This window comes from Myiozetetes cayanensis, unplaced genomic scaffold, assembly GCF_022539395.1.
Source record: "Myiozetetes cayanensis isolate MyiCay16 unplaced genomic scaffold, myiCay2020 scf3, whole genome shotgun sequence".
Lineage (NCBI taxonomy): Eukaryota > Metazoa > Chordata > Aves > Passeriformes > Tyrannidae > Myiozetetes > Myiozetetes cayanensis.
In genome coordinates, this window is record NW_026087521.1 from 73,305,787 (window position 1) to 73,363,058 (window position 57,272).

General features: G+C 45.5%; 3 protein-coding genes and 2 long non-coding RNA genes across 7 annotated transcripts; 3 read left to right on the forward strand and 2 right to left on the reverse strand.

Annotated features, from left to right (window-relative positions):
• The first annotated feature begins 1,697 nt into the window (after nucleotides 1–1,697).
• On the forward strand, nucleotides 1,698–9,296 carry LOC126644815 (killer cell lectin-like receptor subfamily F member 2). The gene is made up of 7 exons (XM_050324593.1): nucleotides 1,698–1,888; nucleotides 3,366–3,434; nucleotides 4,581–4,679; nucleotides 5,732–5,797; nucleotides 6,232–6,371; nucleotides 7,025–7,134; nucleotides 7,707–9,296. The coding sequence occupies exons 1-7, from the start codon at nucleotides 1,807–1,809 to the stop codon at nucleotides 7,840–7,842; spliced, it is 702 nt and encodes a 233-aa protein (XP_050180550.1). The 5' UTR covers nucleotides 1,698–1,806; the 3' UTR covers nucleotides 7,843–9,296.
• A 6,666-nt stretch (nucleotides 9,297–15,962) lies between these two features.
• On the reverse strand, nucleotides 15,963–19,148 carry LOC126644825 (uncharacterized). Its single transcript, XR_007630022.1, has 4 exons — nucleotides 19,052–19,148; nucleotides 17,427–17,525; nucleotides 16,329–16,397; nucleotides 15,963–16,035 (listed from the first exon to the last, which is right to left on the reverse strand). It is a non-coding gene; the product is annotated as an uncharacterized LOC126644825 (long non-coding RNA).
• Nucleotides 19,149–23,788: 4,640 nt separating this feature from the next.
• LOC126644818 (C-type lectin domain family 2 member L-like) lies at nucleotides 23,789–29,873 on the forward strand. Of its 3 annotated transcripts, none has more exons than XM_050324597.1 (5): nucleotides 23,789–23,928; nucleotides 24,737–24,820; nucleotides 25,751–25,935; nucleotides 26,577–26,677; nucleotides 28,055–29,873. In XM_050324597.1, exons 1-5 carry the CDS (start codon nucleotides 23,862–23,864, stop codon nucleotides 28,170–28,172), a joined length of 555 nt encoding a protein of 184 aa, XP_050180554.1. In that variant the 5' UTR covers nucleotides 23,789–23,861; the 3' UTR covers nucleotides 28,173–29,873. The 3 variants fall into 3 exon arrangements, with proteins under 3 accessions (XP_050180554.1, XP_050180556.1, XP_050180555.1); XM_050324599.1 differs by having other exon boundaries at nucleotides 26,577–26,648; nucleotides 28,055–28,180; XM_050324598.1 differs by lacking the exon at nucleotides 23,789–23,928 and adding an exon at nucleotides 24,123–24,432.
• Nucleotides 29,874–30,172: 299 nt separating this feature from the next.
• On the reverse strand, nucleotides 30,173–39,772 carry LOC126644814 (killer cell lectin-like receptor subfamily F member 1). Its single transcript, XM_050324592.1, has 7 exons — nucleotides 39,691–39,772; nucleotides 35,157–35,228; nucleotides 33,648–33,746; nucleotides 32,946–33,080; nucleotides 31,837–31,988; nucleotides 31,036–31,148; nucleotides 30,173–30,408 (listed from the first exon to the last, which is right to left on the reverse strand). Exons 1-7 carry the CDS (start codon nucleotides 39,770–39,772, stop codon nucleotides 30,273–30,275), a joined length of 789 nt encoding a protein of 262 aa, XP_050180549.1. The 3' UTR covers nucleotides 30,173–30,272.
• On the forward strand, nucleotides 38,655–57,065 carry LOC126644824 (uncharacterized). The gene is made up of 6 exons (XR_007630021.1): nucleotides 38,655–38,682; nucleotides 49,430–49,597; nucleotides 50,159–50,255; nucleotides 53,618–53,698; nucleotides 55,528–55,673; nucleotides 56,449–57,065. It is a non-coding gene; the product is annotated as an uncharacterized LOC126644824 (long non-coding RNA).
• The last annotated feature ends 207 nt before the right edge of the window (nucleotides 57,066–57,272 follow it).

Consider the following 57,272-nt stretch of genomic DNA (forward strand, 5'->3'; position numbering starts at 1 on the left):
TACAGATCAGAAAATATCTCCCAATTGTTTAGATCTGGACACATTCCAGGTAAATGCACTTTACTGACCACCAAAATCCACATCTGCTCATCTGTAAAGCACGTCCACTGAATCCATGGAACAGACAGTTTGAGGGAAAGACATGCTAATTACTGTAAATGGAGTTTAAATGGGGGTTTCCATTTGCAGTCTTCCTCCTAAGCCTCTGTCTCTCACACCTCTGGGTTTTGTTTTAGTTTTCCTCTTTACTACAACCATAACAAAGTCATTACCTGAGTAATCTCCAGTGGGTGAAAAACTGGCAAAAAATGCTTGTTTTCACAAAGATTTTTTGTCCCAACTGTTTACTTCATTTCTCTTTCATAACGTATACTTAATTGTAAATATTTATCTCAGAGAGGTTCATTTTCGGGCTGCTTGTCTTTGAATTTGGATGCTTTAATTAAAGAGTGCAATAGGTATTTCAAAAAGACCTGAGGCTGGACAACGTAAGCATTGGACAAGAACTTTAGGGGTTGTGTTAAAAGTTTCCCCTTCTTCTGTCCTTTGCAAAGTTGGTCATGGCCCCATTGGAGGTTTGGATTGCACAGGTTAAAAGATGGGCATGACTGGTCCTGGAAATACAGAAATAGAACTGGCAAGAGTAGGAATGAAGTGGGAGTGGGAGGCTTGCTGTGTGAAGGTAAAGGGCTTGTTTGCTGGGAAAATGCTGAGGGTTTAGCCCATCCCCTTAGAGTTTAGGGAGCCAAACACAGATCAGTGCTACTGAACTGCAGTGTAATTATTAACACAGACACCTCATTCTTAGCACAGTCATACAGCTCCAGTGGCCCATCCATACAGGCTCAGATAAAAATACCCAGAAGGTACTGAAGATATTTACTGTTTCCCATCATAGTTCCGTGGGAAACACACAGTATCACAGAGAAGAGAATTAAGGTTATACATCCAAATGCTCTGTGACAAGCCTGGCTAAATGCTCGGAAAATGCAACCACCCTATGTGTTACCTCCAGTATTAACTTTTGCAGCATCTCAGTGTCACCTGAAAGGATTTACAAGGGGGGCTGCAGCCCCACATTAGCACCCCTTCCATGGTGCATGCACCACCCCTGTCAAACGGAGTTCAGGAGTACCAGCTCAGTGCAGTGTTGCACCTTCCTTCCTCAGGCAGCACCAGCCACACAGCCAGCACTCCCTGAAGGCACAGCAGGATCTGCTGCCCAGCATGGGCAACACTCCACACTCAGGAGGGGCACTGTTTTCATGGGAAGCTGTGTGGGATAAGTGCCCTCACGTGCTGCGCTTGTGACTCCAGAAAAGCTGCAGTAAAAATGCTGACTGGACTGGGTGGGTGTCCTGTGCTCACTGCACGTTACAATAAGCACATCAGCAATGCAGTTCCCTACTGATGCTGGATCCCTGCACTTTTCTCTGCTTTGCTTCAGGGAATAAAGCTTGGCTTATCAAACTGTAAAACGGGGGGACAGAGGGGGTGAGGGAGGGAGTTGTGTCTGAAGATTTGGAAACTCAGGACACTACAAGCGACAGAAGCACTTCCCAACAAACATGGGCACATGGAGGCCATGAACTTCCATTTACTTCTGTTTCTTACATAACAACTCTCTGCCACCAAAAGATGAACTAGGAGTAGAATTCTCTTCTCTTTTTGAGTTTGTGTGAGGCCGGAAAAGAAAAGAACTTCCTCCTCAAGGTTAGAGAGGGGAGGGAGCTCTGAGTTGTCCCCAGTCCAAAGTGGCATTGTAAGAAAGACAGAGGGAGGAAAGGAGGACACAAGGGATCAAGAATGGCAGAAAATATTATTTATGCTGACTTAAACCTGCCTGAATCAACGAAACCCAGAGTACAGCAGGTCACTGATGTGCAAGGTAGGTCAACTGGTGTGCTTTGTTTTCCTCAATCTCCCTCCCACATCTTTTGAAGGAGTGCCAGGGAGCACCAAAGCCCCAAAGGGCACAAGGGAAACGTGGGGGCCAGTGCTGGGATAAATGGGCAGGTGGGGTGTCCAGGTGGGGTTGTTTTTTTCAAAAAGGAAACTGTAAGAAGGTCTGCTTTTCATTTGTTAGGGTGCAAGCGTGAGGGAGAGGCTCTTGGGGCACATGAGGAGTAGTAGCAAAATGTTTCAAGAATAGATTTAGATTGATTTAGTATGAAAGACATTGCAAAATTCTAACCTATGATTTATCTTTCTGTAATGCACTAAAAGTTATTGCATAAACTTTTGCACCGGTTTTGCTACATCATTTAGGAAGCATAAAATTACTTCCCGCAATAACTGACTTCATACACTGAGTCTCTGTATTTCATTTTCTCTTTTTCTTCCCTTTCTTTTTAACCTTCCTATCTCTTTGACAGAAATAATTTCTTGCCATTTTGTAGGGGTTTTTTTGCAGAAAGTGTAAACCCTCCTCATCTATTTTCAAATGGGTGGAGTTTCTTAAGCCCTCCAAAAAAGAGTTTTATCACCTCTTTTAACAGATAATTTCACAGCTAAGTTGGCAGGCAACCACAATAGATACCACCAGATTAAAAGTTCCATTTGTCTTCTCATTTAATCCATATATTTCTACTTGAAATTTTTATGCAGTTCTAATAATATTTTTATGTTTCTCTGCTTGTGCCTTTTGGGAACCCTGTACCAACTATTTTCTTCTATGTGTTCACTTATTTTATGCAAAATATTTCCCAGGTATCATCTCTATCTTACAGAAAAGAGCTCAAAACATTGGTTTCTGTCTTCTCTTCTTTTTCCTCTAATTTGCTCTTCTCTCTTTGATAGTGGATTTCCTGGATCAAATGCAGTGTTCACAAAATAGTGACATTAATTCCATAAGTCAGCAGAGAGCACTTAAACTCATAGAAAACCTTAACTCTGATTGGTGATGGAATCAAGGGATCTCAGTTCTGGTTATCAGAATGGCTTTGAGTGTTCAATAAAATCAAAACATCCTATTTCTTACTTTTGACCCACTTTTAATGGCCCCTGCCCTTTCTTCCTCCTCAGCATCTTTTCTTCCCTGCTGCTTTGTACTTGTCATCTGCAGATGTTAGTATGGCTTTTATCACTGATTATCACTAACTCCTTCATGATTAGCATGATCTGTAGCTTTTAGCCTCAGTATTTTAGTCACTCACACCATTCACGTGTGGATGAACAACCTTAGACACCCTTCGATATTTTTCTCCACTTTGGTTCCTATTTAAAATGCGTGTGTTGTCCTCTCTGATTGCCCTCACTGTTCCTGCCCGTAGCAGGTCAGCATTTCTCAGAATTTTGTTAGGTTTTGTTTCAGGGCAGTTGTTTCTCAGCTCTCTCTGTGCTCTGCTGTTTTTGCCCGGGCTCAGGTTCCACGTACGCAGAACTGAGAGTGAAACCCCAAGGCACAGACGCTGCAAGGAGCCACTCGTCAGGTGGTGAGTTTTGAGCTGTCTGACAAACTGATCTGAATTTTAAACAGGAGAGGAGAGGAGACCATTGCTTCTTTTCCAAAAATGCAGCGATATAAAACCGTGTGGGACACAGGAGGATACAGCTGTCTGCTCTGCCTATTCAGAGCAGGGCCAGCTGATGTGTTCCATTATATGCAGCTAAACCTTTTCATCTCCACGGGAACAGGAATGCAAGAATATCATGGGCCACACTGAGAAATCACCCAGCCCAGCTTCCTGTCTCCCACAGCACTGAGAAGTCAACAACTGGAGATGAAGTAGCAGAGAGCGGGCACGTCTGATGCCTTCCTGTAACAGTTTCACACGCAGGACTTTCACATTTCCCCCAGGGACTTGCTTAGGCTGATGTGTTTCTATTTACACGCCCTTCTCAGTCATCCCCTTCCAGCACTGCAGAACCTCACTGTACATCACCATTTACCACTTCCCTCCTCAGAACCTCTTCCTGTACAGTTTTTGAAACAGGAGTGGTAGAAACTGCAGGAACCCTTGAAGGTGGAGGCAAATTGTGGATTTATCAGACCACGTGGCAGAGAAACCATTAGATCTGTTCCTTTCTAGTCCCTGGGTGCAAAGAGGGCTTCGTGGGTATGATTACAGAACAGCATTAGCAATCCAGCTATCTCCCACCTAATGTCCCTTGGAACTGGTTATTATATCCATGTTTTATTTGATCAACAATCTGCTCCTCCCAGCTGTGTCACCTTCCTTTAGCCTGTTCCCAGACCATTCTTGGCAGGTGCCTTGTATTGGCCACGTGTTCCAAGGGGCTGTGCTTCAATAACCCCTGGGCTGCCTGCACAAGCCCCCTCTCCTTGGGGCAGTTCCCCTCTCTTACCCACTGCACTCTAGTTGTCCTTATTCAATTCAGTGCTGTGAGGACTCTCTCCCCTGTACCCTGTTCCTCAAGCACATTCCATACTGGGATGCTGTTCAGTTCCCCAGGTGTCCAGAGCTGCCTGGGAAGCACCAGGACATTCAGCCTGGCTTCAGCAGGCAAACCTGGAAAGCCTGAGATTCCCAGGGTGAGCTTGAAAAAGGCACCTGGGAATGAAGAGGAAGGGGCTTTATTCCAGTTGTTCCCCTGATCTTTATTTTTCCTATCTGTAGGTAAAAGCTGCCGTTCCAGAAAACGTGTTGCTGCACTGGTTGCTCTGTTGGTTGTGATAATCCTCCTACTGGTCCTGGCAGGGTGTCTGGTACACCAGTGTAAGTTCTGAAATAAATGTAATAACAGCAATTAATTTGTGCCTCTCACTCACCAAATGATATCCAGGTCATGACCTCCAACACCTTCTGTGTCAAGAGAAGGAGAGTTGGAAGGCAAAGGACAGCTGTTTTTAACAAGCTGTGGCTGAAAGAGGAACTCCATAAAAGAGTCGATTGGTTTGAAAGTTTCAGTATCAAAACAACACCACAAAAAAACCCCAACACCCAATTGAAAAAGTGACAATGTTCAGACACTAATGAGTTTATTACACAGATGTTTTGAAGAAAGAAATCAAGATAAAATAACACCTTTCGGTATTATGATGGCAATCAGTGAGAGTATTTCATGGCAATGATATTCTGTCGTGGCAACCAGATGATTGTGACAGCAAAACCTTTAAATAATTATGAATAAAAGCTAATTTGAAAGAGGCAGCTCAGTCATACCTTAAGGAAGTTTATTTGCAACTTCAAGGAATCATTTTTATATTTCAGCTGGGCTTGGTTGTCTTTTTCCATCCTTTGATAGCTGAACAAGCTTGAGAGGCTTCCACAATGGGTCACAACTGATGAAGGTTTCTCAAACCTCACAGGAACTCTGCTGTCTCATCCTGGCCTGGGGGAGCAGCACTGCTGGAGCAGCTTCCAGCTGGGGCACAGGAGGGCTCTGCCCCAATGTGTGCCTGGGCTGTTTGGGGCAGGAGCAGAGGCTGGGTGGGAAGGGGCTGAGCCAAGGGTGCATTGGCTGGAGCCCTGAGCTCCCCAACACGGCTCCTGTCTGCTCTTGCTGTGGTTCTGAGTGTGCACCCCAGTCCCCACCACTCTGACAAGGTGGGGGCAGTTCTGGCTCAGGTTCAGAGTTTGGCCCTTTGGAAATCTGCCCCAGAGCAGGAAGGACTATTCTGAGGGGTATTTTTTAATGGATGAGCAAAAAGGTAGGATGGGAATTCTATGCTGGGTGATGGGGATGTCAGAGAAGTCCAGGACAGTTTTGACAGTGTTTGGAAAAATAATCCTTCATTCCAAGCAGAAATTGTATTTTTATTTTCCAGACCATTCAACTGTAAGCAGCCCACAGGACTCAACAACCTTGCATCAAGTCCCTAAAGAGCCCCCAGGTAGGTCATTCCAATGCTCTGTCATTCCAAAGAGAGTTTCCAGAAACGTGGTGGATTGCCTGTGAAGGGCAGCAGGAGAGGGGCTGTGTCTGGATTTTGTTCAGAAGGGAAACAAAACCACAAACCTTCTGCCATCTCAGGAACCAAAACCTTATCCCAGACACTCCCAGGATGAGCTCTGGAGAACAGACAGGTTTCCCATTTGCATCCCCTTTAGGAGCAGGGTTGGGTCAGCTCTGCATTCCTGTCCCAGAGGGAAGAGCTGATGCCTCTCTCCTGCCAGGGCAGAGCACTCTGTGGGTCTGGGGGTCTGCTGACAATTCTAAGCAGGACCACACAGGTGGCTCTAATTTCTCTCTTACCTCTCTTTTGTCGTGGGATGGTTTTGTGAGTGTGAACATGGATTTTCCCACACCTCTTCTTCCCTCCTGCAGCCTGCCCCAACCAGTGGGAAAAACACGGCAGAAAATGCTACTTCTTTCCTCCATACAAAGAACAGGACTGGAATGGCTCCCGTGAGGAATGTGCTGCCATGGGTTCAGACCTGGTGGTCATTGACAACGAGGATGAACTGGTGAGATCTCAATCCCTGGAGCTGTTCCAGGGTTGCTCCAGGGCAAAGGCTGAGGAGTTGCACTGGGGTCTGCTCCTGTGGGATGTCTCTGGGGTCTCCAATCTGCTGCCAGCCACTGACACTCCCAGCTGGAGAGGGAGTAAAGCCCTTCAGAGGAAGATGCATCCTGGAGGTTGGAGTCTTGCCTCTGGAAGCTTCTCTCCCCAGGCTGGCTCCCATGGGAAGGAGCAAACTCTCTGCCCAGCTGACTTGTGTTTTACAGAGAGTTACCACAAGCCAAGAGGGTCAAACAGACACTTCTTTGGGAGAGCCATTGCTTGGACACAAATGAAAAGGCTTTCCCACCATAATCAGAACAGAAAAGTGTCTCCATATGTCAAGTCAGACCTGTCTAAATACCATGCAGGGCTCTAAAGATATCAGAGCTTTATTACTTTATTTATTGTATTCATAAGAATCCCTGGGGAAGAGTGATGATCTTAAGTAAAAATGGAAAACTTCAGCCTCTGGAAGTGTGGAAAGAGTTGGTGAGGCTGGATGCTCTCTGTGCCCTCTGTGATGGGTATTTAGCACCGTACATCTGTACATACTGCACACCACACTGTACCTGTGGTGTAGAAAATGTAATTTGAATGTATTTGCTTCCTTTCCAGCGTTACCTCACTGAGCGATCAAGATACAAGTACTACTTACTTGGTCTCACACGCTCTGAGAGGGAGCAGAAGTGGAGGTGGATTAACAGCATGGAACATGACCCAGCCCTGTAAGCTCATTGCAGCAAGTCCCTGTCAGGCAACGTCTGGAAAGAGGGAAAAACCTCAAACCTAGAGCAGAGAGTGGAGAGCACAAGTGAGATCAGGGCCAGAGAAGGGGAGGAACCTGATTCCTTGAGATACAGGTGCTTCAGCACATCCCTGTGACAAGGAAAAGGGAGCCTTGAAGTCCCATGGGAACACAGGCTGTCCCATCAGGATGGCAAGAGAGGACAGAGCTGGAGTTCTGGTGGGGAAGGAAGGAAGGATCTGAGTGATGGAGTTGTGTGGGGAAAGGGAGGATAGAGGAGGCAGGGACAAGAGGGAGTGTGATGTCAGCTCCACTGGATGGAGGAGACCAAAGCAGGGAAAGGTCTCTGCATGGGAAAGCTTTGCCCAAATACTTTTGTTGAGAGCTGGGGAAGAAAAGTGAGGAATGGGAGAGAGACTCCAAGAAGGCGGTTTCTGCTCCCACTGACAAGAACAGAGCTTGGCAGCAGGGCCAGGGGCCACTGTGCTTTCACTGCATCACATCCAGCTGTGTCAGCAATGCAGCTAAACCTGGCTTTCTCTTCCTCTTCAGGTTTGATATAGTTGGACCTTATCGTGGCTATCACTGCACAGTCATTGGATTTGGTCAAGTACAAACTGCACCTTGTGGTGGATCTTCAACAACTGAAAATATGTGTGAAAGAGCTGCAACAATGTCAGAAAGGTAGAAGGGGAGCTCAAAAGAAGAGTTCCAGGCAGGAATGTTATCTCCAGCTTCCTGTAGGAAATGCAGAAAGGATTTGTCTCCTTTACCTTCAGCTGCCCAAATCTCCAATCAAAGGGACTCCTGCAGCCCCTCCAGACCCCTTGCCAAGCTCAGCCCCTCCTTTCCCAGGATGGGAGTGTGAGACTGGATGGATGCCCCTCCAGAGGACCCTGCCTTTGCCCACAGTGCCAGTCTGGGACTTGCTCCTCCCAGGGCTCTGACTTTCAGGCAGCCCTGGCAGGCAGATGAGTCCAGCCTGGGGGACAGGGGTGATCCCCAGCAGATCCTGCCCCCAAACACACATCCATCTCTGCCCATGTGTTCCCAGCCCTGCCTGTGCACAGGGAGACCCCTCCCAGCCCTGCCCTGCCCTGCCCTGCCCTGCAGCCACCCGTGCAGCTGAGCACAGGCTCCTGCTTGGCCTCCTGGCCTGTCCCACAGATGGGACTGACGGGACAAAGTCCCGTGGGTGGGTGGAGAAACCTTCCTCTGGCCAAAGCTGCCTGTTAAAAACCCACAGGGGTACCAGACCCCGTGGGGCTGGAATGGGAATCACCACAAGAGGACTGATCCTCCACCAGCACAGCCCTGGGCACGAAATCCCCCTGGGGCTGTGGAGGGCAGGGCAGGTGGATCAGGTTCAGGATGTGCTGGGGAAGGGCAGAGGATGCAGAGCAGCAGAGACAGCAATGCCTGCAGAACAGAGCCACAACAGAAGCTCATCTGGACAGAAAGCAGGACAATCAAAGCCAGAGTTATGAGGGAAGGAGATGGTGAGAAGTGTGAGAGTGACCTACAGGGACTGACAACACAGTGCACTGCCTTCTTTTCTTGGGGATTGATCAAAGCACAAAATTGTGCCTGAAGTTTTTTCCTCCTCAGGCAAGGTAGAGCCAACACCAGGAACAAGTGGTACCAGGAAAACAGAGATGTGCTCAGCAAACAGGGAATGTTCCAAAGCTCTTCCAATGTGCTTCAGTGGCTCTTGGGACCCTGGGCCTTTTGGGCCATGTTTTTTTTACCACGTCCTTTGAGGCAGAATCAATCTTACCTAAAATGGTGACGTTCCTGGCTCTCTCCCTCACCTGCAGGATGGAGAAAGCTCCTTCCCTGGGAGCCACAGGTCTTACCATGTAGACTTCAGCAAGAAGCTCTGCATCAGTTGTCACCGAAAGGGGGAAGCTTGTCCTTGGGTCACTGTGGAACGACATAAAATCCATCAAGCCCAGAAAGCTGCAGAAAGTCACAGGACTCAGGACCAAGCACTGCTTACAAGGAATTCCTCAACAAGAGCAAAACTTTGATTGAAAGTTATTTATTTCTGCTTCCTCTGTGTTTTTCTCGTTCACAAAGTAATCTCCTCTGATTTTGTTATTTTATTTTTTACACAAATGTTTACAGCTTGAACTAGACAAGGCCAGAGTATGAAATAAAAATCCAACATTTTTGGCTTTTTGGAAACATGTTTTTGCTCTCAGTACTGTTGGATAAGGAGGGAGAGAAAGGAGAAACATAATCAAAATAAGCTTGTGAGTCAGAAATAACCCTGTCCCCAGCACATGACCAGAGCAATTGAGAAACATTTCACAGAAGTCAGTTCCTCAGAAAGAAATAACTCTGTTTCTGGGTATTTCAGAGGAGGTCGTGGACACTGAGCAGCACCTCTGTGTGTTTGTGGGAAAAGGGTAGCAAAGTTCCAAGTCTCAGGAGGATTTAACATCCTTTAGACAGCGCAGAGCGTGACTATAGAAGCAAGATCATTCATTTTCAATGACATCCTCTAAAACAGCCTGGACACGAGACAGGAAGGATGAAGATTCTGACTTTCATTTTTTTCTCACTTTCTCGTTTCAAATGGAAAGTCTGAGAGCAGCAATTTCAGCTGTGCTGAGATTCAGCTGGAGGTTGTGAATGGTTAACCTTGAGCAGTCCCACTCTGCTAGGTTGCAAAAGTGCACTCACGTTCCATGTTGGACAGGAGTTTGGGACAGGAGATAACACCAGACCTCAAAACCAGCCACAGGTACAGCACCTACAAACAAACAATTCCTACAGATTAATAAGAGCATGGATAGCATCACTATTTAATGTCTTATCTTCCCCTGAGGTTTAATCCCCTTGAGGTACATGCCAGTTTTCCCCATCCTCCCACATTACCCCCGAGGTGCACCCACGTCCTCGAGGAATGGGATTGGTTTGGAATTGCCTAGCTCAGCTCCTTTTGGGGTGCCATGCTGCTAAAGAACTTGCTTTTGAAGGCCCTTTTGAAGAGGAATGGGTTGCAGGGTGCGTTGCCAACCACCTCAAAGTCATCTCCACAATGGTAAGCACGTGTTTTACCAGGTTCATGGCAGCAATTCCAGCTGAGAACATGATTGTTAGTCCAGCCAGGCTGCTCCAGCAGCCAGCTACTACTAGGGAAGGAAAAGACAATCCACAGCCACTGCTTTGCTGCAACAGGGGTTCCTGTGCAGGACCTCACCTCATCTCAGGCTAAGAGCCACAGCTGTGTGTGAATCACTGCCTTCTAGCTCCTGGGCAGCAATATTCCCATGCAAATGGACTCAGCCCAAAGTCCCTCTCTTTGCTTCAAAAGACACTTTCTAGCCTAGCACATGTGTTCCAAGAATTTCTTGGTTCTCACCCTGCCACAGAAAGAACCAGGCAGTTTCCTTTCCCACCCTCTGCCCTCACCCAGTCTAACAGGGAGAGAGGAAGCCCTGACTGTGAAGTTACATTGAGCAAGATGAAAACTCTCCCCAGCCAAAATTAGCACCCCTCTGCAACAAATACTTCCCTCTTCAATTGCATTTCCCCCTCCTTTCTGGTGGCATCTCCTTGGCAGCAGACCTCCTCATCAGCTAAGTGTGCTCAGCACTTGCTCTGTGCAAAGTTCAGTAGAGGAGAACTAAGGTCATGAGGTGAATGGGAGGTACCTTGGCCACAGCTTTCTAAAACTCTTCCCCACTGAGCTGAAGACATTTTACCCCGTGTACTGGATATGTTTTCTAAAACCAACTGCATCATATTTATTTGTGCCTAGTTGGGATTATTATTCTCAAAAATTCTCTACCAAAAATCACTAAAATCTAGAGGAACTCAGGAAAAGAATAAAATCATATAGAGTAGAAACATAGATCAAATACAGGTATACTTATCCGAAGAAGTTCTGTGCAGACAGATCATAAATTCCTTCTCCAGAAGGCCTCAGCAGAGGACAGCTTAAGAAAATTACCCTTGAGATTTATTATAGCTTTTATTGTTTTTCAGCTACTTTGGAGGTTCTGCTTCTGTTTTCTTTGAAAACATAGTTTCTTCTATTGCTTTTTCCTCTTCCACCATAAATTTTCAGTTCCTTTTTCGTCTTTCTCCTAGAGCTTTCACTGAAATGGGATCTCTTTGCAGTTCATGGGCTCAGTTTCGTGGTGTCTTTTCCTCAAAGCTCCATGCCATGAGACCTTGAAGAACTCAGAAGGGGCTGTTCTTTTTTCCAAGCTGGCTCTGAGTCGTGGCAGCCAAACTTCCAGAAGGCTGGAGGAGCTCAGGGTTCTCACACACTGATGCTAGGGGAGTTCATAGCACTCATATGAATCATATGTGCCTTTCCTAAAAAAGGCACAAAACTCACAAACATAAGCACAAGTGAGACAGGGAGCTAGAAATGAAGTGTCATATTGGGTGTCTGTTCCTTGCCTGAATATGTAAAACTACAGGCAAATTATAACAGGAGACACTAAATAAGTCTGTCTGGTTTTTGTTATTTATTACCAATAAGGGAGGCCCTTTTGCAAAAATGAAAGCAGGACACTGAAACAATCAAAATCATTCCTTTCAATTAAAATAGAGTGGGGTTTTTATTTATTTGGAGTGCACACTGTTTGTTTGTGCTCAGTTTACAAAATATGCTCAGTTTACAAAACTGCAAAAGAAGGTGAGTCCTGGTTTTAGTCACTAAAGCAAGGAAGACAGGGAATCAGGTAGGAGAGATGATGCCTGTGTGCTCTCCATGTTCCCTTGTGTTCACTTGCAGGTCCAGCACCCGAGCCAAGGGTGGGATGGACAGCAGACATGGATCAGTGACAGGGATGGAAAGCTGCTCCCTGGACACTCAAACTGCGCTGCCAAAGCAGACAGGGCTGGTGGGCACACGATGAAACCGCTCCTTCTGACAATCCCATGTCTGCCCTTCCCACGTGCCAGTAGATGGGCACAAGGGGCGAGCTCTTCCTCTCTCGGATCCTCCTTCCAGTGCCAGATGTTGCGAAATAAAGATGTAAAAAACGATTGCAGTCGTGCACAGGCCTTTGTGAACATCCCTTCCCCCCTGCTCTCACACCTCTTGCACGTGGGGGTTGCTGCTTCTTGGCCCTGTGAAAGAGCAACACAAAGCTAAAGGCAACATCCTCAGCAAAATTCTAGGTGAGTCTGACTGGGAGTGAAAGGGCTCACATTACTACTACATTCAGTAGTAAAATAGAAATTCAACTGTGATAGAATAGGCAAGTAGAACAAAGAAAGAACAACACTATCACCACAAATTTTATCCAAGTATTTTGTTATAAGCCTTTATTTAAAAAACTTGTAGACGGATACAGTGGAGCAAATATTGCCATTGTTTATATCCTATATAATCCCTCCTTAAATTCACTGTGCTTAAGCAGAACTTGGCTTTACTGTTCTAAATTATTTTGGTCATTCTTGATTAAAGCTAGGGCACTGAGCTAATCAAAGTCATATTTCTTTGTTTGTTTGTTTGTTTATTTGTTTGGTTTTGAGCTGTAAAACATGTTCTGTGTAAAAATATCCTTACAAAAATATTCTGCATTTTTTCAAAACCTTTCAGCCTGGCAGGTGATGCAGTTTCACAATCAATTGGGAAACATGGAAGCTCCCAGACCTTGGTATGATTTAATAAAAGAACTTTTAAAATATTTGCATCTCTTGTATATGAAACTCAAGTCATCAAAGACAGAATAGCTACAAAACTGACTAAAGAGCCATTACTAAAATGAGTTGCCTATTAAATGAACAAGCCAAAAAAGTACAGTCAGAGTTGAAAAGTAAATATTGCAGTGGAAGTACAAGGTCCTGGTACGTGATCCATCACCTCTCCACAGAAGTGCCTCATATCCCTGATACCTCAGGTGTTTCTCCAGTTAAGATGTATCTGGACAGGCATCTCAGTATTATTTATGGCAGCAGGAGTGGCAACCATTTCAGTAGGAATGATTCTGCCTGAAAGGACACAGTAAGAAGGATAATCCTTGGTGTCCCAAAAGGCCCAGGCTGCCAAGAGTCACTGAAGCACATTGGAAGAGCTTTGGGAACATTCCCTGTTTGCTGAGCACATCTCTGTTTTCCTGGTACCACTTGTTCCTGGTGTTGGCTCTACCTTGCCTGAGGAGGAAAAACTTCAGGCACAATTTTGTGCTTTGATCAATCCCCAAGAAAAGAAGGCAGTGCACTGTGTTGTCAGTCCCTGTAGGTCACTCTCACACTTCTCACCATCTCCTTCCCTCATAACTCTGGCTTTGATTGTCCTGCTTTCTGTCCAGATGAGCTCTGTTGTGGCTCTGTTCTGCAGGCACTGCTGTCTCTGCTGCTCTGCATCCTCTGCCCTTCCCCAGCACGTCCTGAACCTGATCCACCTGCCCTGCCCTCCACAGCCCCAGGGGGATTTCGTGCCCAGGGCTGTGCTGGTGGAGGATCAGTCCTCTTGTGGTGACTCCCATTCCAGCCCCACGGGGTCTGGTACCCCTGTGGGGTTTTAACAGGCAGCCTTGTCCAGAGGAAGGTTTCTCCACCCACCCACGGGACTTTGTCCCGTCAGTCCCATCTGTGGGACAGGCCAGGAGGCCAAGCAGGAGCCTGTGCTCAGCTGCACGGGTGGCTGCAGGGCAGGGCAGGGCAGGGCAGGGCTGGGAGGGGTCTCCCTGTGCACAGGCAGGGCTGGGAACACATGGGCAGAGATGGATGTGTGTTTGGGGGCAGGATCTGCTGGGGATCACCCCTGTCCCCCAGGCTGGACTCATCTGCCTGCCAGGGCTGCCTGAAAGTCAGAGCTCTGGGAGGAGCAAGTCCCAGACTGGCACTGTGGGCAAAGGCAGGGTCCTCTGGAGGGGCATCCATCCAGTCTCACACTCCCATCCTGGGAAAGGAGGGGCTGAGCTTGGCAAGGGGTCTGGAGGGGCTGCAGGAGTCCCTTTGATTGGAGATTTGGGCAGCTGAAGGTAAAGGAGACAAATCCTTTCTGCATTTCCTACAGGAAGCTGGAGATAACATTCTTTCTTCAATCTCTTCTTTTGAGCTCCCCTTCTACCTTTCTGACATTGTTGCAGCTCTTTCACACATATTTTCAGTTGTTGGAGATCCACCACAAGGTGCACGTTTCTACTTCACCAAATCCAATGACTGTGCAGTGATAGTCACGAAAATGTCCAATTATATCAAACCTGAAGAGGAAGAGAAAGCCAGGTTTAGCTGCATTCCTGACACAGCTGGATGTGATGCAGTGAAAGCACAGTGGCCCCTGGCCCTGCTGCCAAGCTCTGTTCTTGTCAGTGGGAGCAGAAACCGCCTTCTTGGAGTCTCTCTCCCATTCCTCACTTTTCTTCCCCAGCTCTCAACAAAAGTATTTGGGCAAAGCTTTCTCATGCAGAGACCTTTCCCTGCTTTGGTCTCCTCCATCCAGTGGAGCTGACATCACACTCCCTCTTGTCCCTGTCTCCTCTATCCTCCCTTTCCCCACACAACTCCATCACTCAGATCCTTCCTTCCTTCCCCACCAGAACTCCAGCTGTGTCCTCTCTTGCCATCCTGATGGGACTGCCTGTGTTCCCACGGGACTTCAAGGCTCCCTTTTCCTTGTCACAGGGATGTGCTGAAGCACCTGTATCTCAAGGAATCAGGTTCCTCCCCTTCTCTGGCCCTGATCTCACTTGTGCTCTCCACTCTCTGCTCTGGGTTTGGGGTTTTTCCCTCTTTCCAGACGTTGCCTGACAGGGACTTGCTGCAATGAGCTTACAGGGCTGGGTCATGTTCCATGCTGTTAATCCACCTCCACTTCTGCTCCCTCTCAGAGCGTGTGAGACCAAGAAAGTAGTACTTGTATCTTGATCGCTCAGTGAGGTAACGCTGGAAAGGAAGCAAACCACGGCAAGATATTAAACTTACATTTTCTTCAGCAGAGGAATAGAAAGCTTAGTGCTAAATGGCCAACACAGAGGGCACAGAGAGCATCCAGCATCACCAACTCTTTCCACACTTCCAGAGGCTGAAGTTTTCCATTTTTACTTAAGATCATCACTCTTCCTTCAGGAATCTTATGAAAAGAATAAATAAACCCCCAGGATGCATCTTCCTCTGAAGGGCTTTGCTCCCTCTCCAGCTGGGGGTGTCAGGGGCTGGCAGCAGATTGGAGACCCCAAAGACATCCCACAGGAGCAGACCCCAGTGCAACTCCTCAGCCTTTGCCCTGGAGCAACCCTGGAACAGCTCCAGGGATTGAGATCTCACCAGTTCATCCTCGCTGTCAATGACCACCAGGTCTGAACCCATGGCAGCACATTCCTCACGGGAACCATTCCAGTCCTGTTCTTTGTATGGAGGAAAGAAGTAGCATTTTCTGCCGTGTTTTTCCCACTGGTTGGGGCAGGCTGCAGGAGGGAAGAAGAGGTGTGGGAAAATCCATGTTCACACTCACAAAACCATCCCACGACAAAAGAGAGGTAAGAGAGAAATTAGAGCCACCTGTGTGGTCCTGCTTAGAATTGTCAGCAGACCCCCAGACCCACAGAGTGCTCTGCCCTGGCAGGAGAGAGGCATCAGCTCTTCCCTCTGGGACAGGAATGCAGAGCTGACCCAACCCTGCTCCTAAAGGGGATGCAAATGGGAAACCTGTCTGTTCTCCAGAGCTCATCCTGGGAGTGTCTGGGATAAGGTTTTGGTTCCTGAGATGGCAGAAGGTTTGTGGTTTTGTTTCCCTTCTGAACAAAATCCAGACACAGCCCCTCTCCTGCTGCCCTTCACAGGCAATCCACCACGTTTCTGGAAACTCTCTTTGGAATGACAGAGCATTGGAATGACCTGCCTGGGGGCTCTTTAGGGACTTGATGCAAGGTTGTTGAGTCCTGTGGGCTGCTTACAGTTGAATGGTCTGGAAAATAAAAATACAATTTCTGCTTGGAATGAAGGATTATTTTTCCAAACACTGCCAAAACTGTCCTGGACTTCTCTGACATCCCCATCACCCAGCATAGAATTCCCATCCTACCTTTTTGCTCATCCATTAAAAAATACCCCTCAGAATAGTCCTTCCTGCTCTGGGGCAGATTTCCAAAGGGCCCAACTCTGAACCTGAGCCAGAACTGCCCCCACCTCGTCAGAGCTGCCCTTCATAGGCAATCCAACAGGCTTCTGGGAACTCTGGAATCACAGAGCATTACCTACCCAGTGGCTTTTTTTCAGGGATTGGGGACTGTGTTGTTGAATTACAGGGGCTGCATCCAGTCAGATGGTCTGGAAAATAAAAATACAATTCCTGCTTGGAATAAATGACCATTTGGCCAGCCACTCTCAGAGCTCTCCTGGACTTTTTGATTTACGGATTGGCAACTTCACTTTGCTCATCCACTGGAAGGCAAAACAAAGCCAAACTGTGGTTCCTGCTCTGGGGCAGATTTCCAAAGGGCCAAACTCTGAACCTGAGCCAGAACTGCCCCCACCTTGTCAGAGTGGTGGGGACTGGGATGCACACTCAGAACCACAGCAAGAGCAGACAGGAGCCGTGTTGGGGAGCTCAGGGCTCCAGCCAATGCACCCTTGGCTCAGCCCCTTCCCACCCAGCCTCTGCTCCTGCCCCAAACAGCCCAGGCACACATTGGGGCAGAGCCCTCCTGTGCCCCAGCTGGAAGCTGCTCCAGCAGTGCTGCTCCCCCAGGCCAGGATGAGACAGCAGAGTTCCTGTGAGGTTTGAGAAACCTTCATCAGTTGTGACCCATTGTGGAAGCCTCTCAAGCTTGTTCAGCTATCAAAGGATGGAAAAAACCCAGCAGCCATATATGGAATCCAGAACTTATTCCTTGAAGGTGGAAACAAATTTTCATAAGCTGTGACTGAGCTGCCTCTTTCAAATTAGCTTTTATTCATAATTATTTTAAGATATGTGGTGTTATGGACATCTTGGTGAGACGATACAATATCATCAACTTGAAATATTCTCATGGATTGCAATCATAATATTAACAGGCATTACCTAATCCTGACTTTGTTTCTTTAAAATATTTGTTTAGTAAATTCTGCATCGTTCGAATATTGTCAGGTTTTCAACTGGGTTTTGGCTTTTTTTCTTTTGGAATTTCATACCTTCAACACACTCGACTCTATCACGGATTTCTTTTCTTACCGCCACCACTGGCTAAAAAATGGGTCCCTTTGCCTTCTACCTGTCCTTCTGTCGACACTGGCTTTGGATGTCATGGCCTGGGCATCAGTCATGGAGCGAGAGTCACCATTAATTGCTGTTACTGCACTTGGAGCTGAACTTACGCATGATTATCCGACACAGGACGATGAACTGGACAAGGTTTATCACGATCAGTACAGCAACTACGACACTAACACGTTTTCTGGAGCAGCAGCTTTTATCTACAGATAGACAGGAAAAATAAAGATCAGAGAATGGCTGGAAAATGGCTGGAAAAAAAGCCCCTTCCTCTTCTTTCCAAGATGCCCTTGCCAGGCTCACCCTGGGAATCTCAGGCTTTCCAGGTTTGCCTGCTGAAGCCAGGCTGAATGTCCTGGTGCTTCCCAGACAGCTCTGGACACCTGGGGAACTGAACAGCATCCCAGTATGGAATGTGCTTCAGGAACAGGGTACAGGGGAGAGAGTCCTCACAGTAGAAGATTGTGTAAGCACAGCTGGAGTGTGGGTGTGTTAAGAGAGGGGAACTGCCCCAAGGAGAGGGGGCCTCTGAAAGAGAAGATAAAAAGGGGTAGGAAACATCGAGAAGATAAGGCCAGAGTAGAGAATTTGAATTAACCCTTTGTATCAGGGTTGACTGAGTAAGAACTGGGTGGATCTCCCATTTCAGAGCAGGTGTTTGTGAGGAGACACATGAACTGGAAGGCATCCCATAAAACAGGGATGTATTAACCAATTCCAAGGGACATGAGGTGGGAGATGGCTGTATTGCTGATGCTGTTTTGTTACCTCAATCTTAAAGGTCTTTTGGCACCCAGGAACTAGAAGGTAACCGATCTAACGGGAATTCAAACTAAGAAAATCAAAAGAATGCTCCAGAGAAGATCTGTGAAAATCAACCCTGCCGTCCTGACCACGCAGCCATGGAATGCTTTAGGCTGGAAGTGACCTTTTCACATCACCTCCTCCAATTGGAAACAGACAAGGAGGGTTCACATTTTCTGCAAAAGACAAGCACAGAATGGCAGAAAATCATTTCTGCCAAAGAGATAGGTAAATTAAAAGAAATGAAAGGAAAAAGAGAAACATAAATACAGAGACACAATGTATGAAGTCTGTTATTTTAGGAAGTAATGTTATGCAGGTGTAGCAAAACCAGTGCAAAGGTTTATGCAACAGTTTTTAGGGCATTAAAGAAAGCTAAAACAGAGGTGAGAATTTTCCAAGGTCTTTTATACTAAATCAAACTCAACCTGCCCATGAAACATTTTACACCTGATGCATTCAACAAGCAGTTTGCACAGGCAGAGCCAAGAGGGAAAGCCCTGAGGCAATGCCTGCTGTGCTCAGGGAGCACAAACAGCCTGTGCCTGAGACTGCTGCAAACACCAGCAACAGGAGACACTCAACCCTGAGCCCTCTGCTGCAGGACTCAGTGTGCTGGGGGAGAACCAGCCTGGCTCAGGGCCAGTGGATGTTCAGCTGGACAACAGTCTCCAAAATTGATAAAAACTACTCTTTATATCACACAAGAGACTCTCCCTCCCACTTGCACCTAAACAAATGAAAAGCAGGCATCATCACAATCCCAGCCTTACCTGGACACCCCACCTGCCCATTTATCCCAGCACTGGCCCCCACGTTTCCCTTGTGCCCTTTGGGGCTTTGGTGCTCCCTGGCACTCCTCCAAAAGATGTGGGAGACGAACTGAAGACTGCAAAGACAGCTCAGTGCACACCAAGTGACCCACCTTGCACATCAGTGACCTGCTGGGCTCGGGGTCTGGCTGGCTCAGGCAGGTTCAGGTCAGTGCAAATATTTTCTGCCATTCTTGCTCTCCCCTGTCCTTTCTTCTCACTGCTGCTCTTACGAGGACACTGCACTGGGCGTGACTCAGAGCTCCCTCCCCTGCCCAACCTTCAGGAGGAACTGCTTTCTTTTTCCTGTCATACCCAAAATGAGAACTGAAACATAATTCATCTTCTGATGATGGAGGGTTAAATCCAAGAAACATCAGTAAATACAATTCACGGCCTCCCTGTGGCCGCCTTTGCTGGGAAGTGACTCAGGCATCAGTGTCTTGAGTTTCCAAAGCTTCAGAACTTGCTGTGTCGTGAGGAACGTGGGGTTTGTGCAGCTCAGAAACACGTTCTTCCTCCCTGTGGGTAAATTCTGAGGGCAATGTGGGTTCATAAAGGGGGGCTGGTCCATCCTGCCTCAGACAGTGCAAAAGGTGCTTAATATACAGAGCAGCAACTGGAACAGGTCAGTCTAAGCAAGACTTTTGTGTAGCCGCCGTTTGCACTCTCAAATTCTTTGTGCTTGAGATGTAGTAATTACGATCCAACAGAGAGCAAGAAAGACAGACACAAAAGAGATTCACCAGACAGACTATACTGCAGTTTTCTGATAAGTGCTAAATAAATGCAGTAAGAAACAGCAGGCCAGGGGCAGATTCTGTGTGTGGTCAGCTGGCCATGACTGTATCAGTCAGGACACACTTGATGGAAAAAATGGCCTGAGTATCTTGGCAAAAATCACCACCAAGGGATTTCAGCTTTGGGGAGGAAACAGCGAATGAAGGCGAGGTTCTTAAAAGAAACCCTCAAACCATTAAAAAGCCCAGAAGCTGTTGTATTGAAGTAACTAAGCAACAAGGCAGTAGTTCACTAACAAAAAGCAAGAACAGCAGATAGTGGTTCAATAGCAGGCAAACCAAAAGTGTAACACAAGACAGAGGGGAAAAAAAAAATCAAAACAAGATGGGGAAAAAAGAGGAGGGGTGTGGGGAGGAACACATACTTCTGAGACACCATGAGATGGTCTGATATCTCTGCAGACCCATCACCCCAGGCAGGTCTCTCACTGCACTTCTCACACAAAATCCTTTTTGGTCCCCCAGGGAGGGCAGCCCTGGCTACAGCACCTTCAGCTGGGCAGAAGAGGTGTTAAACAGACCCAGTTCAGGGAAATAAACCTTTCTGAGCAGCCCAGATGTCACTCCATGCCTGTGGGGGAAGGTGCTCTGCTCCACCAGCTGCAGCCCAAAGACACATGCACAGGATGCTGGGCAGGAGAGGGGGGTGAGAAGCTCTGTGGAGCTCATGGCAGGGTGAGCCACCACTTCAAAAGCCACAGGTGACCTCTGTGCGTGCACGTGCTCTTCCCTCTTCTCCTCTTTGGCTCAGACAGGACCTATCAGCACCAGCACCTCTGGCTGACAAGGAGGCTGCACAGCCTCCCTTCAGTGTGGCCCCCCAAAAGCTTCCTGGAGCAGAGGCACAGCCTGCAGACACCCTGGGGAGAAACATCTGGCACTGCTCCCTGTGCAGGGGACACCAAACTCAGCGGGTGAAATCCACAGTCGGGCTTTTTGGAACCTTTTTTTTCTTGGTTTGTGGCTGCAAAGGCTTCACAAGGTGAGTGGCTTTTCAAGGTGCTGAACCTGGTGGTTGCTCTGTGATGGAACATGTATTATCTATAGAGAAATACGGGGAGATTACTGGAACATAACGTTTACAGAGAGTACAGCTACTAATCTTTATCAGGACCAGATCATCAGGTTCTGGAGATACAGGTAATTAAACAGCTTTATGTCATCTGAGGTTTCCACCTTAACCTCACTGTCATGCTCATTTCTGACATTTTTCTCCTTTTATTCAGCTTACTAATATTGTTTCCAAGAATTCAATAATATTATTATTATTATTTCAAGAATTCAATAATATTATCATTATTGTTTCAAGAATTCAAAAATATTGTTGTTACAACACTGCAATGCTTTACCTTCCGTGTACCAACCCTCCCTTCTTGTTCCTGTCCTCCCTCAAGTCATCTTCAGTGCTAAGAATGTCATTTCTGGAGGATGACAGCTATGTCTTCTACTCAATAATAGCAACACACAAGTGCTATGAACAAGTAAATAGCAATCCTATCAGAAATCAAGGTCTTTTTTGGGGTACAAATCCCTCAAGGTCTGACTAAAGCCTCGGAGAACTCACTGGTAGTTCTTCTGTTGGCTGAGGAGGGGGATGGAGATGAACTGACAAGCCAACCAAGAGCAGGGTAAATTAGCTTGTCCAGAGAAGCTGTGGCTGCCCCATCCCTGGAAGTGTTCCAAGACCAGGTTGGATGGGGCTTGGAGCAAAGGGTTTTTAAGTTGGGAGTCACGAGGCTCTCGCACAACACTGCAAGTTTTGGATGCATTTCAGTCACTTTTGCTGTCTGGATGTGTAAATGCCCATCTCAGGCACAGTCACAGCCTGAATCTCCCCTCTGACAGCACAGGAGCTCTGTGAGAGAGGAGAAGAACACGGAATTTTGATCCTTCCTCAATGTAAGAGATATTTTCCCCCTAATTTACCTCTAGGGTGAGGAGGCACCAGTCTGATGCACTGAAATGCAGATAAGTAGGAGCCAGGAAGCTGTGTTGCATGTATGAGGATTTTCTAGATCATCCTAACTCCCTTTGTGTGCACATTGTCTCAGGGACCTTCAGAGATATTTTATTGCTCATTCTACCATTTCATGATCCTATGACTAGTAAGTGATAAAAGTAACATCATTTGTGGTAGCAGCAAGCAGGAGGCAGCATCACAGAATCCATCTTTAACTTTTTGAATCTGTCCCATGGGACCCCTGCTACAAAATGCCACATTCTTTACTCAGAATGTTTCCATCTTTCTCCCTACATCGTGGCAACATTTTAAAGTCATTTTCATGTGATTCAACTGGGGGCTATTTTTGTCCTTTTTCCCATTAAGAAATTCCTATCTTGTTTATCAATCTTCACTTGAGAAATTGCCTGTGGGCCTGTCAGGCAGACCGATCAGGGAAAGTAAAGACAGAGTGTCTCCGTTATAAGTGTCTGGGGTTAATAACTACAGGAGTTTCAGAGAACGAAATGATTCACAACTGAGTGTGTGATGGGTTCTCAGGGGTTTTGCCAGCCTGGAGAGCCTCCTGCAGCTGCCAAAAATTATCTTCTGTAGCAGTGGGTGAGAATGAAAGAGTACTCACTGGTGAACGCTCTGTGGTTATAAGCCACAGTGCCATTTTTGACCTCAGAGAGAGGCAGGACCGAATGGTAAGAGAGAAAGCCACTCCTTCCGAGTGAGTAAATGCTGAATAACCTGTTCTTAGAATACCAGCTGTGCAGACATTCATATCCCACTGCATGTTGAACCTCTCTGCTGCCCTAATTCCACACCCTGCTCTCAGTCTCTGCCCCTCTGGATTCGTGTCTTGCCAAACACTTCGAAGTGTCTGCAGCTTGTGCTCTCTGGACCCATCACCTCCTCCCTCTCCCTGGAATCTTCAGTTCCCGAATCTCCACAAAGCCACCATGATTTAAGCCTTGCTGCACATAACTTTTGGATTATTCTTTGCCATTTTGTCTTTCTATTTCTTCTCAAGTGCCACCCCAGGCATGGTGGACAACCCAGCCCTCCCAATCAGCTGCTTAAATGAGCACCTGCTGCAGACAAAGGCTAAAATCAGCTGCAACTCAAACTATAGTCATGGAAGTGTAAGGTTGATATGGCTCTTCATTGTTTATTATGCAAACATAAACACCTGGAGCCAATTTTCACCAACTGCCCACTGCTCAGACTCTTTATTATCTGTAAATACAAACACCTGGAGATAATTTTCTGACCACTGCACAGAGTCCATTCAAAGTAATTGGAGACAGCTGTGAAAGCACACACGCTTTTCTATTTGAGGTTTCTCCCCCAGGTGCAGGAGGATGCTCATTTTGGATAAACCGTTGGCTGAATTCCTTATCAGCCTTGCACAAAACCCGAACGATGACTCGAGAGAGCTGTGTCCCTCTGGCTGTGTGAGCATGCAACACAGCCAAGATCTGCTGCAAGGAAAGCAGTTAATTGTGCAAAACACGCCGGATGAGACGTCTGCACTTAAAAGCCATGCAACTTCTGTCACACGCTCGTCTCCTTCTTTTTTTGGATCACTTTGGAGTGTCAGGAACTACCTTGCTATTAGGTTAGGTTCTGGATGATGTGATTGAAATTCACAGTAACTTCTTCATCCCCACGGCTGGAAAGTCAGTATCGTCAGGGGCTTTACACTCCCCTGGGTGAGGCAGATCACTGGCCATGTTTTCCAAAGAGCTCACGTTTTAGGCGATCAGCGTTTAAATACTTCATTTTACTCTCCTCCTCCGTATAAGGGAGGAAAATAAATAAATAAACATTGAATAAATTAATAAAAACAAGAAGAGCCTTGTGCCTTTGCGTCAGGTCCTGGAATTCGCATGTCAGAAGAGAACCGGGGCAAGACCTGCTGGGAGCCAAGTTCTTCTTAAAGAAAAACAAAACAAAACAAAACAACACCACTGCCCGTTTCCTATTTCAGGGGAATTCCAGAGTTATTATTCAGGCACAAAGCATCGTGACCATGCACGCACCAGAAGAGGACGGCGCATCCCGGCCGGCTGTCCCCACCCTCGGGGCCGGGACCTGGACCAGGAGCAGGACGGAGGGGAGCGAATCCCGACCAGCCGCTCCCACCCCGCACGCTCGGGAGGTTCCGGCCCCGTGATGTCCGCGCCCATGGGATGCCGAGGGGGCGGCGGCTCCGCGGAGCCTGGGACGGGATCCCGCAAAGGTGACGGGGCACAGGGAGAGGGGCTGGGCTGGGATCCCATGGCTAGAGCCGGGACACCCCCCCGGGGAGCGGCTGCGCCGTCGGGGATGAGCCGCGGTGCAGCCGCCGGTCCCGGGGCGAGGATGCTCCTCCCTCCAGTCGGTCTCCGGGGAGGATGGTCCCGCTCCCGCCGGTGTCCGGGCTGGAGCGCCCTGCCCTGCGGGCGGGGCTGTTCCCCTCTGCGGTCTCGGCGGCTGGAAAACCCCTGTGCTGGCAGCGAGAGAAGGCCCTGCCTTGGGAGCCGCTCGGGGACTCCTCGCCGCTCGCTGCAGCCTGCAGGGTTGGATGTAAGGCAGGGCAGTGGCGGCTTGGTGTGTCCTTCCCACCTCCAAACGCCTGGAAGGGAGCGGGGAAGAAAAGGAAACCCTGAAAAGCTTTGGGATAAGTTGGGGATGTTTCACGGGAGAAATCTGGAGCTGCAGAGCTGAAGACTTGTCCTGTTTCACTTATCCATGCCACGTTTAGGTATGAGGTCAACAGCAAACTTACCGTCCACCCTCTTTTGTCCCATGCTCATTTCTTTCTCTTTTTTTGATGGCTTGGGAGTGCCAGGAGCTACCTTCCTATAAGGTCGAGTTCTGGATGATGTAATTAAAAATAACTTGGAATTCTTGTTGTTCTAAATGTCACAGACTTCCTATCCTTCAGCTCTGCTCCCAGCCTGCTTTTGGAACAGCTTTATGGGTCCGGGGCTCTACTCCTCTGTAAATTGGTTGTGGGTTTTTTGTTTTATTTTGTTTTTTTTAAATCCTGACATTTATTTTTTCAGGTCTATTCTCCAATATCTGGTTCTGGCGAGCAGTGGCTGGAGTCCTTACTGCTGCTGTCATTTTGGTTTCCTGTATTCAGTTTGGTAAGTCATTTTAAAAGAAAAAATAATTAGTAATAGAAATTACAGAAGTTTTAGGTTGTCAGAATTTCATCAAAACCTTAAGTGGTTTTATTCAGAATTTACCTTATTTCTAAATTAAATAGATGTTCCATGATATTTTCAGCCTGGAGAAGAGAAGCTTTGGGATGACCTCATTGTGGCCTTCCAGGACATGAAGGGAGCCCACAAGAAAGATGGAGAGAGACTATTTCCAAAGGCCTGGAGTGACAGGACATGGGGAATGGCTTCAAACTGACAGAGAGCAGGGTTAGATTGGATATCAGGGAGAAATTGTTCCCTGGGAGGGTGGGCAGGCCCTGGCACAGGTTGCCCAGAGAAGCTGTGGCTGCCCCATCCCTGGCAGTGTCCAAGGCCAGGTTGGATGGGGCTCTGAGCACCCTGGAATAGTGGAAGGTGTCCCTGCCCATTGCAGGGCATTGGAATGAGATGATCTTTAAGTTCCCTTCCAATCCAGGCCATTCTGTGATTCTATATTGGTTAAAAAATACAAGTCAGGTGCTGGAGAAAGGGTTCTACTTGTTGCAGTGGCATTAGGGAGTGCTAATAAGCAAAGCTATTAATTCAGCTGTGAGGAAGCAACACTTGTAAAAAATGTAGTTGTCAGAAATTTTTGTGTTGTAGAAGAGTCCTTGGAGGATACTTTATTCTCCTCTCAGCTACCTTCTACCAACCTGTCCCTGATCATCCCTTTAAAGTATGTCAGGAGCCATAAGGGTGCTGGATCCAGAGTATTTAATTAGTTTGCAATAATTATTTCTGCTGGGCAGAGGTCATAATGCTAAGATTAAACTGAGATCATTTGGGATGATGCAGTCAGAAAGCAAAATAAAACGCTCCGGAGATCTTTTCCCTTTGGAAGAAATAGTTGGATTGTTTTTTGTCTTTTCCCAGTAAACCTTTCCTCAGCCAAAGATTTTCCTGCCTGCCCTTCCCTGGAAGTGTGCCCACCAGGCTGGCTGTATTTCCAGAGGAAATGCTACTACCTGTCGGAGAAAGAAGCCGACTGGAACTCCAGCCAGAGCCACTGCTCTGTGCACAACGCTTCCCTCCTGGTGATCGGGAACCAGCAGGAACTGGTAAGGGAACAAGAGGGGTGTCCTGATTTCAGCCTTTTCAGGAAGTCCCCCACTTCCTGAAGAGAGCTGTTCAGGGCCACAGCCTGCAGAAAACTTCCTGCCTTCTCTCCCTGAAAACAGAAAGTCACTTTTATCAGCTGATTTTTAAAAATGCCTGAGGGCTTATCTGAGTTAAATCTGGTGCTGCTCTCAGCTTTAAGTACTCAAGGCAGCTGTTGGCAGTTGAAGGCAGCTATCAGGGTAAATAAACGTTGTTGCAACTCATTTTTCTCTAATTAACTGTTTTATCATATCAAGATAGGTTAATGACACATGGGTTAGGAGATATCCTAACCACAGTTTGGAGCATCTCTTTCTATATTATACTACAATATCAGGAAAGATTCCGCCCTGCACAAAAAACTAGGGGAATATATTCCTCCATATCTGTTACAAACCTTGATGGCAGTCCTTGATATTTCAAAACAGCCTCTCTCTAGGTCAGTCAACCCTGTCACAGGCACCAGTACTCTGTACATTTAGGTTTTAATATTGTTTCTTCAGAGACCAAGGCAAGATTGATCCAGGGCTAGAAAGCAAAACAACAAGGGCTGTATTTTTGTAGCATGAACTTCTTTTCTCATATGGGTTTATTCCTACAGAGTTTTATGATGAAGATAACAAAGCAAGACCCATGGATTGGACTCTACAAAAGAAACGAAGAGTTCTTTTGGGTAAATGGAAAAGCATTAGACAATGAACTGTAAGTTGATGTTGAGAGGTTTTGCTGGTGGTACTAGATTATAGGGGAGTAAGAAAAGATAACTAATACAGATACAGACAGTGCCTTGAAGGAAATATCTGTAGTTAGGTAGGAGGGATGATTACTGAGAGAGAATGGAATGCAATAAAGATTCCACATAGCATTGATACAAGTGTGAGGGGTGAAAGTTGGGAGATAAATTTGTAGTGTTCAGAAGGAACATAAAACAGGAGCTCATGGCAACCAACAGGATGGCAAAGTGAAATGTAAACCAGGAGACCACCAAAACCCAAAGCAACCAGTGGAGGAATAGAGGGTTACAATAACACAAATTCCTCCTTATAGCATATATTTTGCAAAAGTACAGACCCCCGTGTAACCTGGATGAGGTTTACAGCAAAGAGATTTGGGAGACTTCTAGGAGACGTTTTCACACTTCTTGTAAAATGTTCCTACAAAAAAGGCTGCAGGAGGGAAAGGGGAAGCTGTGAGTTTATGTTGCAGGAGCTGCTGTGTGGTCATGGCCCTGTGTTGTTTCCCCACTGGTGTCAGCCGTGGGGCAGTTTGTTCCTCCCACTGGAAGTCCTTCCCACTTGTTTAATCCCCTGCCTGCAATACAAGCATCCACTGATACTTTCATTGTCAGTGATGAAGTTCTTCCCATTCTTAGACTTCTGCCTCAGTGCTTTGCCTCCCCCTGCCCCTCCTGTCTTTAAGGAGGGCGAACACCTCGATGTGTAAGCTCAGATGTTGTTCCAGTCGTGGGGATTTGTCCCTTGGCTTTTCCAGAGACTGTTCTAGTTGGGTTGGCCCTATCCACAGAACATTTTAGCACTTTGTTTTCAAACAGAGCTGGTGAAGGTGTCTCTCACCTCTTATACAGGGACATCTATAGCGTGGGAACTGAGGCTCACTTCCTGATTTCCACCACCCCCTGAACCACAGTGCCCCATTCTCTTCTGAGGAAGAGAGAAATGAGACAGAGATTTCTTTCACACCTTCTGCTGGAACATTTTAGCTGTCTAGGAGGATGTGGAAGACAAAGCTGGCACCAGTCTTGATAGCACAGCATCCTTGAGAAAGGGAAACCTAAGTTCCAGTCTCTGGTCCAACGGTGTGTTTCGTATTAAGTGATCACTAGACAAGATTCAGGAGCACTACAGGTCCTACATTTTGTATTCTGGGCACAAAGTCCCAGTAAAAAAAAAAGAAAACCCCCATGGTGTTCCCTTCAAACACAAGCTGCCATTCTCCTCCTGGGATGCCTTGCCTGTGGCAAATCGGGCTTTGTTCAAGAGAACCCACAGCTGCCTCTGCTCTGTCCCAATATTTGACCGTGGGTATCAAAGTAATCATGTCTTTCTTTCTCCCTTGCAGCATTGAGGTAAAAGGCTCTGGAAACTGTGCCTATCTTGAGTCAAAGGGAGCCTCAGCCTCTGGATGTTATTTAACCAGGAAATGGGTCTGTAGCTTGACCATTAACTCAGCACGATGAAGGTGGAGGAAGCCGCCCCCTGACACTGTCACCTGTCTGTGATGTGGTGTCTACACAGGCTGTGTCAATGCTCTGGGGCCTGGGAATGTGTCTCAGCTCCTGCCTGGAGGTGAATGACTTTTCTGGTAGCCAGAATTCTCCACCCATGGAGGAAGCCTCTGGATTTAAAGATACCATTTCAAAGGTTCGCTCCAGCACCTTGATAAGTCATTTCCTTGCCCCACTTTTCCAGCTACTGCCCAGCCTGTAGTTTCTTCTTCTTGTGTCATCAGTATTTCTTCCATTAACCCTTCTTCTGGAGGAGCAGCTGCTGGGTTTATGTCCTTTTTGGTGTGCATCTGGAGGTTCTTGTTCTGCTTTTCCCTCTGTGTGCAGGGATGAGGGGACAAAGTGGGACTGCCTGAAGGTCTGCCAGTGCCTCTCACAGACAGGGGACTGCAGGAATAAGCACTGTTGTTTTAGACAGGATCACAGCAGGTTTCCCTCTCCCAGTTCGATGGGAAGCATCCTGTGTGACTCTGCATTGTATTCAATGTTTTGTTAACGTTATTTCACGTTAGCCTTGTTAAATCCCAGTGATCATGCTGATTACCTGAGGATCTGCTCTGAGGGGGGGTTAGAGAGTTTGAACTATTACTTTTAATAGCGAAGCTGCAGGCATTAATGTGTAAAGTTAGAAATAGTTCTCAGTGGGAAGAGGCAAAATCAAGAGAAGAGAAAAAGAGAATTAACAGCGAAGGAAGTTTCTCTGTGGTTTCCTCGTGTCCTGTGCCAGGACAGAGTGTGAGGCTTCCAAACAAGTGGTGCATTTCTGGTTGGATAATCAGTGTTTCCAGAGAAGGAAGAATGGGAAGTTCACCTTCCTTATTTTCTGTGGCAATAGGACTTCACTGTAACAGTATGGATATCGTCACCAACTTGTGACTTTAAGATGTTTATTAATATATAATCACTAATTTTGCTGAACTGCACTTTTTTAATTGCTTGTATTCTTTATAGGCACAGTAACAGGACTCTACAGTGTGAAAAGCCTAATAATCTGTGTATTAACTTATATGTTGTGTTGGGAGGGTGTTATTCTGCAATGGTTTTAAATTAACCTGGCTCTGAGGGATATGGTATGTGCAATAGTCTTGAAAAGATAATAAATAGATGTGCTAGAGGCACTGAGTCAGACTGCTCATAGCATTTTTGTACTCTAGACCTAGAAATAGTGTTTATCCATTCAATACCTAAGTAATGCAATTACTGAGTGCACTCACAGGCATTAATTTCACCACCTCATCATACCTTCCAGGCAGAAACTGTGGTTCCACGTGAAAGGATTTGCAATGTAAAGGGACAAAATAGAGGTGGAGAGGCAGGTTATCCTCTTTATTTCTTTGCTCTATGAAGTTGTCTTAAAATCTAAGCCCCTTCCCTAGGTGAGAATTTGCTTTCAGGTTCCAAGGTTCAGCATCAGAAGAAGATGGGAGCAATCAGCTTATTAACCACAAGTGCTGCAAGTCACTTCGTGTTTGGTCTGCTATCTGCACAAAGCAGCTGGGTAGCAGCTCTCGATAAGGTACTGTCCAGTAAATGTATTTTTTCCAGCCCTTAACTGGCTTCTGTGAGCCCAGTTTGGCTCTAAGGAAAACAAAAACAAAAAAAACCAAACACAACAAAACAAAACAAACTTCAGAAAATACTGAAATGCTGAAACCCAAGCAGCAAGTCCTGGGGTCGGCAGCTGCCTGAGGGACGTGTGTGACAGCAGTGGGATCCGGCACACTTCTCAGCCCCTGCAGATGCCGCTTTTCCTGCACATCACACAGTTCACCTGCACAGTGCTCATTCTCATCCTTCCCCTCTGCCCTCCCCTAGGGGCAGCTGCTTCCAAAGTCTGTCCATGTGAAGGCTCAGCAGCCCCAAAACCCAGAGGTGCCAACTTGCAGTCCTGTGACGTTTCATCGCTGACACCTGACAACTTCTGACTTCTTGGGGAGCACAGGACAGCAAAATTCCACGCAAGTCTCCTTAAAATTATTTACATCACAAGTTGGTTATTCAGTAAAATGGGTCTTCTGACAGAAAGCTCTGCCTGTTGTCTGGAAATTTGGCTCAGAGCTCCAGCAAAGTTGCGTTCTTCTTACAGATCCACTTCTTTAAGGTCTGGCAGTTGTCTGCTTGGATCACATTTTTCCTTCTGTAAACAGCACAGTTCTTGTCAGTCTCAGTTCTCCTTAGATCTGTCCTGCTGAGGGAACAAAAGGAGTGCAGTGAGCTGTCAGGTTTGGACTCAGTACTGAATTCAAAATACTGGTTAAAATCACTGGTGGAATCCTGAGTGAGGGGGTTGGGTGATGCCCTTTTGGTAGCCAGCTTGGAGCACACACAGCAGCCAGGAATAGGTGGGATGGGCAGCCCCAGCAGGGACTGCTGGCTGCTGAGGGATGGGTACTCGGGAGCACGAGGGTAAGGAGGAGGAGGAAAGCTCCACGTGCAGCCACAGTGCTGAAGGACCCTTGGGCTGCACAGATCCCAGCACCCCCCATGGGACAGGCAGCACGTGGGCTGTCAGGTGAGAGAGTCTGTTGACAGATTTCAGCAGGAGAAGTGTGTAATAATGTCTCTCAGCATTAACATATACATGAACTGTGGCTGGGCTTGGCCTTGGAAGCAGAAAACATCTCCAGAAGTGCCCTGCAGGAACCAGCTAACCTGGAACTGGCTGTGGAATAGACTCTGAGCACGTGCCTGAGGCTGCAGGGTTCCATCTGTGCTTTGGGAAGTTAGTCCAGATCCAGGGCTGTATTTCTAAGCAGAGATACCATATCTTTGCTATTGCCAAAGGCAACACCCCACCCCCCTCCAAAATCATCACCTGTTTATTTGTACTCTGTGATCTCCAGCTGAACTCCATCGTTTCTTCTTGTCTTGAGTCTTCATCTCGATCCAGATATATTTGGGATCTTTCTCTTTATTGTCTATGAATTCCTGTGGAAAGAGTAGAAGCCTGTTAACCCACAGAAGAGCTTTCCTGCTGTGTGCAGGTCACTGTCCTGTCTCAGGCACAGCTTTTAGTCCCTCCCATGGAGAGCAAGGGCAGGGATCCAGCCACTGAAAACAAGCATTACAACAGCCCATACACGTGATCAGCCACGGTTTTAATTCAGGCTGATGAGCTTTCTGACAGCTCTCAAACAACAGACAAAAAGGCAGTGATGCCCCTCACCCTAGTGGGACAGATTGCAAACCCTGGTATTTAAGGTAAAAGACCTGTTCCTCGGGGAATTGTGAGTTTCTCAGAACTCTTTGCTGGTACCTTGCTATTCTTTTCCCGAAGGAAAAGGAGAAGGAGGTTTGGCTGTTTGAATTTCCATTTAGTGGTTGAATCAGACCTCTCTTCCCAGAGCCAAGCAACAGAAATGGGTGAAAAGTCCCCAGCATTTCCTCCTCCCAGTCAAAACTACTCTGGTTTGCGTGCTTGGCATCTCTTGTGCTTCTCCTTTTCAGCTCTACTCTGTTGACACTCCCAAAACAAGTTCCTGTTGATAGAGAGATAGATGCTTTGCCCTTGGTGGGGTTCTTGCATGTACACCTGACATGTGATACCTTTTCTCTTGGAGAAATGTTTGGCTGAGGCAGATGCCTGCTGTGTTTCCAGGGCTGCTGCAAGACTCACCATCTCGATTTCATCTTCAACGACAAGAAGCTGGGATTTCCTGGCCAGACACTTTTTCTGGCTGTCATCCCAGCTGCTGGCCTCCTCAGAGAAATAGTAACATCTGCCCCTGTGCAGCTGCCAGCCGGGGGGACAGAGCTCACACGTTGTTCCTGTGGATGGAGAGAGGGGGCCATCAGCTCTGCCGTGACTCGTTCCAGTTGCCTCGTGGCACTTTATGCTCATGTGCCACAGAAGTTGCCAGTCCACACTCCCAAAGGTGCATTTCCTGTGTGTGGAGAGAGGTTTGAAGGCTCCAGTGCCTTGTTCCCTCAGCTTCCCACTCCCGTGCCGTGGTGCCGTGGACATCTGCACCTCCACTGGCACATCCCGGGCTCCCTCTCCACCTCCCGGTGCACCTGCCCAGTGGAGAGCACTGGGAGGACCTGGAGGGCTGCAAAGACACTTTTTGTCCTTCCACACTCATGAAGAGACCCTGTGGGATGTGACAGGATGTGTGGGAGGGGGTGGATTTGACACATGATGTGACCAGGCTCATGAGATGACGTCCAAACCACTGTCCATGAGGCTGGAGAAGGAACTGTGTTCAGTAAGTGTTAAGATGCTTCCCAGGTCAGCTTCCCATTTCATGTAGAACATGTAGGAGGAACATTTCCTGTGTCTTCTGTCTTGGCTTCCTCTGGTGTTTCAAAGGAACAGCAAAGGATCAGCCCTCAGAAAAAAATACCCTCTGGTATTTGCCAAGAAAAAGAAGACCAGGAGGGTCTTCCCCTGCCTGACCCTTGCAAATGGACAGAAAAGCTGAATTCCTCCCCCTGTTTGTGAACCATTGGTGTCTGGAAAGTGTTCTCCAGGCCAAGGGCAGGATCTACAATATATGGTATTTCTGACAGCAGCTCCTGGCAGAGAGAAATGTAAAGAGGAGAAAAACTATTGCCATTAAAATGTAGTTTAGATTCTGTTATCACTTCCCTGCAGGAACACGATGCTCCCTGGGTGGTACCAGTGAGTTCCCATAAACTGCAGGGTGTCAGAGAAACGGGAACAGAGACAACAGAAGTGTGCACACAGCGTGTCCTGAATGCTGTGAGAGGAGTAACTTGGCTCACCCTGCGCATCCTCACACAGTTCCTCCGTGAGCCATTTCAGGAGCACTGCAGGGAAGGTCTTCTCTGAAGAAAAGCTGGTGCTGTTCAGACCATACTGGGACAAACTTTCTGATTTTCCTGCTCTGCCCTTCAAAACTTGAAGAGAGAGAGAAAGAGTGATGAGGGTTAACAACCAGGATAAGGAAATGCAGTCTGTGTACCCAGTGCTGCAGTGTGAATGTGAGGATGTGTCTGTGTGTGTACACTGCTGGTACACACAGTCAGTTATGCACAGACTCAGGGAGTGAGAAAAAGATGCTCATGTGATGGCCTGGGTTGGAAGGGACCTTAAAAACCATTTCATTCCAACCCCTGCCACGGGCAGGGACACCTTCCACTAGCCCAGGTTGCTCAGAGCCCCATCCAACCTGGCCTTGGACACTGCCAGGGATGGGGCAGCCACAGCTTCTCTGGGCAACCTGTGCCAGGGCCTGCCCACCCTCCCAGGGAACAATTTCTCCCTAATATCCATTCTAAAGCTACCTTCTTTCAGTTTGAAGCCATTGTCCTGTCACTCCAGACCCTTGTAAACAGTCTCTTATTTCCCATATTTGTGTACAACTTGACACCTTCAGTGCAATACTGAGGGGATTTTTCTTCCAGCCCATGAGGTTTAACCATGCCTGTGAGGAGGAGACGAAGCAGCTGGCAGGGTCTACTCACATTGCTTGGCTTGTGTGGCTGTGATTCCGAGCAGGACGAGCACGAGGGCTCCCAGGACCAGCGCCACGTAAAACCAGGCTGAGCACCTGTGTGGGGAGCCTGGAGGGAGGCAGGAGGGAGGGCAGGTTAAGGTCTTGACATTATTAAAATGAACACTGCCTGTACATAGGCCAGTTCCTTCTGTGGAAACAGCAGAGGAATCATCTGCCTAAAGTCAGCCTGGTGCTTGAGGAATGCAGGAATATTTTACTTATTAAAAATCCGTGTCCATTGGGCATATGTGAAAGTGAAATCTAAATATCTCGTCAGACCAAGAAAGGGGTTTTCAGTCATTCCATTAAGAATTCTCACTTCCTCCTTGAGTTACTTTTCTTGAGCATTGCCTCCTCCCACCTACCTGTCCACAGCCCACAAGACCCTGCAGAGCAGTTCAGGGAAAGTGTCAGGGATGCTCTGTGGTGTCAGGGATGCTCTGTGGTGTCAGGGTGGTCTGTGGTGTCAGGGATGCTCTGTGGTGTCAGGGATGCTCTGTGGTGTCAGGGGTGGTCTGTGGTGTCAGGGATGGTCTGTGGTGTCAGGGGTGGTCTGAGGTATCAGAGATGCTCTGTGGTGTCAGGGATGCTCTGTGGTGTCAGGGGTGGTCTGTGGTATCAGGGATGGTCTGTGGTGTCAGGGGTGGTCTGTGGTGTCAGGGATGCTCTGTGGTGTCAGGGGTGGTCTGTGGTGTGTTTATCCTCTCTGATCTCAAGTGCCTGCTCTGTGGCTCAAAGCCAACTTCCCTGAGTGCACAGAAAAGGCAAACCCCCATTCTGACACCATGGCACAGGCAACAACCTCTAAGCATCTCTCCAGCTGCTTGGCATTCGTCATCTCGTGAGAGTGAAACCCTCAGGAAGAGGCAGAAGCCGAGGAAATTTGGGGTCAGGGTGTCAGTTCCACCAGACAGAGTTGCACTGTCATCACTTCCCTTTTCCTGACCTTGCCTGCGTGAGATGAGCAACTGCTCCATCCTCTGGCTGCCTGGGATATGAGCTGTAATGTTCCTCTTTCCAGGGGCCTGACCTTGCCTGGCAGGCAAGTCCTTCAGTACAGGAAGGGTGGAAATCATCAGTGCACTGCCAGCACACCGAGAGCTGGGGATTAACCTGCTCCCAAAGCCAAGTGCATCCCTGTGACTCTTTCCTGCAGAGACATTTACAGGAGGGTTCCTAAAAAAATGTGGAATTTTACTTTGCTTTGCTAAATTTTCAATGTAGGACACAAAGGCATTTTTAAAAACGAGATTTGAAATGCCTTTCGACACTGTTTTTACAAGGGAAGTGTGTTGCCTGAGAACCCAGCAGACAAAAACCCACTGGACAAAATGAAAAATCATTTTTTTATGAGAGAGTGAAGGTGAAGACTCTTGATAGAGGGTTTTACTGTTGGGCAATAGGAAAGACTGAATCTATAATAGGAAAGACTAAACCTATAATTAGTAACCAAACAAAAATAGCTAAAATACACTACCAGGAGAGGAAGTCTCTGGTCTGCTGTTGGGTTTCGTCTTCAGGCACAGCTCGGCGTACGTGATGGTGTTTCCTGTGAGGAGCAGAGAAATGCTGACATTTGTGGTTGTGCAGATCATTAAGTGGAGAAACAGCAAAGGATTACGTAGAAGACTGAGTCTGTATGAAAAGGGGGGTGTGTTTCCACAGCTGCTTGTTCAGCTTTTTCTTTTTTTTCTAGGAAACGACAGGCAAGGTGATGATTTATCGTTTCCTGCTGCTGTCAGGAAGTCAAATCCTCCTCCATAATCTTTGAACTACCCAGGTCCTGTGTGGCTGGAGCAGGAGGCAGACTACCAGCCTGGATGGATAAGATCTGGATCCTATCCACAGCAGACATCCCAGCTGCTGCTAAACCATCTCAAAGGGGCTTGAGGGGCACCTGAGCCGCGAGTGCTTTGTGGAGCAGAGAGGTGCCAAAGGGAAAACTGCCACCCAGAGAAATGCTCCTGCAGCAAGGTAATGGATTCCTGGGGCATTCCTGACTCGGGAATGTTTATGCCAGGATATTGCATGGTGCCTGGAAACGCAGGGGAAGGGGCCTGATGGTTGGAGACACGCTTTTCCAGGTGCACATGGCCAAAACAAAACCAAAAAAAAGGCATAAAGGTAGCATGGTGTGGGTCAGATGCCTATGGTTTCTTCCTGAGCATATATTCAATTTTGTTTAGCTGGGTATTTTGCAGTTAGTTTTCATCTTTCCAGAAATGGAGATATTTTATCAAGCTGAATCAAGAATAAGCTTCTGTGCTACTGCCTTTGTTTGTGGTCACTGGGGCTTTCAAAAAGAAGGGCCTCGTGTTGTAAAATCTCACTGATCAGGGAAAAACTTGGCAGAAAAAGAGAATCTCCTTAGGCTAAAATGGGGTGTCATCTGATATGAGAATTGCTGAAGTGTGGAAAGGCTTTACAGCAACAAAAACGCTGAGGACCTGATTGGCAAAAAAGGTTTATTTGTACAGGTGAGATATTCTATGCTTTAGGGAACCTGACCTAATACACTTGGCTGTTTCCTTTGTTTCAGTTTATTAGTTCAATGATCCAACAGAAAATTTGTAAACTATATTTAACTGTTCTCAAAAGCAGATGCCCATGAAAGTTGTTCTTCTTAGAATGTAAATTATTTTCAAAAACCAATCAGGGCTTTTAAACTTTTAAATGCACTGTAAATGGAGACATTTCTAAACTAGTTACTTCAGACAATCTACTACTATTCTACTATCTCTCAAGTAAAGACCTATTCCTTTAAAGAATATCTCTAAGTCTGTAAGAAAAAAATACCCATGCAAGCTGAATATTTAAAAAAAATTATTACTTCTATACCAGTGTGTTTTGGCACATGATTATTTGCATGTGAAGTCCTCAGATGTCAACAGGCAGTTTTAAGATACCACATAGCCTTAATTTTGCAAGAAGCTTCCACACCCTTTACCTAATTCAGCAACAAGGAGCCCTGGTAGTAGGAGGAGATCTCTGCCACTTAGTAAAACTGAAATTTCACTTCATTTCCCTGAGCCAATTGTCAGGTGCAGAAAAACATCTCCACTTAGTGGAAGTTCCTGCTTAGTGGAAGTGCAGGCAGGGAGTGCTCCTGGCAGGTTGTCCACTATGGAACATTATGGGCCACCCCATCCAGGGGGAACTGGGGGAAGCTGGAGAGAGTCCAGCAGGACGCAGACCTGGTGAAGAGGAGGTTAAGGAGAGGAACAAGAAGCTAAAGGGGACAGCTCATAGCAGGCTACAACTGCTTGTAGGCTAGTTTGATGATGGAGTAAACTCTTCTTGGTTTGGCTTTCTGCCAAGGAAAGTTCCAGTCTATCGAGTTTATCCCAGTAGTTTCCCATGAGTGAGCTTTCCTTATCCCTGGACTGCAAACTTTACACATTCCCTGCAACTGTGCCACCAGTGCTTTTTCGTATCTACTCCCTATCCTCAGAATATACACTGAGTGGAGTTTGAGATGAGAACTCCAAGAAACACTGCGTAATTTGACCAAATGAAATCCCTTTCTCAAGGATGGGGAAAAGCTGAAGAAAAGATCTGTAAAGGGACTTTCACTCTCAAATCCAGATTTTACAAATTTAAACCACCTACTCACCTGCTAGAGAACACTGGCAGAAGTTCAGCTCCCTGCATGTTTACCTTTCCTGTCCCTCAGAGCTTGGCAGCAGCTCTACCTTAGCAGAACAAAGCTGTGCCCCCTGCCCGTGTTTTTTAGTATCTACTCCAGTAAATTGACTCTAATGATCTGAAAGTTGCCCAGAATGCAGCCAGGAGGAGGTGGGCACGCTCCACTTTCCGAGATATTTGAAGTCCTGCCTAAAGTCTGGGAATCTGCCACTCAGGATGTTCACCTGCTGAATTTTCTGTAGTGGTTAAATTAAACCTCCTTAGCAGTGAGAGTTTGAACCAGGTAGTGCCTTCCCTCAAGGTGCTTCTTTTTCTGCAAGGCAGTCAGTCTGCCTGAGGGAAAGACTGGGATAAAATCTGGGAAAGGGAGGGATGTGGCTTCTAGCCATCCTCAGTGGGCATTTCAACAGGTCCCAGGGTCAGGATATTGCCAAGGGACACACTGTGACATTTGCCACAAGGAGCTCCATCGCCTTGGAGCTGAGACCCTCACTTGGAGAACCAGCTTCAGATTCCTGCTCCGAACTATTTTAATAGCAACAAACCCCTTGTTGGTACATGCTGATCATGAGGACAGAGAAATAATTGTCATCAAGTATTTCCAGCATGTTCTATATTGATATGAGCTCCAGTACTGCTCAGTGCTATCTGGTGCTTGTTCTGTTTGTGCCAAAGTGAGCAGAAATATAATTGCTAATGAAATCTGTAAGTAACAGAAAGGTTAACAAAGCAATAAATAAAGGCAGCCCTGTAAGTTCAAGCCCAGTCAATCAGTTATAAGAGTGAGGGAAGGTGATACTGGGAGTTATAAACAGTGAAGAAAAGATTATTTCAGGGATTTGTGTCCCTATATAACTTTAAGACAGCATAACCAAGACCTGTAGTAATTCTGGGTGGATCTCTGGCACCCATGTTTTTAAAGGAGATGGAAACACTGGAGTATGAACAGAAAAGCATCCACACAAATAATTAGCATTTTTGAGAAGTTAAATATTTAAAAGCAAAAGGACACTGAGAAGTTACTTGATTTTTCTGTCAGTGACTTCATGTGAGAAAATACTGAGAGTTAAAATCTGTCTGACAAACGTTTAACAAGAACCATCCAGATATTAATGAAAAATTTCAATGGAAATTAAAGCTTGCCCTGCTCAGATTCAATCCCTTCCTTTAGACAGCATGATTAAGGGATGTTTTGGGATGTCTTCAAATCAAGATTTGATGTCTGCCTCTCTTTACAAACAAATTATGTCAGTTTAGATACTGGGCAAAATTCTGGGCAAACCCTCTGTGCTTTATATTGCACAGGCTACCATATCAGTACAAACAATATCCATGGATGCAGGAACATACAGTCTAAGGTAGGAGTTCCTATTTTATATATTATTTATATATAATACAATGAAACAAAAATATAATTTTTATTTTTTAGAGACAAGTCTTGGAAAAATATATTTAAAATATCATTTTCTGTCATTTAAGTGCATGTATTTAGAGCACCATCATCACTATTCATCTACATTGTAACTAGAACATCTAAAAATGCTCATTACACAATGTTGTTTCCTTAAATGATTAAATACATGAAGTACTAATGAGCCTTGAAAGCGTGAAAATACGCTCTTAGTCTGATACTACAAACATTTTCTGTTTTCTTATAGTGAGAAGTTGTCATTCATATTTGCTGTGATCCAGAATTTTATCCAAATGTTTTCATGAATGAATTTATTTTTTTTTCCAAGTAGTAGAAATGTTACTTCTAAAAAAAATTATTGTTTAAATCATCTCCTTACCCTGAATGTTGACTTAATTTGTTTCAAATATATGAAGGGATCACAGACTGATAATTTGGTTCTGGAAGAATCGCTATTGGAAAATTAAAGACAAAGAGCAGGAAGGTTTTAGGATTCATTCAGTACTTCCTTCAGTGACAGTGACTGCCCTAGTTTTCTGATTTACTAATTAATTTAACACTCCTTTCCCATGAATTCTTCACTGATCTGATTTTTGGACTAGGTAGTAATTCGGTGGAGCGTTGTCTTGATCATGTTGTTCATTTAAAAAGAAATATTATGCCCATTGTTCAAAAATGAACACTTTTTCTTCCTCATTCTGTTCCTTAAAACGAGGCACCAGATCTGAGCCGCTGCTCCTCAGTGGTTCTGGCTCAGGAGCAGCTTTGCTGACCTGCACCTCGGGAGGATTTCTCCCACTGTATCCAACTTTTCACGCTCCCCATCCTTCTGCACGCAGCACCTTGTAACATTCTTCTAGTTTTATTCAGTGACAGTGCTGGGTATGAAAGAGAGAGAGGCAGAGAGAGCGTGTGAGAGCAGAGTGCCCAGCCAGGAGGGGATGAGGAGTTTTACCTGGAGCTGGTGTCCCAGAGGGAACGTGTGCTCCTTCCCTCGGCAGCATTGCCACGTCCGCGTAGGTGACATCCCCTGCCATCGATGAGCCAGTCCCTCCGAGCTATGGAAAGAGCAGCTTTAATGCAGTGGGTTGCATCCTGTGTCAGCCTTGCCTGCCTCCAGAAGTCACATACACCGTGCTATGGCTCTGAGGATGGCTGAGAAACATCAAAAAAGGAAGGAAGTTACTCCTTTCAGTGCAGCTTCAAAGCCTATTTGCAGCCATTCTGCCTCTTCTTGTGTGGTCTCCTGCCCTTCAGAACACAGGAGAAAACAAAGATTAAACCCCATTCTTTTTAATAATATATATTAAAAAAAAAAATCTTTTTGCTGGAAGCAGAGTGAAGTTCCTAAGGAATAATCAAAAATGGGCTTTCCCAGGTCCAGCAGATTTGCTGCTTCTCGTGAGAAGAGCTAAAGCAGTACAATCCATGTTGTGCTGGATTATCCTCATGTCCATGACCTTACACAGCCTATTCACCTAAAAGGAAGATAAATAAGATATAAATCAGTATCAGATGTTTTGGGGTTGATGGAACTGCAACCACACAGCTATAAAAATGTAATTCCGATTCTGACCTGCTCCACCCACAAAGCACTTGAATGGCTTCACGACTGGATTTAGATGGTATTGATGAGGTATTAAAATTAACTCAAAATAAAATTAAAAGTAATATAATTGGTGCTTTTTACAACGTTTCAATACTTTACTGTCATAGTAGCTCCTAAGCTGCTTGAGCTATTCTCTGCTTGACCCAGCAGCTCCTCAGGCAGAAAACCTGAGTTGCCTTTAACTCCTTATTCATGACCCACCTGTTTGCTGCAGGATATTTTGATGACAGGGTTTTTTCTCTTCTATTTGGGGCTGGTGGGGTGAGGCAAACCTCACAGGTTTTAACTGAAACTTAAAGAAGACCTTCTTAAACCTACAAATTCATTTCAGAGCACACAGCTGTGTTGGTGCACTGTCCTGACATTTCCTGTTGAAATGGTTTTGTGCCTTATTCCCACTTAGGAAATTCCCTCAGAGTTCAACAAACAAACCTACAAACCTACATGGGTCAATTGAAAGCAATGCTTTTATTCTGTGATAGAGCCTTTCAGCAGTTTTTCTTACATTCAACGGGACTTAAAATGAAAAGGAAAAAAAAAATAAAGTTTGGATTTGTAATCTTACATTACTGATCTTTTTCCCTTCTGATGTTCAACACTGGTAACAGTGTTAAGTGCAGTAACAAAGAGGGGAAAAAAGAACCTTTGACAGTCATGGAACAGATTACTCAGAAGTGCTGCTCAAGTATTATTTATATGCTAGGTATCTAAATCCTTATTTATACCCACTGATAAACCGACACTGTGAGCTGGATACCAATGAGGTTTGATCCGTGGACACCCACATGGCAGCCCTATCACCAACCCCAACGTGAAACAAAACTTGTCCTCTGATTGAATCAGTTTCCATCACTTCCCCTGAACCTCTCACCGTCCTCTACAGCAGGATATTTATTAGGCCTGAAATGGAAAAAACCCCAACAAAACCAAAAACAACCAAAGCAAAAAATAACCGCAAACCAAACCCCACTTTCCTTATTGGGAGTTTTTTTAAACTTTGGTCCATAAAGGAGAACCAGAAGGCTTGCTTGAACTCTTGGGCTCTCTTTCCATCACTTCACATACACTTAAGCAACCTTTTCTCAAGTAAGCCCCTCCTAAATTAGTCCAAATCATCAAGATGTGACCATGTATGGTCAGGGTACACACAGGTCTTCGTGAATGAGTGGAAAAAAGCAGTGTTTCTATTTTAAGGGAACATATCTTCCCCTCTCCTCTGAAAAACACACTTTCAGACAGAAGGGCAAACTCACTAAGTGTGCAGTGCAGACCAGGCAGCTGCATCCTCTCTGCCTGAGCAGATTCTCACTTGCCTGAAGAAAATTAGGAATACACAGAGTTATTTTCCAGAGCAAACTTCCAAACAACCATAAGCAGTTCTCATTTGGGATTTGAAGCCCACATGCTGTGCTCACAGCTGGGACAGACAATGAAAAGGAAGGTGAATTTTAATTTTTAGAAGGAATAGACAAGTAGATGCCTTTGCAAGACATTTTTCTTAAATTCTTTCTTTCCTATTGGAAAGCTGTCTTCTTTTTTCTCCCTTTTAAAACCTACAGTGCACTGCCACAGCATTTTCATTTGCTACCTATTTTCTTTAGTGTTAATAGTTTTAGCTCTGTTAGTACTTTAATTAATTTCTATTGTTTTCATTTTGAATTCAGTCATTCAAATAGAGCAAACCCATGAATTCACCAAGATAAAGGAAAAAAAGAGAGTAGTCCTTTTTGTTACAGTATTTTGAAGTATCTGGGAGTTTGACATCATTCCATAGCAAGGATTGATTGTTTTTTATTCCTGGGCAGCAACACTGTCCTGGAACAGTGAGTACCCTACAAATGTATGGCAAGACAGTGATTTTACCATGTTAAAGTTTATTAGAGAATTCACCAAAAAAAGATATGCCAAAGAGATGGATCCAGAAGGAAAACTGAGGCGCATGGAGGACATAAGAAGGTTAAACCAAAACCTCCTGAGTTATTACTGAGGGTTTAGTGCCACACAAGCAGAGAGCGGCTTTGGGGAAGCACCAGGGGAAGTTCAAGGAGTGCAGCGTGTTCCACCTGTGGCAGAGCTGGAAAAAAAGAACACAGAGCTGTTTATGAAATAAGTTTGTCAATTAAGTTGAGCTCAAGGCTGTTTGCAGGTTGGCAGTAGAAACTGATACCAACACTGAGGGCAGAAGGTGAGAGACAATCACAAGCCTTGAAAATGCACATCACTGCTTAAACAGAAGGGTGAAGCAGTTTGGTCCCAAAGACCAAGCCAGTGGAGCAGTCCAGGAAAATGCAGGCATGCTTACATTTAAACATAATGTTTCCATGGAATTTTCTGAGCATGGGTATTTTCTGAGTACCTACGTTTGGTGTGCGTTGTGTTTGTGTTTTTTAGAGATCACAAACCTAGTTCCTCTTGTTTTTTCGCACATTCAGAGAACTGGCTTTGTTCTTTCACCTTGCTTCTTGTTATTCAAACAGACTTCTCGCTTCAAATTATTTTATTTCACCAGAAAGAAAACTTCAAAGCCACTTACATGCAAATATAAAAATGCTATAGCGCTTCCTTTTCTTCTGTGAAGGCCAGTATATGTTTTAACTGAAAAAAAAAAAAAAAGGGGGCCATTCTGGGAAATGCAAATGAGCATCCCCTCCTGGCAACATGGCACTGTCAATTCAAGCCAAAAACATTTGTGTTTTTTCTTTATTTCAGAAGGCTATTCATGTTCCTTCTACCGAGATGATAGATCCAGAGGATGATGGCAGAGCTAAACAACCAGGCACAAAGGGCTGTGAACAGCAAGAAGACAGACTAGGAAAAGGCAGGTGTGGAAATTAAGCAAAAGGAGAGGACTATAATGTCTCTTAAGTTGAATGTGAAAACATAATAAAACAAACAAACAAACAAACAAAAAACCACAACAAAACCAACCAAACAAAAAAGAGAGACTGAGGAGCAGCTTGCAAGCAATATTAAAAAAAAACCCACCTCCCCTTCTTCAGGAGCAGGGAACCTGCCAGTAGGTCTGTAAGATAATCAATTTATGAATAAGATAATCAATTTATGAATAAGGGGTAAAAAAAACCAGTGGTTTTTTGTACGTGTTTGCTGTGGAGGAACCTGGGGAGGTTCCCATACTGGAATCTTCTTGGGCAGCACATGAGAGCCTGTGTCTCAATGAATGTCAGTGAAAGAGGTTGTGAAACAACCCATGTAAATTAGGGGACCCGAATGGCTGAGGTCAGACGGGCTCCCAATGATTTTTGAGTGCTCTTGGGAATGTGGAGAGGTCCCAGCTGACTGGAAGCTGCCAAACATCCCAATTTTTGAGGAAGGCAAGAAGGTTGACCCTGGAAACTACAGGCTGTCAGTCTCACTTCAGTGCCTGGTGAAGTTGTGGAGAGGATTGCTCTGGGAAATATTGAACAACACCTGAAAGATAATGCAGTCACTGGTCACAACCAGCACAGCTTCACCAGGGGAAAGTCCTGCTGACCAAACCTGATTTCCTTTTAGGACAAGGTGACCCACCTGGCTGATCAAGGGAAGCCAGCTGATGTGATCTTTCTGGATTTCAGTAAAGCTCTGGATACTGTCTCTCACAGGATCCTTCTGGATGAAATGCCCATTCCATAGCTGGATAAACTCATCATGTGTTTATCAGAAATGCAGCTCATAAAGCTGGTTGGGAACTACTTTTTTAAGAGAGGGAACTTTCCACAGACACTTCCAAAATTACCCTTTTCCCCTTCAAATTCAATTACTTTGGCCATTAGCTGAAGTCTCAAGAAGTGTGATGTCTTTGCATTTTATCCCCGCTGCCACAAACACAAGAGAGCTCCCCAGAATTTGAGTTACTGGGGTTATCACGTAGAATAAAGCTTCACATAGGAATTCCCAAATCCTCTGCTGAGAGTCACAATCTTTTCCCAGTGTAAGTCTCGCTGCTCATTGGATTATGATGTTTGCACCTGTTCTTTGAAATTCAGCAGCTCTATTAAGCTAGGAAGCCAGACCCCAATTTCTAGATGCTGTAATGTTCTGTTAGGTCACTGATGCCTCCCACAAACGATAAAAGTCACATGGAAATCCTGAACCCCGAGAGCTCAGAGTTTGGGTCACACAACTGGTGGAGATCTTTTTGCAAACGTTTAGGCTTCGTGTCCAAGGAATCTCTTTACGTGCCTAAAAGAAACAATGGTTTTAGCAAATCTGAGCGGTTTGTGATCACAAACACAAGCATGTGTTGGGGAAACGAACCTGTTTGACTCTCAAGTGTAACAGCATCTACTTTGGTAAACGTTTTAATGGCGGTGTGAACATCTCCAAGGCGCAACATGTAAGAAAACCCCACACCTCTCAAAATTCCTCTTCAAAACAGGCGTCGTGTAAATGAAGATCAAAATTCCTGTAAGTGGCATTGACAGTGTGCAAAGAAGCAGGAAGCTACCTAGAGATTTTATGATACAGATCAAAGGACATTAAAGGTGCTTTAATAGAATGTAGATGCTCTCACACAGTCAGAACAGAAATAAGAGGGAACAAATTCTGCAGATCTTTCAAATTACCAGTTCCCGTGGCAGGTCTTATCAGGTAACAGATATTCACAAGCTCAAAACCATCCTCATCTGCAGCACCATGGTCACAAGGCACTTTTTCCACCCCTTGCTCTGTCTTTGGATTTCTTCTGCAACTTTCACCTTAATTTTACCTTGTTCAAAGCAGCCAGGAGTAAAGTGCTATGGTACAGAATCATAGAATGGTTTGGCTTGGAAAGGACCTTAAAGATCATCTCTTTCCAACCCCCTGCCATGGGCAGGGACACCTTCCACCAGCACAGGTTGCTCAGAGCCCCATCCAACCTGGCCTTGGACACTGCCAGGGATGGGGCAGCCACAGCTTCTCTGGGCAACCTGTGCCAGGGCCTGCCCACCCTCCCAGGGAAGGATTTCTCCCTGATATCCAACATAAATCTATTCTTTATCAGTTTGAAGCCATTCCCCCTTGTCCTGTCACCACGTGCCCTTGTGAAAAGTCCCTCTCCATCTTTCTTGTGGACTCCCATCAGGCACTGGAAGGCTGCTGTGAGGTCTCCACACAACATTCCCTTCTTCAAACTGAACAACCCCATTTTTCTCATCCTGTCTTTGTAGGAGAGGTGCTCCAGCCCCTGAAGCATCTTTGTGACCTCCTCTGGGCCATGACCTGTGGAGCACCCAGGCTCATTTCCTAAGCAAGTCCTTGTAAAGCTTTCTCCCTGGGAAATAGGTCCACATTTAGTCACCGCCTCCTATCTGTGGGTGATTTTAAGAAAAAGAATGCAAATAGTGCCTGAGAAGGCTTTTAGATGACCTGATTTGAGCCACCAGCAAATGCCACTGTGGTTTCAGCAACCTTTAAGCCTCTGAGTAATGTGAAAATGGGTGCTGCAGGAAGTGGAGGTAAAGTCTGCAGATGGGCACCTTCTGTTCCCTCCTTGCCAGGGCTGAGATGAGCTCTGCTTGTCACCTCCGTGGCCTTCCAGCTGTACCAGGGCTGGCTGGCAGATTCACTGGGACAGAGGTGAAGCCTTGAGAGTGAGGATTAACAATGTCTGTGATGCTGGTAAATCACCCCCCTCTTCTCCTTCCTCAGAATTTCCATTTGCAGCCCTTACCATGTCACAGTCAGGGCAAGTTCTTTAACCTGCAATTTATTTGCAGTTGGTGCTCTCCTTGTTGCAGGAGGAATCCCTGCAAAGGGGATGGGAAGACTTAATTTGAATGACTGGGGACTTTGAGATTGATGCCTCTCAGAAGTGTCACCTGTTTTTTAGGTTTCATGGCTGGAAAATATCTGGAATGGGATATTTGCAAGAAGGAAGGGACCTGTTAAATGAGTTTTTATGCATTTAGCAAATGAACCCTAGAAAAATGACAATTCTGCTGACCTTCAACAATCACTCACGAGTAAACATTTAGACCTTCCCACCTCTGTCCAGCAGTGTCTGAACCAGTGACTGCAGTGCTTGTTTATTTAACACAGTGTGCCTGTGACACTGCTGCTGTATCAGCCACTCTTGGGTAATTCCCTCCCTCTGTAGCTTTCTGTGTACAGGTGTTACATGTCCTCAAGTAACACCTGATTCTGAACAGCAATTTCAGAACAGAAGGAGGGTGACTGTGTGCAAATATCACTGACTGGCAAAACAGCTGCTTGTGCTGCCTGGAACCTGCTGATCTCAAGGGAAACCTTTCTTGTAACAATGAAAGTGCTCCCTGAAAACTGCCAGCGTGGGGAAGGTCTTTGGTAACAGAAAACAGCTTAGTTCAACCTAGAAAAACACAGTCCAAAATCTGTAGTTGTACTTGGGTGCAGTTTATTCAAGTTTATTGATCACCTTTTTGCCTCAGAATCCCAGAGGGAACATCCAAGGCAAAACAGCCAAGAGCCCCAAACTGCCTCCCTCTCAAATTGCCTCTTCCCAGGAACTCACTAAGGGAGCTCTCCACACTGTGAGTTTTTCAGACTCATTGCATTCCTCTTGGTATTCTGTTTGTACCAAAATTAATTATTTACATGAGTCATAAACGACCTGCACAGCTTTTGAAATGCAGAGTCCTGATTTCATTGGCACCAGTGGAAAGCAGAGACAACTCAGTGCAGTTGCCTCTGGAAGCTCTTGGGTGTGAAGCTGGGACTGCTCCAGGAGCAGTGTCCCTCCAGAGAGCTCTTTCCCAGAGGGTTCACATCTGGTGTTTCCTGTCGTTAATGGAACACCATCCTTACCTGAGCCAGCCAGGCTTTCATTGACTGCAACGGAAAGACAACAACCCCTGAAAAAAAATTGGGGACTTTATTCACTGTAGAATTACAACTTTTATATCTTTTCATTCCCTAATGTGCCAATAATGCCAGATCAAAATTATACAATCAAACATAAGTTATCCCAGCTCGCCTATGGTAGTTCAGGTGAGCTGAGCAAGGGGCAGATCAGAATTCCACAGTTTGCCTCTTTAGGCCCTTATCCAACCTAAGGTATGGTGGAATACGAGTCAGAAAAAGAACAGAACAAACTGTTATGATGTTTCCTGCAAGAATAACACAGCTTTCACTTTGTTTATCCAAAATTTCATGAACAAATTTTCACAGGAAATAGGTCTGAAGTACCCCTGCTTCCAGTGGGATTTCACAACCACTCTGAGTTTATTTAATGCATCATAAAATCTTTAAAATGAAAGCTTTCTGAGCATTGTGCATAAAATACTGCATTAATTTGTTTGGCCAAAGGCAGATGATTATTAATTTCAACCCAGCACCCCATGGTTGTTATTGATGCTGTTTATGGCATACACTGTAGATGGATCTGCTCAGACTTAGGGAGACCTTCAAATGTATGAAATCAGGTTGTCACAGGAAATCTCACCTTAAGCTTTCCCCTGGTAACCACAGAAAAACAATAATATTGTGTGTCTAGTCTCCCAGGCAGACTGTGAATCCCCTCAAAACATACTTTCCACTCCTGGGCTGTTGCTGCCCTTACAAAGAATGAACAGAACCTGGTAAGACACTAAAGAGAGTGAAAGGAAAATACTATTTTAATGCCATTCTCAGTGGCTGTTGTTTTGCTAGTTCAGCTCTAGTCAGCTCATCAGTTCATGCTCAGAAACTGAAAACTCAAAATGATACAATGACCTATGTCCATGGAGATTTATATATGTAAGTTATGTGCTTGTTTTGGACGTAAATGATATGAATTTTTTCTCCACAGTGAAGAGTTCAAAACCATGAAAAAACCAAAAGGCTTTCCACAGATTGCCCCCTTTCTACTCTGCCCCAGTGCAGGGATAACAACCTGCTATTATCTATTTCAGGGAGGTGAAATGCTGGATTTTTTAGCCTAAGCCAGGGGATTTCCTTTAACTAGGGGTTTGTAGCGGAGTGACCCTGGCTGGGTGCCAGGCACCCACCAAAGCTGCTCCATCACTCCCCTCTGCAACTGGGCAGGGGAGAGAAAATATAGCAAAGAATTCCTGGGTTGAGACAAGGGCAGGGACAGATCCCTCACTGAGTACCATCATGGGCAAAACAGACTCGATTTGGGGATATTAACTGAATTTATTGCTAAAAAAAAAGTCAGAGCAGGGTAATGAGTAGTAAAATAAATCTTAAAAAGACCTTCCCCCCCACTCCTCCCTCCTTCCCAAGTTCCCCCTCCTCCCCTCCCAGCAGCGCAGGCAGATGGGAACAGGGGAATTCTGTTCCCTGTAGGGCCCCTCCCATGGGAGAAAGTTCTTTTCCAGTGTGAGTCCCTCTCTTCCACGGGGTCACTCCTGATGGGCTCAGCCTTGGCCAGTGGCAGGTCGGTCCTGGAGCTGTATGGAATTGGCTCTGTTGGACAAGGAAGAAACTTCCAGCAGCTTCTCACAGAAACCACCCCAGAAGCCCCTCCTGCTACCAAAACCTGCTATCTTCATTTACAACCTTTATCTTCCAGGCTTCTTTCTCCTTCACACTCCACCTGTCTCTGACAAGTCACTTTATGCAACTCCTGCTCCTTCTAAACCATGTGCAGTAAGGTGCAGTAGAGACATCTAGTGCCTATTTCTTGTAATTTAAAAGCAAAGGATTAATGTAAGAGGGGAAAAAAACCTTCTTCCTAACCCTTGAAATTCCCTTTACATGCTCGCCTCAAATCCACTGACAAAATAATTTTGCCGGTTCTGGGCTAATTAATACACAAGATGGAAAACAGTGATCAAACATCACTGGCCCCTGTGCCTCCACAGCTTGGTGTTTAGGTACCAAAACAAATCCCTTCCTCATCTTATTTTGCTGAAGAATCTTCCTCAGAACATCTTGGCTGCAAAATCAAGCAACAAATGTCTTTTCCAACTGAATTACCACCTACCAGCTAAGGGAAGGGTAGGATGCTGGAATTAGAAGGGGATGGATTTTGCAGCAGGAATAGGGCTGGAATTAGGTGATCTTTAAGGTCCCTTCCAACCCAAACCATTCTAGAATTCCATGTTCCTTTGAACAGAAATTCTTCAACCCTGAGATCTTCTGCTGACAAAATCTAAGCTGTTCATTAACTTCTGCTTTCCAGTTAGTAAAGAGAAATGGGAACCTCCATGGTCCTGTCACCTTCTCCTGAAAGGTCAGAGGAATGGTCCCTGAATGTCCCCGAGGGAGCAGCTGAAGGAGGCAGCAGCAGCAAGGTGTGTCCTCCGTTCCTGCAGTGTCCCAGGCTGCTGCTGAAGGACCTGGCTCCAAGGTAAGAGCTTTGCATGTGACCACTCCCTCAGTTCTGTCAAGTGCATAAAATAATGAAGATCAACCTGATGGTGCTTGTCTGCCTTGCCAGAAACCTCCTGTCTCAAGAGGAGGACTCCTGAGCCATGAACGTGAGCCAGCCCGTTCTTGATGGGCCAGAGCTACTGAAAATGCCCTCAGCATGCAAATTCTTCCACTCCCTGGAGCCTGCCCAAGGATGGCGTGATGTCAAATGCAAAAACTCACCTGCAACCATCTCGAGTTCCAAACAAAAATCAGATGTGGGCTGAAGGCTCCAGTTTATGAGAAAGGTGATCAAAATCAGAGCTCTGCTGTTTTTAACAGAACATACACCATGAGAAGGGAATTGAGAATGAAGAACTGCTTGCCAAAAGCTACAAGGCGAGAATTCACATTTGAAAAAAGAAAAAAAAAAAAAAAAAAGGGTTCTGGTTTCCTTCCGTTTTACAGACACCCAAACAGTTGTTTTGACCTCATGTGGTGTGGTGGAAAGCGGCCAGAAATAGGGGATGGCACTTCAGTGAGTCCATTTTGATTGCAGGTCTGAAAGCAGCTCTTCAAAATGGCAAGTGAGGTGGTTTATGCCGAGGTACCACCCAAGGAAAGAGCACATTTCGCTTCAGAAACTTCAGATGCAGGTAAAAAAAAAAAAGAATGGAATCATGTTAATAATATTGATAACATTAATAACTTAATGTGACTTCATTCTCCCTCTGCTCGATGCCACGTTCTTAAAGCTTTCATTCTTTTCTTAGACCATTCAGAAGCCATGCTGAAAGCATTTTGATAACTATTGATAGCCTCCTCTGTCTATTGCATATCTGTTTGCTTGGCAAATTCATATTTATTAACAGAATAAAGACGGAATTCTAGCTAAAGTGAAGACTGACCCTTAAAATCCCATTCTGGGTTTCAGTAGTACGGCTGAAATGTGCTGTTTCTGGGAAAAAATTGATGTTCAGACATTGAAGACATTTACACAGATTACTGGAAACTCATTGACAGCTGAATGGACTCCTCTCTCCTGCAGTGCATTTGTATTTTATATCTTAGTTTGTTTCACTTTCTTAGGCACCAGAAATAGTTTTAAATTCTAAAATGAGAGGTCTGTTTCTATTTCTTCCTCTCTTTCTTTCTTTCTTTCTTTCTCTCTCTCTCTCTCTTTCTCTCTTTATCTGTCTCTGTCCCCCTCTTTCATTTCTAAAAGTTCTACGGTGAGAAAACTGCAAGTCAAGATTTAATAGAAGTTTCTGTACTTTTGAAAACTGTTAACCCTCCAATTTGTGTATGACCTGCTGATATCTTCAGCTGTAAAACTCATTACTTAAAAAACTTATTTTCAAGTAATAAAGTGCAAAATACAGCTGTTAATGGATAAAGGCAGGAAATAATTCATGTTTTTAAAACATATATTTCACCAGTATGAGGTGCTTGGAAATTCAACATCTAAAAAAATTTCGTGGGCAGTTATGAGGCTAAATAAGTAACCAAATTCCATGCAATGTATTTTTCTTATGCTTTAGAGTAGGACAGCATGGTGTTTTGAAAAAAAATCTTTTCAGTTGCAATAGTTAAATATCACCAATTCCTGTCACTTCTCTTAATCTTGCATCCCTTTTGGTGTCCTAATAAATACTTTGTTTTAATATCATCCTAAAACACTGCCTTCCACAGACTGTTTATAATATCTTCCATGAAGAAATACTTTGAATTGATCCTGGATATGACACCTATTAACAGCATCAGCGTGTCCTACTGAGACATAGTGAAAAACCCTCATCTATCTATATAATTAATATTTATTCACATTCTTATATTTATAAAAATTTCCATTATCCATTCTTACAACCTCTCTCTTCGATTTCTGTGTGTGTTCCATTGCTTTCATACTCGAGAGCACCAGTGCAGCAAACTGAGCCCTCATTTTCGGCCGAACTCTGTTAAACTGATCTGACTCCCTGGCAGCTGCACGGGAAAGATGCTTAGTTCTAAAAGAATGGGTTAGATTCCACATTTCTTGTAAGTCTAAGGTAGATCTCAGCAGCCCTGGCACCCTAGGAGGTTGCTTTCCTTCGGGTAAATTGCTATTACAGAGTGTTCAGAGGGATGTTACCTATCACCCACCTGCCTGAAAAAGCTCAGGAGACCTTGCTGTCTTAATCCATACATACCTGACATCAGGTCATTGATACAGCAAGGCTGAATTTGCTCCATTGAGACAAAAATAATAACCTAGGCCATAAGAAAAAGGGGGGATGCTCATGCTGCCCTGCCTGTGAGCATTTTTTTGTTACACACTTCAATGTTTGTGCTGCCTCACCTGATTTCGTGGCTCTAAGTTTGCTCTTTTTCCCCACAGCCACTACACTTGCCCACTAGTCAGTCTGCAACCTGCTTCTCCTCTGCCTTCAGCTTCTGCTTTCTTGTCTTTTTACGTGAGGAGGGCAGACCTTTTGACCTCCAGGCCTGGACGTGTCCCACGTTTTGCATCGCTGAAGTTTGCATTTGCTCGTCCTCCCCGTGCCACTTCAGAGATGAATCTGTTTGGTTTCTCTCTTAAGATTAAAAAAAACCAAACAACAACATATTTCATACATTATCAGCAAGCAAATTTGATGGAAGAAGCTCCTGGGAAATGAGGTAAAACATGCAAAGCAGGCAACCTCCTAGGCGGTGTTTTGCAGTAGATATAAAAATATAACTCCTTCGTTCCTTCTGCTGCCACACCTACCGAAAACTGCTGTGAAACACATCTTGTCACTCACCTCTTTCCCTCTCCCTCCTGCTCTGACGTTCATCCTTGGATTTGTCATCACCCAGTGGAGTGTCACAGGGCAGTTCACCATCCCATTACACCTGCAGTCATCTTTCCACTTGTGCCTCTTCCCACGAGCCTTCCTGATGGCACAAAATTGCTGAGTTGGGCCAGTGGTCCTGCAGACATCCCCGGGGCAGTGAGATGCCCTCTGGGCACCCCTTTCAGTGTATGAATTTGAAAGCACTGCCTGTGTGATGCAGCTCAGCTAAATAACAGGGGTCAGGTACCTAAATATCATCTTTACCTTCCTTGGGCTTTGCATCCAGGAGTGTCCCAACCATCCCAGTGGGTACTGGGCCATAGGAGGGTTTTCTACTCACTGACCACCAGATAGGGAATGGGGACATCTCTGCCCTGTCACATTTGAAAGCCTATATATTTGTAAGACTATAGAAAGTTCTGGAGTGCTTCCACAGGCCCCATGCATGGAAAGCAGCAGCTGGAGGAAGATCATGTGGTGACCAGCCATTAATAAAAATCTCATTTAAACACGTGGAGGGGTGAAACTGAGGAAGAAAAACCCGTGGGTGAAATGAAAATAGTGTGTTTATATTTTACACACATATTAAAATTACATTTCATTCATTAGGGATGGGGAAATTGCCTGTCTTTGCTCTGTGCACATGCTTTGTTCCAACAGGAGTTGTGCTCCTCCCTGTGAAAGAGGAAGCAAGACAAAAGGACATGTTTTGTAGCCATGTACAAGACCTGAGTTCACTAAGAAGAAGTTTATTGAGAAATAAACACCCCCAAAAAAGTTGCCATTGATTAACTTCTGCTTAGAGATTGACAGAATGTACAGTTGTGTGTAAAAGAAGAAAAATTAGAATTAATAATAGAGTAGTTCACTCTGTGACAACCTATGGTCACCTAGAAGGGTTTTTTAAAATTTTCATAGATTTAATAACTGAATAACATTTCCTTAATTTATTTTATTTTATTTTACTTTGGAAAACTGCACAGCAGGACAATTATTTGCATGAAGTCTCCTGGTAATTTCTTTTTGGCACATTTACTCAGTGACAGGAAAAAAAGAAAAAGTAATAAAGCAACGTTTCTTGCATGTTGTTGCTCTTCTCACTTTCCCAGAGAGGGTCTGATGCTGCAGGGGATTGAGAGCAATGAGAACGGCAAGGGCTGGCCTTGGGCAGGTTCTAATTGCAGCACTTTCTGTCCCTGCAGGTGATGCAATCACATACGCTGAGGTGAAGGTGAAATGGAGATCTGACAGACCTGACAGCACACCCGAAATGACACATTCAGGTACTGCAGCACTGCAGGACACTTCACCTTTTCTCTCTGTATTTCATCCTCTCTGTATACATCATAATCACATAGTTACACACAGTGGAGGAGCTGGTTAGGGCTAAGTGCCCAGAGAGGTGTTGATGTCAGGGAGAAATTGTTCCCTGGGAGGGTGGGCAGGCCCTGGCACAGGTTGCCCAGAGAAGCTGTGGATGTTCCATCCCTGGCACTGTCCGAGGCCAGGTTGGATGGGGCTCTGAGCAACCTGGGACAGTGGAAGGTGTCCCTACCCATGGCAGGGGCTTGGAATGAGATGATCTTTGTGATCCCTTCCAACACAAACCATTCTGCACTTACAACAAAGCTGAGCTACTTTTACAAAGTGATGGCCAGGAAGCAAAAATTCTGGACAGTGTTTTGACAAGTGTCAGAAAAATTGTGTCTATCACTTCTTCAGTTAAAATGTTAAGATACATTAAACTTTCTCAAACTGTGTAAGTAAATTTTGTTCTGCAAAGTGAAATCGTGTCGTGGACATGAGTTTTAACTCTTGTGTGTGAGGTGAAAATGAAGTAGAGAATGAAAGAAAATACTGCATTCCTGCCATGCAATAAGAGCACTGAAGATATTTATAGAGAAAAGTGGTAGCTGTGGCAAATGCTAGTGTGAACAGGTATTTCCACTGGGGTTTTCATTTGGCCTTACAACAAGGAAAAGAAACTGAAAGCTTCAGATGGTCTTTCTGACTAAAAGTGGTGGTTGGGCCGATGAGAGAGTGGGACAAGTGGAGATCTCAGTCTGGCTGTTACAAAGGCAAAACCAATTTACTGCTTTCATTGAAATGCCCTATGATTTCATCCCAGTGAATCCAGGGTGGGAATGCAGCATGAAAAGTGTGGTCAGTAATACAGTTTTAATATATGGCCATTGACCCATCTGGTTTTTGGCTGCCTTTTTTTAGCCCTCAATCCTCGCTTCCTCCCTCTGATTCTGTCTACACTGTACAGGTTTTCAGAATTTTGTTCAAAGAGTATCAATATATGCTGTAAATATGGATAACTGCTATAGAAGAGCTCTGTCCCTTCACATTCTTCACTGCAACCTGTTTAAAACCACAGAAGTCAGATGTATGTTCTAATTCTCCTTTAGATTGGTGGGTGGTTTACATGGAAAGTATGAAGGAATGGGGATCTAATGAACACAATGATCCTAGTCAGGATTACAGTTGGAGCAGAAAATGAGGGAGGGATTTAAAGACTATAGAAACAAATATTTCTTTGTTGTGCTTTAAAATTATGGTAATCTGGAAAGAGTCTCTAGAATTGCAAATTACTTATGACACCTTTTTTTCAAAGCCTGAATGTGAACTTCAGGATTTTCCTGTGGGTCTTCAGTTTTGTAACCTTAGGAAAATAACACAACCATTGCAAGGCATTTTCCAAGGCAAAGGCAGGGTATATTCCAGAGTGGGAAGCACTGGCAGCACTGTGTGCACACAGCAAAATGTTGACATAGCGGGGTTGGTAAAACTGTGCTCTGCCACAGAAGGTAAGAGGTCATGTTTTCAGGTGTTTTCTCAACAGCTATGATGATTAAAAATTAGGACTTGCCAGGAAAAGGGCTCTTCTGCCCCTGAAAATGTGATTTGATGTATTCACACAGATACATGGGGGTTTGTGTCCATATAAACCTACACACACATACAGGTGTTAGATCCATAGCACCCAGTGTGACACACTCCTGCTGAAGGCCTGGGTGCAGTGATTTTGCATCCTCCCATACCTCAGAACAAAAGCTGACTTGCTTTGTGCCCATAGTGAGACCCCTGTCCCTTGTCCCTTCGGCAGTGACCTGCTTGGAGAAGTCGCACTGGTGTTTCGTTGTTTCTGCCCTGGTCTTCACTGCAGTGGTTCTGCTCATCACTGTCATCCTCCTGGCAGTGAAATGTCCCAGCCTCTGAGGGGGATGCTGACATCCTGCTGACACACACGGGGTAAGCCATTTTTAACCATGTCCTGTTTTCATACCACACACTTGCATTTATCAGAGGAGGTGCACAGAAGCCCCCAAACCAAATGTTCAGAGCATGATAGAATATGCTGAGTCGAAAGGGACACACAGTGATCATCGAGTCCAACTCCTGGCCCTGCAGAGGACCATCCCCAACAACCCCACCATGTGCCCAAGAGCATCATCCCGATGCTCCTGGAGCTCTGCCATCCCTGGTGCTGTGCCCACTGCCCTGGGGAGCCTGTTCAGTGCCCAACCTCCCTCGGGGAAAGAACCTTTTTCTAACATCCAACCTAAACCTGCCCTGACACAACTTCAGGCAATTCCCTCAGGTCCTATCACTGGTCCCCACACAAAGGAGATCAGTGCCTGCCCCTGCTCTTTCCTCACAAGGAAGTGCAGTTTGGGATTTGAAGGCAATCAGGACAACAGTTGTTTCTGTCACTGTCACCTGCAAGTACCTGCTATCACTGTTATGTAGCTTATTTTGTATGGTCACCAGAAATACTCTCTTCCTGCAACTACAGGTGTAGGCAGAAAATAACTGGCTGTTCCACTCCCTGGTTATCTGCTGTGTGACAGACCATCTCCTTCCTTGGTCCCTGAACACCCCAGCCAAGAAGGATCTTCTAAGCCCTCCACTTTTCCTGTCTTTGCCTTTCACTGCATCCCATTTCATACACTCTCTAGCAGCTACAAAACCTGACAGAGAAAAGGTGGGTCAGTGAGTTAACATTTATCTGCTTTTCCTTCTGCAGGTCTCAGAACTCTTCCTGGGTGTGAACCACTTTCTAAGACGATCATTTAAAATGACCCAAATAAATAGTAGCTAAATGTGGAATGAAACCCTCTTTTTTGTAGGCATGAAATTCCACTTGCCCTCAGCATTCCTTGCTATTCTTTAAGTTTTATGACCAGAGCATGAACCAAGTGTTGATTGCCTTAACACATCACCACAACCTGCATTAGGTAATGAGCATAAGCAGAAGCTGAGAGCAGAGTGTAGTGTACTTAAATATCCATTTGTACAGAGACTGTAAGACTGGGAAGAGATGTGGAATTCTTACTTTAATATCAGCATGCATGAGTTAGTTGAAACATTTGGATTTGTATTACAACTTTTTCTGTTGAACATAATAATTATTCTGATCTTGTTCCAAGAGGCTTTACGATTTCAGATTTATGACCTGAACATGCTGCTTTTTAAAGCAATTGAAACCTGGAGTCTTTTTCTTCTGCTGGTTTGGCAGTGCTCCATGTGTCCCTGGGGGAGAACTTCAATGCTATGAAGCAGAGGGAATGATGGTTTCAACTAAAATTACTACAGAGTGCTTGGACCCTGCTTGTTGAGTTCAGGAGTAGACACAGGTCTAGCCATAAGCATAAGAGTGTGCCTTATCACCTTGCCTCGGGGGAGACAGGGCTGATTCACATTCCCACGTCCCATAATCTGGGATCTGGACTAGGTAAATGGATTGAGATCAACGGTATGAGGTCCGGTGAGGAGCTCCTCAGGGAGCTGGGAGCACTCAGCCTGGAGAAAAGGAGGCTCAGGGGGAACTTCTCGCTCTCTCCCAGTCCC

Bases quoted from the DNA above. Each gene is read 5' to 3' on its own strand.
- LOC126644815 (XM_050324593.1), top strand. From the start codon at position 1,807: ATGGCAGAAAATATTATTTATGCTGACTTAAACCTGCCTGAATCAACG. The intron at 3,435-4,580 runs GTGAGTTTTGAG...TCCTATCTGTAG, and splicing joins AAGGAGCCACTCGTCAGGTG to GTAAAAGCTGCCGTTCCAGA. The intron at 6,372-7,024 runs GTGAGATCTCAA...CTTCCTTTCCAG, and splicing joins TTGACAACGAGGATGAACTG to CGTTACCTCACTGAGCGATC.
- LOC126644818 (XM_050324597.1), top strand. From the start codon at position 23,862: ATGTCCGCGCCCATGGGATGCCGAGGGGGCGGCGGCTCCGCGGAGCCT. The intron at 23,929-24,736 runs GTGACGGGGCAC...TTATTTTTTCAG, and splicing joins TGGGACGGGATCCCGCAAAG to GTCTATTCTCCAATATCTGG. The intron at 26,678-28,054 runs GTAAGTTGATGT...TCTCCCTTGCAG, and splicing joins AAAGCATTAGACAATGAACT to CATTGAGGTAAAAGGCTCTG.
- LOC126644814 (XM_050324592.1), bottom strand. From the start codon at position 39,772: ATGGCAGGGGATGTCACCTACGCGGACGTGGCAATGCTGCCGAGGGAA. The intron at 33,747-35,156 runs GTAGTGTATTTT...GCCTCCCTCCAG, and splicing joins ACCAGAGACTTCCTCTCCTG to GCTCCCCACACAGGTGCTCA. The intron at 31,989-32,945 runs GTGAGCCAAGTT...CTCCATCCACAG, and splicing joins ACTGTGTGAGGATGCGCAGG to GAACAACGTGTGAGCTCTGT.